The 71,786-nt window shown below is 47.6% G+C and overlaps 2 protein-coding genes across 2 annotated transcripts; both read left to right on the plus strand.

Moving 5' to 3' along the window:
• Window positions 1-5,100: 5,100 nt before the first annotated feature.
• LOC136945597 (A-type voltage-gated potassium channel KCND3-like) lies at window positions 5,101-53,814 on the plus strand. The gene is made up of 6 exons (XM_067239515.1): window positions 5,101-6,203; window positions 41,070-41,232; window positions 48,104-48,205; window positions 51,311-51,403; window positions 51,696-51,964; window positions 52,246-53,814. Exons 1-6 carry the CDS (start codon window positions 5,101-5,103, stop codon window positions 52,490-52,492), a joined length of 1,977 nt encoding a protein of 658 aa, XP_067095616.1. The 3' UTR covers window positions 52,493-53,814.
• Window positions 53,815-60,416: 6,602 nt separating this feature from the next.
• On the plus strand, window positions 60,417-71,727 carry inka2 (inka box actin regulator 2). The gene is made up of 2 exons (XM_067245470.1): window positions 60,417-60,522; window positions 70,360-71,727. The coding sequence occupies exons 1-2, from the start codon at window positions 60,448-60,450 to the stop codon at window positions 71,524-71,526; spliced, it is 1,242 nt and encodes a 413-aa protein (XP_067101571.1). The 5' UTR covers window positions 60,417-60,447; the 3' UTR covers window positions 71,527-71,727.
• The last annotated feature ends 59 nt before the right edge of the window (window positions 71,728-71,786 follow it).

Genomic DNA, 71,786 nt, shown 5'->3' on the forward strand with positions numbered 1-71,786 from the left:
CACACACATACACAGTACAAACACACACACACACAGTACACACACACTGTACAAACATACACACTGCGTAGTCACACACACACACACCCTTGTATCCTCAACTCCCTCCCTGAGCCTAAGGACCCTGGTCCACGTGTCACATTGCCCCCCTCCCTTCCCACACACACACACACACACACACACACACACACACACACACACACACACACACATACACACACATACACACGTAAACCAGCATCATTACGAGCTGGGTTGGATTCTGCAGTTGACTGGGGAAAAAAAGCCAATGTCTTGTATCTAGAAACACAGTACACGTCAAAACCTTCAACTGATGAATGTTCCAGTCACCTCACGTGTTATAAGCCAGTCTCTATAGAGAAATATTAGCATTTAATTCCCCCCGCCATCACTCACATCCCCTCCCTCTCCTCCCTCTTTCCCTCCCTCCCCCTTCTTTTTTCTCTCCCTCTTCCCCTTTCACTCCTGCCTCCCTGATCTCCTCCCTCCTCTCCACCCTCCCCCTCTCCTGGGGGTGGAGCTCCTCTGTTGAAACGGGAACAACCATCTGAGAACATGAAGTACAGAGATAAATCCAGACACATCCATCAAGAGTTTGTTTACATCACTTCCTGTCACACCAGATGGGCGGGGGCATAGATATATATAAAGGGTAGATGTCTCATCTGCGTTGCTGGACAACGGAGTCGAACGTCCGCACATGGCGGCCATCTTGCTACAGTCAACTCGCTCACCCATAACATTGTGTTGGTGCTACATGTACTTTTTAAATGACCATAACTTGCTCAATTTTCAACCGATTTTTAAACGGTTTGGTTTGTTATCAACGTCAGAGATGTCGTTATGCCACTGCATACTTATGAATAATTATATTATAAAAAAAGATAAAAAAGAATAGAAGTATGCAGTGGCGTAACGACATCTCTGACGTTGATAATAAACCAAACCGTTAAAAAATTGGTTGGAAATTTAGCAAGTTATGGTCATTTAAAAAGTACGCGAGTTGACTGTAGCAAGATGGCCGCCATGTGCGGACGTTCTAGACTCCGCCGTAAGACATCTAGTCTTTATATATATATCTATGGGCGGGAGCATCAGGCTCTATGTAAATCCCCTGGACTACGATCATGGCAGCCGGACAGCTGGAGGTGGACTACAAACATGGCAGCCTGACAGCTGGAGGTGGACTACAAACATGGCAGCCTGACAGCTGGAGGTGGACTACAAACATGGCAGCCTGACAGCTGGGGACTCACACATGCCAGGAAAACACTCAATGATTTGCTGCTGGGAAGATGGAAGTGTGATCTCACATTCAATACAGTATTTAATACAACTAGATTAAACTTTGATATTGATTAATCAGCACAGTGTATGTTTGTCATATAACAGTAGTGTGAGGGATTGCCATTCTGTTATCATTTCACAGAAAATCATCTTTAGTATCCAAATGGTGTAGGCCTAGCCTACATTTTTAGAATATTGAGAAGTTGAGTATGACTAATGTTACAATGTTGAAAATATATGTATTTCAATAATTTGATGATAATGGTAGCCTTTAATGCATTTATTAGCCTGCTAAATTAATTTGATAATAAAAGACTTAATAACATAATCCTACTGAATTATCATATTTACCTAATAAGTCTGGTGGTGGAGACCGCGGAAAACAGAACAGTGCCATGATGAGAATGCAGAAGCCGACTCTAACCCTGGAAGCTAGCACTCTAAATCCCTCTCTTATTGGATATAAATCTCATGTGATTCATCAAGATGCACTTGAAAACACTCTATTCTACACAACCACATAACTAATAGAAAAAAATAGAAGTTGTGCGCCAGCAAGTGCATGATACAGTTTTTTTTTTTCAATTTTACTCAGCTTCAGTCGACTGTGTAGGATCTGTATTCACACTTGAATCCACACGTTTTTGTTGTTGTAGAAAAGCACTTGACTGTGTGTTAAGACCTAGACAATCTACACAGGGATTGGTTTTCATCAAATAATTAAAGCACTGAAAGGGTTCATTCATGCAGCAAATAAGCATTTCAGATCTTTGACGTCTATCCTCTGGATGCACTGATGTTTTTGATGGTAGGTATATCCTGGCATTATGTGTCATTGTGTAGAATTTCACTGAATTGAAGAGATTTTGCGATAACTTGGTTATATGGTGGGTCAAATTTTGTTTCACGAGCGACTGTTAGCTACCGTTAGCCTTTAACTCATTTCGGGTTCAGTTGTGGTTAGTCTACCGCTGGTCCTATGAAATAGGCTACAAACTTCCGCGTTGGATAAGAGCGTCTGCTAAATGACTAAAATGTTGTTATGACACCCTTGATATAATGCATGACAGTCAGATACATTAACAGTAGCCTAATTGTATTCATTAATACGAATACACGTTCATCCCAAGCGTATAGCCTTCATAATGTAGCCTATAGCGTAGAAAATATAGCAGAAAGTCCAAGATCAAGTCGTGACGATCACAAGTGCACCTGTGCATGTAGGTCAAGATAGTTCAACGTTGGCCTAGCCTCCTACTCCTCAGTATCGTACAAATAGTCCTACATCCTGCAGCAACATTGAATTTCTAGCTTAAGAGGCAGGAATTTCGCGGTAGTTAAGGTGTCAATGAGAATCACGGACGTCATTTCGGACTCCGGAAAGGACAAGGCCTGATGGTGTGAAACTTAACAAGCGACGCAAAGATAAGCCCCTATACCCGTGTCACTGAGTCACACCCGGTCATGAACATCCAGCAGTTTATGCAACATTGTCTTTACTATGGCAGCGTTTCAACCTCTGAGTTGCCTCAGTCTACATCGCAGAGACCGTAGCAAACAGTAGGGCTACTGTAGACTATTAGAGTGGACTGTAGGCCTAAAATATTCACCACTATTTCGAAGCCTCCTTAAATCTATTTTACTGCAACAACCTCAACGCTCTAATTTTTTTTACAGTCTCTTTTTAAGTAGGCTATATAACATGGCGATGAAGTGGTCTGTCGTTTTGTTTTCTTCCGTCTGGAAAAATAGGCTAACAGTTGATTGTGTGTTGCTTTCCACATTTCACCTCCCAGCAGGGTAGCTATTCAGTCAGTACTAGCCTAACAGTGGCGGTCTCAGCAACACCGACAGTGCACGAATACAAATATCAGGGCACTATTATTGTATTCACTAAGCGGCCAGTCAGATTCAATTAAATAAAATATATTTTAGTTATAGGCTAATAGCCGACTCTTTTGTCATCATCCTAAAGTACAATTAAACGCGACAGCTGTTCTATAGAGGATTTAGGATCCCGTCTGTTTACACGAGCATAAGACAGGATAATCAAGTTTCCTCAAACGGTGCTGTATTTTGAATGAGGGTTGCCATAGTTACACAGTTACAGTATTCTCCCTCTCTCAATCCCCCTCCCCCGCCACCCGCCGACCCCCCCCCCCCCCCACACACACACACACACACACACACATAGGCTACACACACACATACACACACATACATACACACACAACCCTTGAGAGTGAAGCTACAGTATGATCAAATATTCTGTTTCATTCAGTTCCAAATCTTTTTTGAAAATTCGTTCCTCGTCTTTCTTTTTGTTATGTTGGTCACAATTAATTAGGCCAAGGACCGCTGTGTTACTCCGCTCATTTAAACCATAACTCCCCTGTATTCATAAATGGCTCTAATTGGCTGATCGTGTGCATACAAAGACCGGCGGATGAGAGAGAACTTGTATAATTTAGTTTCTAGTTGGAGGCTGGTATTCGACCGTTAAATCTCAAAACCCATGACAGGATGAGGTTTGAGATTGTATTGGCGTATAACTACTGGTCATAACTGGTTTATGTAGTCGAATGGACACAGCGTGCATACCTAGTAGGTACCTGTACTACTGTATGAGGTGAGGTCACAAAAAAACTGACTGAACGCACGGCGAAGGAGAGCTGACGAGCGCGCGCTCCAGACAGAAAGAGAAAAGCTCCTCGTTCTTGTCCATCACGCACTTGCAACCGAAGCATGCGCGACGGTGAGGTGTGACCGTTACACCCCGGTGGAGGTGTAGCCTAAATGGATCTCGGTCAACCGCCCTGCTGGAACCGCTAGATCCAGTTGTGGAAAACAAAGATACAACTTTTAGTTAATTACAGATACATATCCGTGTCTCGTTTTAGTTCCGTTACCGACATCACTAGCGGTTCTCTCCGATGTTACTCTCAGCTTCTTTCACCGTTCCGAATAAAGGTCTTTTTTTCTCCTCGCGGTGCGCAATCGACTTAAGGAGTTATATTCCTGTGGCATCTGTGGAAAAGATCATTACTGTCTTTCCGTGTTTGGAGGTGAGCTTTGATATAGTAGAAGAACAGTGCATTCTTTTTGTGAACTATGGTAGGTTATGTCTAATCTGTTCGTGTTTAGATGAGGCTTTACGTTGCTTGATTCTTACACTGTTCCTAAAGACAGCGTTAACACGAGTGCATAGATGACAGATATACGGGGTTGCACTGTTGGAATAATTTTTAGTGCATTGCAGCTATACTTTGTAGTTTCAAACACGTTTCAAGCTGCAGATAGTGTATTTAAATATTTATAATTATATTGATTGTTCGTGTCGGGTGTTACGGATTCAACAGGTTTCATTTGAGACTGTGCTGCGTATTATGGATTTTTATGTGCAGTAGCACTGTTGTGTTAACATGACAAATCTTCAGAAAATTATATTCAATTCTTCAGGTGTTTTTAGTGCTAAGAAGAGAATATATCCACCCATATTTCCGTTACATCTATCTTGGACTAGTTTAACCAGCCTATTTAATTCTCAATACTAAACAAAAAACGTCAAGTTCAGCAGTTCTCCCTCACTTATAGTAAACACTTTTAAAACATCTCCTTTTCTGTATCTACCTTATCATGAACAGCTGTTTCTGTAGATGTAAGGATATTTAATTAATAACTAATAACGTATATTTAAATGTTCCAGATGACAGTTGAGTCCCAGCCCAGCAGAGACTGAAGCAGCAGGGCAACCTGCAACCGGTGTGTGTGTGTGTGTGTGTGTGCGTTACCATGGCAGCAGGAGTGGCAGCATGGCTTCCCTTCGCGAGGGCTGCAGCTATTGGCTGGATGCCAGTGGCCAACTGCCCCATGCCCGTCGCCCCGGGAGACCGCAGCAAGCGTCAGGACGAGATGATCGTCCTGAACGTGAGCGGGCGCCACTTCCAGACGTGGAGAAGCACGTTGGACCGCTTCCCAGACACCCTGCTGGGCAGCTCCGAGAAAGACTTCTTCTACGACGAACACGCCAACGAATACTTCTTCGACCGCGACCCCGACGCCTTCCGGAGCGTCCTGAACTTCTACCGGACGGGGAAGCTGCACTACCCGCGGTGCGAGTGCATCCAGGCGTACGACGAGGAGCTGGCCTTCTTCGGCATCATCCCGGAGATCATCGGCGACTGTTGCTACGAAGAGTACAAGGACCGGAAGCGGGAGAACGCGGAGCGTCTCCAGGACGACCAGGAGGACAACAAGGACGCAAAGCCCCCCAACATGACGGTGCGGGAGACGATGTGGCGGGCCTTCGAGAACCCCCACACCTCCACCATGGCACTGGTGTTCTACTACGTCACCGGCTTCTTCATCGCCATCTCCGTCATCACCAACGTAGTGGAGACGGTGCCCTGCGGGGCCACGCCCAGCCAGAAGGACATGCCGTGCGGCGAGCGCTACACGGTGGCGTTCTTCTGCATGGACACCGCCTGCGTCATGATCTTCACCGTGGAGTACCTGATGCGGCTGTTCGCCGCGCCCAGCCGGTACCGGTTCATGCGATCGGTTATGAGCATCATCGACGTGGTGGCCATCTTGCCATACTACATCGGCCTGGTGATGACCAACAACGAGGACGTGAGCGGAGCCTTCGTCACGCTGAGGGTGTTCCGGGTCTTCCGCATCTTCAAGTTCTCCCGTCACTCGCAGGGCCTGCGTATCCTAGGTTACACGCTGAAGAGCTGCGCCTCGGAGCTGGGCTTCCTGCTCTTCTCCCTCACCATGGCCATCATCATCTTCGCCACCGTCATGTTCTACGCCGAGAAGGGGTCCAGCTCCAGCAAGTTCACCAGCATCCCGGCCTCCTTCTGGTACACCATTGTGACCATGACAACGCTAGGGTGAGTCTCCCCCGGGGGCTAAATAGCTGATGTTTAACCCCACCTATGCTGTACATGTACAAGTAGTTAGGACGTCATTTGGTTCGCAGTTCCATTATCGGGGTCTGTGTTATACCATAGAGAAGAAGGTTCCAAAGAATCTAAGGATGTGTGAGAGTTCTAAATGACATCATCGTCGGTCGCCTGTCATTTGTCTTTGTCCTCCAATGAGACGGAGCAGTTTTCAGCTCCATCACCTCCCAAGCAACAGGTCACTTCCTGAAAGGAACAGGTTCAAACTGTGTTTGTGTATCTTTGAAGGGACGATAAGCGATAGCATGCTTTACTGCGGTACATGGTGCAGCTTCATAGTGCTTTTACTTGTATTAACCAACCATTTGCGATTTTAAGTGAAAAGGACAGAGGATGTATTAGGCCTGGGCCTGCTGTTGAAATATCTTCTCTTCCTCTTAAGCTGGGACTGAGTAATGGGCCAGAGAGAGACATTTTATACAGCAGCATAAACTCTTATGACATCCAGCGTTGGGCTTGCTGAACACAGGCCGAATAAGGACATGAGTGCTAAATGTAGGTGCTGCCAGAGAGTGTAGTGTGTGTGTGGGTGGGTGGGTGAGGGAGTCTTTTGTTTGTGTGTGAGTGTGTGCGTGTGTGTTCATTATGTGTGTGTGTGCGCTTGCGTGCGTGCGTGTGTCTTCATGACGTGTGTGTGTGCTTGTGTGTGTTTATATGCGAGTGTGTATGATTGCCCAAGTGTTTAGCAAATGTAACAGGTGCTTCACGTGTCTCAGCGGTTATGGACACTCAGTGTTTAGATCTGAACCCACTCATGAATACATCATAGAACAGACAGCCTCCGGACCAGAAGAAGAAGAAGCTGCAGCAATGGGCCAGAGAAGAAGAAGGATTGAGAATGTTTTCACCAGGAAACAGGCTGAGGGAAGAGTGAATCAGAGGGGAGGTTACATTTACATTTAGCAGACGCTCTTATCCAGAGCGACTTACAGTAAGTACAGGGACATTCCCCCCAAGGCAAGTAGGGTGAAATGCCTTGCCCAAGGACACAACATCATTTGGCACAGCCGGGAATCGAACTGGCAACCTTCTGATTACTAGCCCTCTTCCCTAACCGCTCAGCCATCTGACTCCCTGTTAACATGGTAGACTTGCACAGGCCCTGAGGATTACCTCTGGTATTGTCTGACCGTGTAGATTAGACATTACATTTCATATTTTATTCATATAGCTTTTTTCCAAAGCGTACATACTTAAAAATAGTGCCCATAGTTCAGCAGGTAATTCCTCTTCCCCAATCAATCATTCAGTCACATTTTTTGTATAGCCCTTTTTACAGGCACTGTCACAGAGTCCTTCTCCTCTCCTGATGTGTGTCTCTGCTGACTGGGTTTTGGCTGCCTTTAGTCAGTCTTTGTGTGTCGTGCCAGTCGGTCAGAATGACCTCAAACAATCAACACTCGGGTGTGAAACCACCGTTCTGTACGCTTCCTCGCCTCGTCTGAACGCATTCCATGAGCCTAATGAAGTGACGTCCAATGACCTTCAGGCTCTCCACGAGCAGCGTATCGCCTTCTGGTTTGGACCCAGAAGGACCCAGTCGCTCGTCTTGCGCTTCCCTGTAGGCTGCCGCAGCGCAACTGGGAGAGGACGGCTCTCCCTGAGCCCGAATGGAGGGAAAACGGAGGGAAAGGAGAAGCCCCCAGACGAGCCCGACGCTGTCTCGCTCTCTGCTCTTCCTGAACACTGTTCCGTTACGAGAGAGAGGAAGACGCCGGTGTCTCATCCCCACCCTGAAATAAGAACACAGACTAACAAAAGTCCTAAAATAGCTTGGATAATTGGTTTCTCCCCTTGCTATAATTTCATGTAATTCATGGGCGCTAATGTTTCATCACAGAATATTAATCTCCGATTAGCTCACAGGGACCGAAAGTGAAGTTTCGTTTTTTGTTTCATACGTTACTTTTCTCTCAGCCCCGCCTCTCAGCTCACCTGCTGGAGGGACATATGGGCAGGTGATGAGGTCACCAGCGATCCATCTGGTCCTTTACGTAAGCGCCTTGTGACTGATCCAGCCAGCTCTGTCTCAAGCATCTCTCCATCTCACGTCACCTCTCGACCTCCCTCAACCCCACTCACCTCTCCCTCTCTGGCCTCTCACCCCCCTCACCCTCTCCCTCTCCATCTCACCTCAACCCCCCTCACCTCACCTCACCCCTCAACCCCCCCCCCCCATCCCCTCCCTTTCTGGCCTCTCACCAGTCTCAAGCATCTCTCCATCTCTCCTCACCCCTCAACCCCCCCTCCCTCTCTGGCCTCTCACCAGTCTCAAGCACCTCCACTCCTCCAGGACCCCACAATCTGTTGCACTCTGCTCTGCCAACCAGAGGGATTCTGGGAGCAGAAGCCCGGGCTGGAAGCGTCTCTTCTGGTGCCTGGCTGCGGGGCTCCCCTGTGTGACGGCTGACTGGACTGGTGCTCAGAGGGGTTCTGATTGATGATGCCAAACCAGCCAGGGTCCAACCCTGGTCCACCACTCACATGTGTAGGGTTGTGTGTGGATACCTCTCTCCTCTGAGGTGTGTGTGTGTGTACTGTGTGTGTGTGTGTGTACTGTGTGTGTGTGTGTTTGTATACTGTATGTCTGTGTCTCTGTGGAGGGAGAGAGGGATGAATGGAGAGAGATTGAGGGACCAAGAAGAGGGTCAGGCTCTATAATCTCCACCACAATGACCACAGCTTCTAAATCAACCTCAGGTGGCTGATGGAGCCGTCTGATTGGCTCCTGGATCCATCCCATTCTCGCTGCTGGAGCTGCCGTGGCAACTGTCACCGGCGGATATGCGGTCATGGGCAGCAGCGGGATGGGATCAGAAAGATTGATGTGGAAGGAGAAAGGCCTCTCTCTCCTCCCTCTGATCCTTCCACCCACCCGGGGGTCCCAGGGGGAGAGAGAGAGGCTCAGACACAGGATGGCTGGTAATCATCTAATAGGATGCACTGATCTTCCTTTCCCTCTCCGCCTCTCTCTCTCTAACTTTATCTTGCCTTTTGAAACTCTTTCTCTTTAATCCTATCTTTACTTCTCTTTCTCCCTCTCTCTGTCTCTCTCTCTCTCTCCCTATAACTTCATCTTGCTTTCTCAAACTCTTGCTTTCTCTTCAACCCTGTCTTTACATATCTTACGATCTCTCTCTCGTTAACTTTAGTTTTCAAAGTCTCTTTTTAACCCTATATTTTCTCTCTCTCTAATTTTGTTTCCTAAACTCTTTCTCTAACCCAATCTCTATCTATCTCTCCATCTTTACTTTTCTTTCTTACACTTTCTCTCGTTCTCGGTCATCTGTGGTCCGTCCAACCTGGGTGCTATGATCCCTAGAGGTCTACAGTCTTGTCTTTGACTCCCAAACCCTGGACCTAGTAATGAAAACTATATTAACGAGGTGTGGTGTGGGTTCAGATTCTGCTGTAATTAGAGCCATGGACCCAGTAGTGGAGTTCTGGACACATTGTGTAGCTGAGCAGAGAGAGTGAGATAAATGTTGTTATGTATATAGGTCATGTTCCCGCCCGCTTTAATCAGAGGCTATATATAATCTGCTTCTAAAAGACTTCTAGCATTTAGCCTTGTCTCCAGTGTTCAGACCATCATGGGAGAGAGGGTGAGGGGCCAGAGAGAGTGAAGGAGGAGGGCGAGGGAGAAGGATGGGAGGGGGTGGAGTGGAGTGAGAGCTGAAGGGGAAGTGGGGGCCTGAAGGGTGGGTGGGGGCAGAGTGGGAGGAGGTGATGGGATGGGGGGAGTGAGGGTGAGGTACTGCCCGGGGAGCTCCACATGTTGCCTGTCACCCCAGAGTGGTCAACTGAATTGCCCAACCAATGACAGAAGAGACCCTCTCTCTTGGTTTATCGCTATCTTTCCCTTCATCCTCTCTCTCTCTCTGTCCTATCTCATTTGCTCTCTCTCTCTGACCTCTCACTCTTTCTGACCCCTCCCCCCCCCCCCATGATTCTCTGAACCCTCACCAGAGAGGAGGGTCCTGCTGTGTCGTCCCATCTGGCGCCTGATAGAAAACCGAAAATGCAAATGAGGTGGATCACCCTTTCTGGCCATTGGTCCCTGTGGCAGTGACATCATTGGCTGTTCTTCCATGGTTCTCTGTATGTCCTGGGGCTCTAGTCATGTGATGCGCAGACATATGTCGTATGCCTGCCAGTCTTTCCTGAAGCCCACTACATCCTGAGCCGAGGTGTGGGGGATGGGGTGGGCTATCTTCATGCTACACTACTTCAGACTAGACTACACTACTTCATACTAGAGTACACTACCCCATACTAGACTACACTACTGCCAGTGCCTAGTGTCTGAAGTGCTCTGTGTCTCTGGGTGGCGTTTAAGCAGGTTGTTAGTACAGTCGAGTCTTTGTTCTTCCTGACTAAATGAAGGGAGGAACAGGGAGTGTGCATCTAATGGAGTGATTAGCATCTTTTGTGTAACTGAACTGCTTCTTCGTCTGTTCTGAGGCGTGGCTAAACTCATCCATCCTGGTCTGTGGCGTGGCTAAACTCATCCATCCTGGTCTGAGGCGTGGCTAAACTCATCCATCCTGGTCTGTGGCGTGGCTAAACTCATCCATCCTGGTCTGAGGCGTGGCTAAACTCATCCATCCTGGTCTGAGGCGTGGCTAAACTCATCCATCCTGTTCTGAGGCGTGGCTAAACTCATCCATCCTGGTCTGAGGCGTGGCTAAAATCATCCATCCTGGTCTGAGGCGTGGCTAAACTCATCCATCCTGTTCTGAGGCGTGGCTAAACTCATCCATCCTGGTCTGAGGCGTGGCTAAAATCATCCATCCTGGTCTGAGGCGTGGCTAAAATCATCCATCTTGGTGGGGATTCCGATTAATCTGGGAAAAAGTGTTATTCTTGGTTATGAATGTATGCGTCAGCATCCTAACAAAACTGTTCTTGAGGTCAGAACTTTCAGGTCAGAATGGCATGCTGACTTGTGGGTCAGAAGGAGAAAGCCTTGTAGGCAATTACTAATGTCAGACTTTTTTCAGGGGAAGGGAACACAGGGTCAGTTCTCTAACACAGGCTTCTTGAAGGGGAGCCCATTCAGGGCAGCTGTGGGATTTAATTTAGCACTGTTGGGGGTGTGATTAACAACTAAACTCATTTAGAAGGACTGAAACTTCCAAACCATAGCTGTGTCTGGAATGGTGAACAACCTAACTCTCAACTATGGATCCACCCCACATACACATACACACAGACATGCAAGTCCACACACACAAGTCCATACACACACTTACCCCCCCACACACACACCAGTACACACAAATCCACATAATTTTTATACACTAAGAGGAGAGGAGGAGGTGAAAGAGGATGTCGAGAGAGTGTTGAGATGTCATCAGTCAGGTCTCTGCTGGGTGTTTTTGTCCCACAACTTCAAGAACACGAAGAACAGTGAATGACACCATCTCTCTCCGATCAGGAGAGTTATTTTTAGCTGGGGCCCTTATCGCTCTGTACAGCTGGGGAAGGACTAGACTAGCTGTAGACACCAGTGAGGCAGCTGGCGGGGGTCAGCCCTGGTACCCCAGACAGAGCTGGACTGGCACAGGAAACACTGTTCTACCCGCTGGTACCCCAGACAGGGCTGGACCGGCACAGGAAACACTGTTCTACCTGCTGGTACCCCAGACAGGGCTGGACCGGCACAGGAAACACTGTTCTACCTGCTGGTACCCCAGACAGGGCTGGACCGGCACAGGAAACACTGTTTTACCCGCTGGTACCCCAGACAGGGCCGGACCGGCACAGGAAACACTGTTCTACCTGCTGGTACCCCAGACAGGGCCGGACCGGCACAGGAAACACTGTTCTACCTGCTGGTACCCCAGACAGGGCCGGACCAGCACAGGAAACACTGTTCTACCTGCTGGTACTGTACAGCTGAACACCACAGTCGTCTGTCTGAGGAGGACCAAGCTGTCTGAAAGGAGAGTTAGAATTAATTTAAACATAATCAGGCCAACCAATGTATGAGAGAGAAGCTGTGTGTGTGTGTGTGTGTGTGGTGTCAGAGAGTGGGAGTGTCTGTGTGCATGTGTGCTGTTGTGTGTGTGTGGTGTTTGACGAGGGGAGTGTGTGTGTGTGGTGTCAGGCGGTGGGAGTGTGTGTGTGCATGAGCTGAGTGTGTGTGCACGCACAGTGTGTGTGCGTGTGCACTGGTGAGTGTATTTACCTTAGCCTCTGGGTACTTATGCCTTCAACATAAAACTGCATGACAGTATGTTTATCTATGCTGGGCTCATGGTTTCTATCACAGTGACTGACACAACTTCGGGATATTCTACAGCGCTCCTCTGAATATCCATTGATATGCAGGGCTTGCTTTAGATATACTACATCTGATTTCACTCACTCAATAACATTTTAAGCAGTTGTTTTTCAACGGCAAGATACAGCTGTAGGCCTACCGTTAAGGTTCACGACAAAACGGACCTTGTGATTGGACTAGGTGTATAGGCCAATCACCATCGGTGTATACGCTGACTGTCATGCCCTGTTTACGTTTTAACGTTCATTTATTCAGCTGATGTTTCGTGGCCATAGACGCTTTTATCCAAAGCGACTTCCAAGAGAGAGCTTTACAAAGTGCATAGGTCACTGATAATAACAACAAGATAGCCCCAAAAACATTGCGGGTAGCCATACTAACTAGGAATACTAACATTTAGACCTGTAATCGCGGCGAAAGGGAAGAATTTTTTTTTTATCTCAGAGAGAGGAATAGTCCGTACAATCAGCTTCTGGCACTCGGGTCTCGGTTTACTATACACAGTCGGCTCAACACCACTGTGTCAGTGTTAGCTAGCTGTTGATGGAGTCAGATGATGGATGAAGCGAATAGTTTAGTTACAATCAAAGTAAAAGACTAGGTTTGACCTTTGTCATTGATGGTAAAAAATGTAGGCAAAAATAAATGTAGCCCAAACAATTCTGGCCCCAAAAAATAGAAAAGTTTAAAAGATTTGGGGTGATATTTTTTTGGGCCAAACAATTCCATCCGGAAAATATTCTGCCAAAACATTGTAGCCCAAAAATTTGCCCAAAATTTGAGGCCCAAAAATTTAAGGCCCAAAAATTTGAGGCCCAAAAATTGGAGGCCCAAAAATTTGAGGCCCAAAAATTTGAGGCCCAAACATTTGAGGCCCAAAAACATTCAGGATACCAAAGATAGGTATAAGACAATCGAGCCTGAAATCGAACCATCTCAATTCTCAGAGAAGGGTCCAACTGCAGACCTCTCTCCTCAGGCCCCTCTCATGCAGGTGTAGCTGCAGGCAGTCATACATGCAGACATGCAGATCAGTCATACAATCACATCCTGGGGTCTGAAGAGAGAGGTCCGATCTGAGGCAAGCATACCTTGGTATCCCGGATATTGCAATCGGAATTTTTTTCGGCTCAATTTTTCTTTGCCTTGAATTTCTTTTATCTGAATTTCACCATTCAAATTTGAGCAGCCTAATTGTTTTAGTTTTTCGGAATTTCGGAAGCTTGAATTTTTGGGATCTGAATTTTACTGTGTCTTGCCAAGAAATGAAGCGACAAAATAAAATTGCACTCTATATTTGCTCTAGTTTAAAGCTATTTTTGCTGCTGTTTCTGTAAAATTGCTAAACTACTGATCTGACTTCCGGATATACTGAAATGCCTTCCGGATTTTGTGAAAATGTTCTCACACTCTTAAAAGACTTCAGCGTTTCAGATAACAGTGTTTCCCATGCGTCTGGGTGAGCATTTCATATATATGTGTGTATGTAAGTTTTCAGTAGTATAAATGCGTTTCATATGAGTCTATGCAAGCATTTCACATATGTGGATGTGAGTCTTCAGTAGTACATTTACATTTACATTTAGTCATTTAGCAGACGCTCTTATCCAGAGCGACTTACAGTAAGTACAGGGACATTCCCCCCGAGGCAAGTAGGGTGAAGTGCCTTGCCCAAGGACACAACGCCATTTGGCACGTCGGGGAATCGAACTGGCAACCTTCGGATTACTAGACCGACAGTAGTAGTAGACAGTAGTATGATGTGTGTGAACATTTCATATGTGAATGTGTTTCATATGTGTTTGTGTAAGGACAGTCAGAATTATTTCCTAAACGACCCCTCAGAGAAAATCGATTTGATGTCATTTTTTTATATTTCAGTTGAGACAGGAGCTTGTAATGATTACAAGTGCGAGTTTGAGTAGCTTAAAATACGTTTTAAACTATTGTGTGGTCTGATATTTAGATGAGGAGTTGTGTAACCTGTGTAGTAGTGTGGAGGGCCATTTCCAGCAAAAACTTGTCAGTGTCATCACAAGAGGGCAAGTTTTCTCAAGCACATCTAGTTCATGGGCTTTGTAGAAAAGTTAGACGTTCCTTGTGTTGTTAGGCAATACTGTTATTAACACTTCGCTGACGGGCGTCTTTTAGCGAGCCACATCAATCTGCCAGCTCCACTTTGAGGGGAATAATCAGAGCTGGCTGCCAATTATCTCCTGATGTCTCGGGGATGATAGCGCGACCCCTCGGCCCGCCAGCATAACACAGCTTGTTATTCTAAAGAGGCAGGCAGCTTTCTTCCTGGTTTCGTTTCCAGGAGCGCTTCGACAACTGTCTAATGGGGACGTTAGTTCGACGGGTGTGGGTGTCCTGTCGGCACCGAGGCAGACGATAAGCAGAGAGTTAGACGTTTAACTCGACGTCTCTTCAGATTGTCTTTCTCGGTTGTTGCCTATTTCCTATCTATTAAAACGTAGACGCGCAGGGAAGGTTGTTGGATGAACGGGGTTTCTTTTATTGTCTTTTATTTGTAAATGCTAACAAAGTCAGGTACATCCCAGTAATAGAACCATGCGTATGAGACACGCAGTAGAACCCATTCTGAACATCTCACGGGAAAATCAGAGCAGATGTGGCTCTTACTCATTATGTTGTCAATCTGGAGTTCATCTCAAGTTGAAACCACATTTCCAGGAAGTCTTTCCTTGAGGCACAGTAGAAAAACATGTTTGTGGTTGCTTGTATTGCAGATATATTAATTTTGCAAAAACAAAACTGGACTCAGTCCATCATCATAAAATGTTCTTACAGTCACATACCTGTACCTGCTCGGGTGTGTCTGTAGATATCTACCCTGCTGGTAGAGAATGGTGTGTCTGTAGATATCTACCCTGCTGGTAGAGAATGGTGTGTCTGTAGATATCTACCCTGCTGGTAGAGAATTGTGTGTCTGTAGGTATCTACCCTGCTGGTAGAGAATTGTGCGTCTGTAGGTATCTACCCTGCTGGTAGAGAATTGTGCGTCTGTAGGTATTTACCTTGATTGTAGAGGCGGGTGTTTCTGTACACTTAGGCCTAGTTCTTAACTGCCCATATAAAAGGATACAGTTTCAATAACGATGGAATATTTATAAAGTCTGTATTTTAGACTGTTAATATGCCACCCCTGCGGCCCCTGCACACCTCCGTGGCGGCTGTGCCCAGCCAGGTCTAGCCAGCCCTGGGGTCTCACAGCCACAATGGCTGGGGAGAATTTCATAATAATGTTTTCATTTAGCAGACGCTTTAATCAAAGGCAACATACGAGGGGGGATTTGAACCTGCAACTTTCTTAATTTGCAGTCACACAGTCTAGCCGCTAAGCTGTACCCATCCCCTTGATAGATGCTAACCTGAGGCGCAGATAGCTACCTGACATTTACAGGCAATTACGGCGTTTAATCCCGTCCTCCTTATGCAGGTGGGTGAATTCAATCAGGCGTGGGGACGGGTGACACTAAGCTGTCAGGACAGGATGGCACCTGTTCATCGCTTAGGGGGAATCACACATCAGACACTGTGCCCACAGTGCTGTGTGTGCGGGGAGGGTCATATTAATAACAATATTGATTATATTAATGTTTTTAAAGGTTATTTCAGGAGGTGTAAAGGTGGAGGAAGTGTAGCAGAAGGGGTGGAGGAGGAGGATGAGGTGGAGGAGATGTGGCAGGGGGTGGAGGAGGAGGATGAGGTGGAGGAGATGTGGCAGGGGGTGGAGGAGGAGGTGTAGCAGGAGGAGATGTGGCAGGGGTGGAGGAGGAGGTGGAGGTGGAGGAGATGTGGCAGGGGGTGGAGGTGTAGCAGGAGGAGATGTGGCAGGGGGTGGAGGAGGAGGATGAGGTGGAGGAGATGTGGCAGGGGGTGGAGGAGGAGGTGTAGCAGGAGGAGATGTGGCAGGGGGTGGAGGAGGAGGTGTAGCAGGAGGAGATGTGGCAGGGGGTGGAGGAGGAGGATGAGGTGGAGGAAATGTGGCAGGGGGTGGAGGAGGAGGTGTAGCAGGAGGAGATGTGGCAGGGGGTGGAGGATGAGGTGGAGGAGGAGGTGGATAGAAACGAGGAGACCATGGTGGTGTTGAAGCTGGAGGCAACCATCTGACTGTGTGCACTGTCTGTCTGTCTGTTTGACTGACTGACTGTGTCTGTCTGTCTGTCTGTCTACCTGTCTGCCTCTTGGCCTACTTGTGTCTTTTCCTGCCAGCTCACCAGTCTGCTTTGGTTGTTGTTGCTGCTCTTCTCTGTTGTTGCTGCTCTTCTCTGTTGTTGCTGCTCTTCACTGTCCTCCATGCAGTGCAGCACAGACCATTAGCAGTGCCACGTCCCCTTCAGTTATCCTGCTTCAGCAACAAGAAGAAAATCACAGTTCTTTCATAAAACTCCAAGTGTAGTCCTTCTCCTTCTCCTCAACTCTGACCACCGAAATATTGTTAAAACGAAGCACTCGTGATCTTTGATCTGCTGCTATTTGTGTCTGCTGAATGAAATCTGTAACGTTTTATAATGAATGTAGGATAGCCCTGCACCGTCATAGTGTTTCTGACATAGTTCTGGTATCACTGTACTCAATACTATACTCAGTACTGTAGTCCTGACCTCTCACAGTACAACAGTCCTGATTTGTCAGTCTTCAGTGACCTCTGTCCTCACCTGCTCCACCGAGGACAGTCTCTCTAAACTTGAGTAGCTTCCTGTACAACTGACTTTACTGTGTCTTAATACTGTGGAAAATAAGAATCACCAGGAATATTTTTCAGCCTTTCTTTCTCTCTCTCTCTCTCTCTCTCTCTCTCTCTCTCTCTCTCTCTCTCTCTCTCTCTCTCTCTCTCTCTCTCTCTCTCTCTCTCTCTCTCTCTCTCTCTCCCCCTCTCTCTGTCTCTCTCTCTCTCTCTCATTTTCACTACACCAGTAGTGTAAACCTTCTTTAACAATATCTGTCTTTCACCTTTTATTCCACCCTTTTATTTCTTTGTATCTCTCTTTCTCTCTTCATTGAGGAAATAATCATTATAAAAAAATGGTTATTTACCTCAGAAATGCGGCTTGAGTAAGCTGTGCAAAATAGTTTTTTTACTTGCTGAGTGCTGTCTCTCTCAGTCTCATATCTCTGCACCCACCATTCCCCAGGGCAAAGCTGTTTGATGTTAGCTTTCCTGTAAAAATTATATATAATGTTTCAGTAAATGATATATAAAAAAATATTCTCCCAAAAATATTTAAAAGCACAGAATGTTTCAAGTAGACCTGCTACCTAGGCTACTGCAGAAACTGTAGAAAACTGTATTGTGGTATTTAGGAACCGATGTGATTTATCAGTCAGTCAGCTAACCGTTCATGCTGTGCAATTTCCTCTCAGGGATCAATAAAGTTCTGCTCTACTCTTTGCATAATCTACTGTACTATATATCATATTCTATCTCTCTGACTTACTCTCTCTCAGTCCATACTAACTGACAAATGCTATAAACAAATTTACTCATAGTTAACTGTTGTACTGTATAGGCTAGAGGTTTTGCATGACAGCTGGGATTAGTTGAACAGCTGTGTTTCCCTGGATACTAATCTACACCTCGCCTCCCATGACTCCACAAGAATTATAAAACGATGGCAGCAAATATAAACAGCAGACGGCGTTTCACTCAGAGTCTGGGCCGGGCTGTCGTATTTATGAAGGATTTTTCTGTTAGAGGTTGAATTAGGTTGGTTAATCAGCGAATTAAGATTTTTGAAATGTCTATGTTCCTACAGCCTTTCTGGTGTCTCTTGCTTATTCAAAGGTATTTTGTGATCAGTAGTTTTAATGGCAGTTGGGTTTTTGTGATGGTGAATGGGGCACATAGAGCGGCGAGGCAAGTTGCAATACTGTGTGTAGCGATTTTTAGCTACGTTATAATGTACTCAAGGTCTTTGTGATAGCTAGGTCTTTGTGATAGCTAGGACTTTGTGATAGCTAGGTCTTTGTGATAGCTAGGTCTTTGTGATAGTTAGGTCTTTGTGATAGCTAGGTCTTTGTGATAGCTAGGTCTTTGTGATAGCTAGGTCTTTGTGATAGCTAGGTCTTCGTGATAGCTAGGCCTTTGTAATAGTTAGGTCTTTGTAATAGTTAGGTCTTTGTGATAGCAAGGTCTTCGCGATAGTTAGGTCTTTGTGATAGTTAGGTCTTTGTGATAACTAGGTCTTTGTGATAGCTAGGTCTTTGTGATCCTCACTAGTTTGGGCTCCAAAGCACCAGGTCTGCCTCTCCCCATCCTCCCAGCCACATCTCAGCTCCCACCTCGTTCAGAAGCTTTTGTGTTCAAATCAATTACCCTGCCTTTGTTCCGGCGGTTAGCGTCCCCAACCCGCCACGCGTGTCTCCAAAAAAAATGTGATTGCTCGCTCATCCCTTTTATCCTAGCAACAGGCGTTTCCATAGTAACTTTGGACAGGACGAGGCGGTGCTTGTGAAGAGGAGACGAAGGTCTCGTGAAGGAGGAGGGGGAGAAGGAATGCGCTCGTCTGTGTACCTGTCTGGTAAGCATCGCTCGGATCCAGTCAAACAGTTCTAATGAGATCAGAGGCCAACCCTGGGGAGTTCACTTGCTGTCTTCGACACACCTTGTTTTAGGGCACGACACAAACACACACACATGTGCATACACTTTTATACACACACAGACGCATATACACACACATACACACACACACATGCAGAGCCACATACACACACATGTAGATAGACGGATAGACAGACAGACAGAAAGATACATGATTATTAAAATTGGTCGTTAGTTTTTTTTACAAGATCTGAGGACAAGGGAGTGTGTGTGTCGCCTTGTCTGACGTTGATAACAGAACAATACAGCTCCTTCCACACAACAGTCAGTCTTACATAATTGCTGACAATTAACGTCAGACGTTGTTTTGTTTTTTGTTTCAACGCTAATTATAAACTCTAAAAGAGTTTGACTTTCGGGGAGAGTCGCTGCTGCTTCTGAATTTCTGTCTGGAATCGCTGGGATCATTCTTAATATGTTTCTGCCCGGAGCCTGTCTAGCTGCAAACCCCAGTTTCTCCTGACACAGTAAATACCTTCTACCTGTGGATTAGGAGACCTGGGGTCGATCCCCTCTCTCTCGCATCTGGAAATATCTCTCACTCCTCCTATCTCCTCCTATCTCTCATCCTGGAAATCCTTGACATCCTTTTTATGAGGTTAACATGAGAGCGGCAGATGGTTCTATCTTTAGCCGATCCCACTTGGATGAATCCGTTGGACTGACAAAATCAAATGAGATAAACCTGCATTCTCAAACGGTGGCCAGACCCACAGGAGAGAGGGGCCATATACAGCCCCACAGGTTCGGCCGTATAAATAAACACAGATCTGTATCTGAGAGGCTCTCAGACTGCCTGGGAAGAGCCTAGTGGTTAGAGGATTTAACCGTATATCAAACATTCACAAGTCCCCCAACCTCCCCCTCCCCGCAAGTACGTTGGACTAAAGCGTCTGCCAAGTGAACACCTTCTTCTTCAAATACTACTAAACTGGGCACAGCCGGGGAACAGGCCACCACACAAACCCAAGCCCAGATTAAGGCCCAGCTGTTAGAAACAAAGCGCAGACATGATCCTGTTTTTTGTTCCTGAGACAGCAGTGAGCTGGCCTCCCATAACTCCTGTTGCTCCTCGGAGCCCGTCCGTGTCCGCGCTCATACGACCGAGACGCCGTCATAAGTCACGTCTGTGGAGCCCTGCGGCCACAGGCAGTGGGGTCTCCATGGCGACGTCGGGCGCGGTTTTAAATGGTCTTCCTCCTGTCGTCCTGGGCGCTGCGAAGAAAGAAATAAAGAAATAAAGAAAAACGAGAAGATGAAAGGAGGGTTGTGAGGCAGATCCTCTCCCAGAGCTGAGGAGAAGTGTGAACCCCCAGACACACACACACACACCACACACACGCTAAACACACACAGACACACACACTAAACACACAAACTAAACACACACACTAAACACACAAACTAAACACGCACGCACACCACAGAATCATGGCTGGCCAGGCCTGACCCCTCACACGTGTCACATCAGGCAAAGTTCCCACAATGCACCTGGAGAGCAGCAATAACATTACATTTAGCAGACGCTCTTATCCAGAGCGACTTACAGTAAGTACAGGGACATTCCCCCGAGGCAAGTAGGGTGAAGTGCCTTGCCCAAGGACACAACGTCAGTTGGCATGACCGGGAATCGAACTGGCAACCTTCAGATTATTAGTCCGACTCCCTCACCGCTCAGCCACCTGACTCCGAACAGAACAGGAGGCTTACAAAATGCCTGCCAGGATTCATACAGTAGGTTAGCTATGGTTTCGAAGTGTTTACAGTTACCTGCCTTTACTTCTCAGAACAGAGCGATACTGGACTCACTGTATATTGTCTAACTAACTCATTTTATGTCGCAGAGGGCTTTACAGATACCCACAGATCATAGGGGTGGGTGAGGTGGGACTGGGTGAGGTGGAGGTGAGTTAACTTGTGACTGGGTGAGGTGGAGGTGAGTTAACTTGTGACTGGGTGAGGTTTATGTGACTGGTTGAAGTGGAGGTGTGTTAACTTGTGAGTGGGTGAGGTGGAGGTGTGTTAACTTGTGACTGGGTGAGGTGGAGGTGAGTTAACTTGTGAGTGGGTGAGGTGGAGGTGAGTTAACTTGTGACTGGGTGAGGTTTATGTGACTGGTTGAAGTGGAGGTGTGTTAACTTGTGACTGGGTGAGGTGGAGGTGTGTTAACTTGTGACTGGGTGAGGTGGAGGTGAGTTAACTTGTGACTGGGTGATGTGGAAGTGTGTTACCTTGTGAGTGGGTGAGGTTTATGTGACTGGTTGAAGTGGAGGTGTGTTAACTTGTGACTGGGTGAGGTGGAGGTGTGTTAACTTGTTACTAGTTGAAGTGGAGGTGTGTAAACTTGTGACTGGGTGAGGTGGAGGTGAGTTAACTTGTTACTAGTTGAAGTGGAGGTGTGTAAACTTGTGACTGGGTGAGGTGGAGGTGTGTTAACTTGTGACTGGGTGAGGTGGAGGTGAGTTAATCATGCCCGGCGCAAACAACCCAAACGCTAAACACACATACCTCATGTGTTCAGCCAAGTTTAAGCTTGCGTACCGGTTGAGATGAGCGCAGAGAGAGAGAGAGAAGAGAGAGAGAGAGAGAGAGAGAGAGAGAGAGAGAGAGAGAGAGAGAGAGAGAGAGAGAGAGAGAGAGAGAGAGAGGGTGATGAGCGCTGTGTGCATCCTGTGAGAAGCACATCTCTGTTTGTGAGTCCATTAGCAGCACTCCTCACCCTCATCCTCACCCCTCCTCCTCACCCCTCCATTAGCAGGGTCGGGGGTCGGATAGAGTGGCGAGGAGACAGGAAGGTCAGGTGCTGTGTTTGTCTGCAACACAATTGGCTGTTTTCTTTGTACTTAGTTCTACCCCTAGTGAGACTGAGAGAGAGAGGAGGTAAGAGAGATGGAGAAAAATAATGGTACAGGAGAGAGACAGAGAAAAAAAATAGAAAACAAGAGAGACAAAAGGAAAGTAAGAGTGGAGAGGGGAGCGAGTAGGAAAGTCAACAGAATGAAGAAGGAGAGAGTTGGAGAGGCAGAGAGAGTTGGAGAGGTAGAGAGAGGAGAGGTAGAGACAGTTGGAGAGGTAGAGAGAGAGTGGAAAGAACACAGTGGCTCCACTGTTGTTTAAGAGACCCTATTAGCGTGTATTAGCCTTGTGACATTCAGCCAGCTAGGACTGTGAGGACACAGAGGTGGTGCTTGTTCCCTGAAGCCAGGCAGCTTCACCACTCCTTTGCTGAAGAGAATCCCCGGCAGGGGACTGGAGGATACAGTCCTGGCTCGGCCGTATCGACTCCATCTCCCCTGATCATGCTGCTGGCACTGCCACCAAGGCTGGCACGTTTGATAATATCTTGGCCCGGTCTGAAAGGATGTCACTACAGATTGGAGTCCTTGGAGTCAGTCTGTCTGCATAGAGGAGAATAACGAAGACAGATATTTACATGTTATTCATTTAGCAGATGCTTTGATCCAAAGCGATTTGCAAATAGTGCATGCAGAGGGTTAGAGCAGAAGATCATGGATCAGGAGTGCGTAGTTCTAACAGTATTTTGGTGGTCAAAGTCAAGGAATAGTCTAGATATGTCAGCAACACTTAACATTAAGGCTACATTCACCACCATGTAACAAGATAGCAATACCTGTCGTGACGTGATTGTAGTTACATGGAAACAGACAAGTCGTTACATTTTACGTTGAGGTTAGCTTGACTACGGTGCGACTGCTTAATCATCATCTATAGTGTCAGTAGGTGTCTGGTGGCTGTGCGGTTAGGGAATCGGGCTAGTAATCCGAAAGGTTGCCAGTTCGATAGTAGCAGCAGTGTTGTAAGATAAGGACCGATGAGATGGCATAGTAAAGATGTGTTCGGAGGTATTTCTCTTCAGTCAAGATCTCCCTGGTGACTGGTTAGCTTGATTCTTTTGGTGTTATTAGCTATGCAGCTCAAGCTGGTGCGCACCCAAGGTTAAATCAAGTGCAGCCAGGAGCGCACCGTAGCATTAATCAAACACACCCAGGGGTTCATTGGAGGAGGTTTGTCAGGCCACACCTGAAGTATATTAATTGCCTAATTTCAGCGAGGGGAGGGAGTTGTGTTTTTGTGTAAATGTGGTCAAAGGAACATGATCAATAGAACTAGGTCGTGAATAGGGAATGAAATGGACCTTTGGGAACATATTGTGGCCTTTTGGGTTATGCTGCAAAACGTGGCAGTTTAGAACACCGAGTGTTCTGAGGCTGAATGGGTGTGCACGTAGACGAGCAGAATCCTTTTCACCAACATGGACAGAGCGCAGGTTGGCAGACACGATAATTGAATTGCGTGAGCTAAAAATAGGCCTGTGAAAGTGTTTTTGTGTGTGTGAGAGTGTGTGAGTGTGTGTGTATGTATGTATGTATGTGAGTGTGTGAGTGCGTGCATGTGTGTGTGTGTGTGTATTTGCGTGTGTGTGCATTGCATGTAAGTGTATATATGTGTGTGCTTGTGTGTTTGTGTATGTGTGTGTGTGTGATTCCTTGTCCTAGTCTCAGACTGTAAAGAGAATTTACATCAACTGCTGAACATGCCTTTAAAAATACAACCATAACAAGGGCTAACAGAATAAGATCTCTCGAGACTTACGTGATCTCTAAAGTCTGGGGCTTCTAATGAAGTGAGACCAGCCAGTATCGTCAAATGGCACTTTAAGATAATAACCAACATTGAGTTCACTGCGATTCTTCTCCACAACGCATACGGGGAATATGTAGCCTGGATTAGTATGAGTGTAGCTCTTTTCTGCCTCCTATTTCACACCTCATCACCTGCCTGTCACTTATGATACAGCTAAGCTACAGCAACATCTTCATTCTAATACGAGCTGCCATGTTTTTCACACACCATCACTCTGCATGGTGATCTAAGCTAGTGATGGGCATTCCGGCTCTTTTTCGTGAGCCGGCTCGTATGGCTCAGCTCACTAAAAAGAGCCGGCTCTTTTGGCTCCCGAACGGCTCTTTAAAAAATACATGTTTTAACTATGAATTTGACTATGATAGGTGTGAAAACTATTTGAATTAAATTATTAAATGAAATCATACTCGACCGTAACCACATATCTTTAAAAATGCATTGATTTGTCATGGCTCTCCTCCGAGTTTTGACTACTCTCTGACTGTGTGTGAGTTGGCTCGGCCCTCCCTCATGCAGGATTGACAGGAACAGAATGTGAGGATGATCGTGTGCGCCTTTTAGCCTACAAGTATTTTTTAGTTGTTCTTTGAATTAGTCAATTATTTTAAATACAATTAAAATTCATTATTTCATAATCATTTAGTTTTTATAGGCTCTTCAGATATGCGAGCCAGCTCCCGACGTTCACCTTCAAGAGCCGGCTCTTAGAGCCGGATCGTTCGCGAACGACCCATCACTAATCTAAGCGCCTGCACTGAATGTGAAGTTTATTCCGATGTATGGTACCCAAACATGGCCGGCATCACAGTGTTCCTAAATTATTACTTATTTTTTTACATAGGGTGTAAAGCTAATTTATGAAATCCAAGTGCAACCTGTGGTGGATAGCAAAATCTCACGATTCTAGATTTAATTTGAAATTAAACAGTTTGGTTTTGAAGTGGAAGAGCTTGTGACAAAACATTTGAGGATTGTGTAGCAGTGTAGTATGGTTTAGCATAGCATATCATAGCATAGTGTAGTACTTCACACTTCCCCCCTGAGAGAGATAGACAACACGTTATAGGTCAGAGTGATGAGTCTAACAGATTTAAAACAGATTATGATAGATTAGATAAAGTGAAGTGAGTTGAACCAAAACCCATTTAAAGTTCAACCAACTGAAATCCAGTTGAGTGATGAACCAGTTTAATCCTTCGGCCATGCCTTGTTACCAATGAGGTTTTTGGAGTTATTCAGAAAATCTATTTGTAAAAGAGATTAAAAAAAGAGATTGACGATGCCTCACTTGATTAACCTGAACACCATTGTATACATTTTGTTCCTTTAAGCTTTATTCAAACTACGCTGGTCAAACTCACTAGTGTTATTAGACAAGGCTGGAAGCCTTCAGTTGGGGAAAAACACTACACTATCTTCAGTATGTGTACTATTTCTATGTTTCTTTGGATGAAAGCGTACTAAATGAATAACATGTAAACGGTTATGTAAATTATCATCTGAACAGTGTTCAGTATAAAAAAACAAGAAGGTTACCCCTCTAGCAACAGGGTTGGAGTTTAAACTCACTGGAGGGTAGATCTAGGGAGTCAGGTGGCTGAGCGGTTAGGGAATCGGGCTAGTAATCTGAAGGTTGCCAGTTCGATTCCCGGCCATGTCAAATGACGTTGTGTCCTTGGGCAAGGCACTTCACCCTACTTGCCCTCAGGGGGAATGTCCCTGTACTTACTGTAAGTCGCTCTGGATAAGAGCGTCTGCTAAATGACTAAAATGTAAAATGTAAATCTCCAATAACAGTATTGGATTGTAAACCTATAGGAGGTTAAATCTGTCCCGGAGCCTAATTGAAGAATGCTTTTATTAAAAAAGGCATGTTTTAAAAGGTTAGTTGTCTTGTCAGACCTGAGGCCAGAGCAGACCGATCCCTGAGAGGCTGAGAGCACAAACGACCTGGGGGCAGGCAGTGAAGAAAGTCGTTCTGTGGAGGAAAACGGCGTAAAACAGCCTGTAGATCTTATTACTCCCTCTGACCCTGGCCAGTCATTGGATTTGTCACTTAGTGTTACTGATCGCAGCTGCGTTGTGTTGTTGTTGATGAGTCTTTGTGGAAGGAGAAATACAGACCGGAAAACAGTAGACTTCACCTGTCACAGAACAAGATTTAATTCTAAAGAAATTGGCAGTGAGAGTTAATCTATTATTTAAGAGCACAATGTAATATTTAATATGTGTAATGATAAACTGTTGAAAGAAAGTAAGGCATATAAAGCTTGACAGTCCCGCAGTGAAACAATGAAGCACATCTCTCTCTCTGTCTCTCTCCCTCTCTCTCTCTTTCTGTCTCCCTCCTTCTCTCTTTCTCCCCATCTTTCTCTCTCTCTCCCTCTCTCTTTCTCCGTCCCTCTCTCTTTCTCCCTCTTTCTCTCTTTCTGGCAGTTCGTAATTTTTCGCTCACTCTTTTTATTTTTATTTCTTTCTCTTTCAACCTCTCCACCTTCGTTTTTTTCCCTCGCCCCCACCCTTTTCTTTCTCTCCCTCTCCGCTTCTCTGCTGGCAGTCGCACCAAATCAACGACTTTTAAGACTGTTGATGATTAGATTTCCTCGCCAGCCTCTCCCCTGCCATGTAACTGACGTTTCAACAAGGTTAAAGATTTCCTCTACCACCCGCCCCAGGGATGAAACCACCTGAAACTGGAGAAGAACTCAATTTACAGAATATGTTTTAATAATCACACAGATGATTCCTTGGCCCAGACACATATATTACCTCAGCACTGATTCTTTTACTTGTCACATACATAACCTCTGTGAGCTTTATAGTTGTCCAGTCGTCTTGATTTGTTTTCCTTGAGACCGTGGGGGGGTCTGCTGAGTATTGTGTCTGATTGCAGTAAACATATGGCAGCTGGTGACTGGAGACCGGTGGGGGGGGGGGGGGGGGGGGGGAGGAGGGGGGGGGCTTGGAGGTGAGAGGCTGTGAGACAGAGGCTAGGAGACGGAGGCTAGGAGACGGAGGCTAGGAGACGGAGGCTAGGAGACGGAGGCTAGGAGATGGAGGCTGAGAGGCAGGGAGGTGAGAGGCAGTGAGGAGGGAGGTGGGAGGTGAGAGGTAGGGAGGTGAGAGGCAGGGAGGTGAGAGACAGGGAGGTGAGAGGCAGGGAGGTGAGAGGCAGGGAGGTGAGAGGTAGGGAGGTGAGAGGCAGGGAAGTGAGAGGCAGGGAGACAAAGGTGACTGCTAAATCACATCACTACTCGAGGTACAGTGCTCCTGGGGTGCTGGATGTTTGGGTGATTTGATTTCAGTGGCTGGACATCAAGATGTTGTCTGAGGAGTTCTGCAGAGAAGTTCACTGCATGTGTTGTCACTGCTTTACCACACAATTAAACCCCATGAACGGCTCTCCCTTGTTCTTCACAAACACATGCATATTTGGGCTTCTCTTATCCCGGGATTTCTGGAGAGAGGGTTGAGAGAGAGAGGGAGAGAGATAAATCCATTTATATGACCTACAATCGCAGACCAGACACGGTTCAAGGTGTCTATTTTATGCTGCCACCTCCAGCCAGAACAAAGAGGAGGCTTCTGTAGGCCTCCCAGAGAGAGGAGCTGCCGGTGGGGGGGAAAGGTCGGGTCAGGCTTGAAAGGGCCCTGGGGCAGAAGGTGTCAAGCCAGGGATGGGGGGGGGGGGGGGGTGTAGGGAGGGGGGGGGGGACAGCAGCCCCCCTACAGGGCCAGGGGGTTCTACCTCCACCCAGACCCAATGCTATTCTGACGGGATGAAAGAGCAGGGAGGAGGAGGAGAGAGACCGGATGTGGGGGGAGATATGTGGAGGAGAGAGAGGGGGAGAGAAGAATGGGAGAGATGGGGGGGTGAAAGACAGAAGGAGGGGAGAGGGGGTGAGGGGAGTGTCTGTTGAAGCATTTGAGCGTCTGTGATAGTTTGTTTCCTCAGTAGAGAGCCTGCCTAAATGCAGTAGCACAGACATCAATAGCTACAGATGACCGGTGCAAACATGACGACTGAGAATTATAATCATAACTGGAGCAAGAACGATCATGACTGGTAGTAATACTGTAATCTTAGCTGGGTCAACAGTCCAATACATGCAACCAGCAAAGATGAAGGCTCTCTATAGACAACAATGAAAATTGATATTAATTCATTATTTTTTTGTGTGGCACTTCAAAACTTTTCATTTTAAACACCTAAAAAGCAAGTTGAAACAAACATCTCAGCTAAAGCAATCTACAATGCGAGTAAATCACTCGCATATGCGACCAAATTTCACTTTAGGCAACTAAAAATTATCTTTAATTAGCCAATGGATAGTAAATTGTTCGATTTCACTCGGCTGTGATTGACTAGCAAGAGGCAAATAATAAGTTTAGCGCAGATTTCAATGACGCACCGTTGCTTGACTGCGAGTTAACATGATTGGCTGCTATGACAACAGACGTACAATTAGTTATTATTCTGCTGCTAAGTAAAGAAAACGGAGATTGCCAAAGTAACGGAAAGTCGCTAGATTTGTCGCTCGTCTTTAGATAAGATTTTTTGTCGCTAGAGAAGGTGAAACGCTACACTGCCTCTGTCGCTTTCTCTCACAAAAAGATCGACTTGATTTTTACGGCACTCGTCACGCACAAAGAGATGGATGCAAAAAAGCTACAATTCCAATCTGAGCAGAAAACGCGTAATGGTTCTTTTTGTTATCAAGACAATTTAAGATTACTGTTCCTTGTTCAGATTATTTTTGCTCTGCTAATCAGCTCTGCCAACTGCGAAAGAGCCTTCAGTGACCAAAAGAGAATAAAATCAGATGTCCGCAGCAGTCTCACATCCTCACGCCTTTCAGATCTGATCTTCATTTAAACAGAAGGCCCAGAGCTTCTGCAGTATGATCCATCATCAGCTGTGGAGAGGTGGCTAAAGTCAAGTGGCAAGACAAAGCCATTTGCTAAACAATGGTAGATTAAATCCATATGCAACATAAAGACTAATTCAGACAGATGATGTACTTTTTTTCTCCAGTTGCATTGTTCATGCATTTCATGTAAAAAGTCTGGTGAGTAAAATAAAAACATTACTAGCTAATGGCAACTCAAGTTTCATTGTGTCCGTAAAGCTGTTATTCTGTTTCCATCAGCTTTGGTCTGTATCTCCACCTAATCTCACTCATGGGTCTTATGGAGCTTGAGATATGTCCTCACATTACATTTGAGAATCTTGAACAGCTACATAAAACTCTGTTGTAAATGGAGTTGGTTTTAGCTGAGAGTGAGTGATGTTTCTGCGTTCGTCCCTGGCTGAAGCAGGCAGGTACGTCTTCTGAGGGGAATGTCTCCAGACTAGATGGATTCTCCTGAAGGCTGGTTTGGACAGCAGCTCTCCATCTTTCTCGTGGACTCTAATCCTCCCAGGGTCTTCTCTCCTCTCTGATGGAGTATTCCCCACCCCCCCTCAGACGGTTCCATCTCACATCCTTTCTGGTCCTCCAACCCTCCATCATTCCCATCATCTCCAGCTTCATCCCTCCATCACTCCTCCCTCTGTCCATCTTGTCACCCCACCCTCCCCATCCCTTTCTGCCTCCCTTTGTCCCTCCATCCCACCCCTCTCTTCCTTTCCCTCCCAACATCCATGCCTCCCTCCCTCCTCCCTCTCTCCCCTCAATCCATCCCTCTCTCCTCCTCTCCCACCCTTCATCTCTCTCCCCCTCCCGACCTCTATGCCTCTTCTCTCCATCCCTCCCTCGGTCCCCCCTGGTCTCACAGCCAATCCCCTCCAGTGAGCGTGCCTTGATGATGACATCATGATGACATCATCAGGGCTTGACCCCCCCCCCCCCCCCCCCCCCCCCCTCCCCCATGCATTTGCTCAGGACACTGAAGTTGTTCTTGACTGATGTTTATGATCATACTGCTATGATGACATGAGATACGGCTCATTTCCCTCCAGGGAAATCTACATGCTCGCTAAGGCAAGTGTACTGTGTGTAAACGTAACGCACACACTGCATTACACACACATACTCTCTCTTTCACACATACACACAAACACTTTCTCACATACAGTACTCACATACACACACACACACACACACACAAGAACAGACGTTTTTTGGAACGACTGAGATGCTGAGTACATTCTCTCTCTCTCTCTCTCTCTCTCTCTCACATGCACTCTCTCACATGCACTCTCTCACACGCACTCTCTCACATGCACTCTCTCACACGCACACACAGATGTTATCTGGGCAAAATGATGTTTGTTTTAAGGCTTAAAGCGTGTCAAGCCACGCCAGCAACTTGCTGGTAATGACTGGTAATCACTTCACGTGTCTCTGTCCAAACAACTCATCTTGATCCCTGCTTTAAGACCACCCTGTGTTTGGGTTTCATCGCCGTGGAAACATCTCTTCAGTATTCAGCTGCTCCTGGTTTGTCTTGCGGTCGTTTAGGATCTGTAGTAGCAGGAAAGTATCAGCTCATCTCTGTGTTTCACAGCTGGTTCTCGCCATGACACCAGATCTGGCACATCAATCAGGGATATGCTTTATGTAATAGATACACACGCACACACACAATACCTCACACACGCATACACACAACATTCAGTATACACACATACACGACCACACACACACATTCAGTCCACGCACACATTCAGTAGAGACACACACAGTACACACACACACATACACACAATGCCACCATCACTTAAATACGTAAACACCATCAAATTGGGTTATTATTTATTTCATTTATTCAAAGAACGCATTACGAAAACACACAGAGACACAAAGCATGCTGTAGCGAAACACCATGAGATGACATTGAGCCCGAAGCGCTCTCTCTCTCCAGTAGAAACACCCAGCACAGTTTTAATGAGCCAGATTCAGTAGCGCTAATTGCAATCCTGTGACTGGAGACAAGAGTAACTGAGTTGCGAACGTGCCTCGGGGCTAATCACACCATCACAACCCTGAACACTGCAACACTGGGAGCTGTTTGGTTTCTAACCGTTTTGCTCTGCCTCTAATGAGGAAGATGCTGCCTCTAATGAAGAAGATACTGCCCTTTTATGATGAAGATGCTGCCTCTACCATTGAAGATGCTGCCTCTAGCATTGAAGATGCTGCCTCTAATGATGAAGATGCTGCCTCTAACAAGGAAGATGCATCTAACGAAGAAGTACTCTTTCTCTCACTGAGAGTCAGGGGTCAGGGTCTAACATTAGACTAAGAGAACGAGGCGAGCGTAGCACCGAGTGGAGGACATGGTCGACGCCCAGGCAGCAAAGCTCTGAAGTGAGATGGGATTCCTTTTTTTTTATAGTTTCCAGAAGGACCTACACACAGGAGTGAATACTAAGATAGAATATGAGCCAATTGTAAGGCCAAGTCTGACCTACTGATTGTGATTAACATAAGTATATAGGAAATCCTTGATTTTTCTCCCACAGAACTGATACATCCCTCCAGTAATTAGGAGAAGCTGGACTGCAAAAGGCTGGAGTTAGGCCTTTATGTTGCTACGCTACGCTGCACCTGACTGGCTCTGCTCTTTACACTGATTGGTGTTCTGTTTGAATAGCGAAAGTTGGTCTGTGTTTCTAATTGATCTCCTGCCATGTGTTTCCTTCAACGCAGTCTGCTGACTCCTTGTTTTCCTTTACGGGACAGTAAAGATTTCGGATATAACTGACGTCTCGTCACGTTAGCGCATCGCTAAAACGTCGCCATGACGCCGGATCGTCAAACCGGGAGGCAGCGGAATGTTCGTGTCTGCTCCTTTCCACGCGAACTCCGAAGAGGATTTGAAGATGTTTTTATTCTGTCGTTTGAACCCATCCAGTCATGCAGCAGGAAACCAGATGGAGGGGAAAGTAGTTATCATTTAATGAGTTTTTCTTCCAGACCCACAACTTAAATTAAGGGATTTAATTACAAGCCCTCACTTCAGGTTCGCTGGTCTGGCCTTGGTCTTGGCTGACAGGATGAGTGCCCTCTTAAACATCCCTATTGATTGCTGCGTGTTGTCAGGGCTGTGGTCTCATCCAGGAAGTCCTGTGTTGTTAGTCCCTCTGCTGGGTAGAGCTCCTAACTGCTTAGTCCCCTGTTTATCGCACACTCTCATTTAACTTAACCCTTTAGCATGCGAGATCACCTTGGTTTCCCCCTTTTTTGCCCCCCCCCAGCCATCCAGCCCGGAGCTCCCAGCCTCTCCAGCCCCCCAGCCTAGCCCCCCCAGCCTAGGCCCTCCAGCCCCCCCAGCCTAGGCCCTCCAGCCCCCCCAGCCTAGCCCCTCCAGCCCCGTCCCCCAGCCCTCCAGACCGGAGCTCCCAGCCCTCCAGCCCCCCCAGCCTAGCCCCCCCAGCCCGTCCAGCCAAGACCCCCCAGCCCAGTCCCCTAGCCCTCCAACCCCCCCAGCCCAGCCCTCCAGCCCGGAGCTCCCAGCCCCCCAGCCCTCCAGGCTGGTCCCTGTCCGGACGCAGATAGGCAAGGTCTCTCCTTGCCTCTCTCCAGAGACCCACAGCACGCAGGAGAACACAGCTCAGATACATGGTTTTACACTGAGCTGCTCACTTCTTAAAGGTCAACAGTGGGGTCTGTCTGTCTGTCAGTCAACCTGTCTGTATGCCTGTCTGTCTGTATGCCTGTCTGTCTGACTGTCTGTCAGCTTGTCTGGCTGTTTCTCTGTCTGGCTGTCCATCCACCTGTCAGCCCCCCTGCCAGTGGGCTGGTGAGTGAAGTGGGAGGCCCCCTCTCTGGGGCTACCACAGTGCCTCTGCCTCTCTCCTGGGTCTTCCTGCAACCTACTTTCTCTTCTAACCTACTTAGACGCTTTTTAAAAGGGCCAGTCGGGGATCCCAGGAAAGCGACTCGCTTCTCTCCTCCTCCTTCTCCTTCTTTTCCTCCTCCTCCTCGTCCTTTTCTCTCTGGGATGAAGGGAGCAGGAAGAAGAAGGGAGCGGCCAGCAACCACTGTAAAGAAGGGGTGTGCTGAAATGTGGAGGAGAGGAGGAGGACAGGAGACAAGTGGAGAAGAGAAGAGGAGGGGAGAGAGTCAGAGAGGAGAGAGGACAGGAGAAGAAAGGAAAGAGTGGTTAGGAAAGTAAAGAGTCAGAGAGGAGAGGGGAGAGGTGTAAAGGACATTGTGCCTACAGAGAGGGACCCAGGTTGCTGTAACAAGGCCACGACAAGTTCAATAACTGCTGTATAGTGCGTCTCGTCCAGGCCTGCAGATCGCATCCTCGCCCGCATCGTCCTCTGAAGGATTTTGCTGAGTCAGCAAAAACGCAAGCTGGTGACGTAACGCAGTGTTGACCGTGACCCCAGGCCTCCCCCCTCTCGTGCACGCCCGTACGCACGGCCGTGCACATGCTGCGGAGCGACTGTGAGGTCATAATGCCTCCTGCGTCCAGGGATGTGAAGTCTTACAGACAAACATCACGTCCCTTTGGGTTGAAGCATCTGCTGAATGACTCAAATGTTAAATGTTCCACAGTATCTGCCCTGTCTCAGTGGTGAGTTCTCCCCTCTCATGTTTTACTTCCATAAACTGTATCTACTGCATCTACTGATTTGAGAGTTTTTTCTAGACTTGTAGATGAGGGGACTTGAGGTTGAGGAGGGGCTGAGGGAGGTGGGAGGTGAGGGGGGTGTTGGTGTGATGGATGCAAGTGTTGCTAATCACAGACACGGAAGATCAGCGTGTCATATCCTGTCTTCTGGTCTTGGTAGATGTTCAACCTTGTCTGTGTGTCTGTCTAGTCAAATATGTGTCTGTCTTTACAGTGAGTGTGTGTGTGTGTCTGGCATGACAATGTGAGTGTGTGTCTACCTGCTATTACAATGTTTGTGTCAGTATCAGTCATGACAATGTGTGTGTGTGTTCAGATCAGCCATTAGGCTCCAGGCTGAACGACCATCTTTTCATTTCCTCTTATCGATGTAGCCCGTAGTGGGCTCGCCGGCTGAGGCGCTAATTGTTCTCTGTTCTGTCGTGTTATTGGGGGGCAAACTGGGGTGTCATCGATCGCCGGGCTGCAATGGCGGGAGATTAAGTACTGAGACGAGAGAGGATCTCGCTGCTCACAGACGAGAAACTAATTGGTTACGAGTCCAATCGTCAGGAGCAATTATGGATTATTGTTGTTCGGTGTTGAGTTTCACAAGATCTTCATATTGGCCGTTGTGGATGCGGGCCTGTTGGGGTTCAGGAGAAGCTCTCTTTTTTACATTTGTTCATTTAGCACTTTTATCCAACGGACTTACATTTACATTACATTTAGTCATTTAGCAGACGCTCTTATCCAGAGCGACTTACAGTAAGTACAGGGACATTCCCCCGAGGCAAGTAGGGTGAAGTGCCTTGCCCAAGGACACAACGTCAGTTGGCATGACCGGGAATCGAACTGGCAACCTTCGGATTACTAGCCCGATTCCCTCACCGCTCAGCCACCTGACTTCCAAGAGAGAGCTTTACAAAAGTGCATAGGTCACTGATCATAACAACAAGAGAGCCCCAAACATTGCGAGCAGCCAAAACATGAAACATATACATGGTGGAAAACCAAATAAGTGCCAAATGGAAGAACCATAAGAGCATGCAGTTAAACAAGTTACAATTGAACAACATGAAACTCCCCACAAGAGTGCAAGAGTGCACCTGTAGAAAAAAACAATCAACAGTAAAATATTTCACAGCGAGTACAAGAGTTTGAAACCGTTACAACTAACCAACAAGAGCAACAAGTCTCTCAATAAGAGTCATTGTGATCCTGGAGGAAACTAACATCAGGTCCAGCAAATCATTCTTATGTACCGTTGTACTCCCGGAACAAGTGCGTCTTAAGCCTTTTCTTGAAGGTGGGGAGACAGTCAGTGTCTCTGATGGAGGTTGGGAGTTGATTCCACCATTGGGGGGCCAGACAGGAGAAGAGCTTGGGTTGGGAGCGGGCGCTCTTGAGCGGTGGGGCCACCAGACGGTTGTCAGAAGAAGACCGTATGTGGCGGGTTGGGGTTGTAAGAGGTAGAGGGGCTTCTGTTGTCATGCTGCGCAAGACTGTGCAAAGCTTGATGTTGAGAAACCGTCCGATAATAAACGGATGTTACAGTGAATCGAAACTGACATTGTTTTGCAGAGTCTCTCCCTCTTTCCCTCTGTCTCTCCTTCTCCTCTCTCCCTCCCTCTCTCTCTCTCCCTCTTTCTCCTTCTCCTCTTTCTTTCCCTCTCTCTCTCTCTCTCTCTCTCTCTCCCTCTCTCTCTCCTTCTCCTCTCTCTTTCCCTCTCTCCCTCCCTCCCTCTCTCTCTCTCCCTCTCTCGTCTTTTTTTCATTATTTCTCTCTCTTTCGCTCTTCCCTCCCTCTTTGTCTTTTACATTACAACGGAAGACCTCTGTCTTTTGATCTTCTCTTATTTTCCCAGGTTTTCCCTTCCTGGGTGCTACTTATACTTCAGCTAGCTGATTTAGCCCTGTGCCAGTTTTCTGATGTGCTCAGATGAACCTTAATGAGGCAGACACAGCCAGGTTCCTGTGACCCCTGCACCGGAACAAGATGGCTGACATTGAGAAAGAACCTGTATAACACGCAACCTGATGAGACGACACTGTTCTCTCCCTGCATGGCCACACCCACACAAGCTAGCACAGCCTTCTGGGAAGAGAGAGGCCTTTGTTTGGACTGTGGGTTTTTAGTCGCGAGTAAAAAGAAAAGCGATGTGATTTGGAGACGCAGGGATAGAGGCGTTCCTAGTGCCAAGCTCAGCCCAGAGCTGATGCAGGCCGTGTGGCCTGTCTTTTGGCTCTCTGGCTGACTGGAGACAACAGTCAGACATATTTCCTTCACACCCCCTGAATATCACGCTCCATTACTCTGGGTGATTACACCGCTGAAATTGTCAATGTCTGCAGTGCAGTGTAACAGTATGACTTCCAATAAAACAGGAGCATCGTGTGTTTGTGTGTGTGTGTGTGTGTGTGTGTGTGTGTGGAGAGAACAGTGTGTGTGTGTGTGTGTGTGTGTGGAGAGAGAACAGTATGTGTGTGTGTGTGTGTGTGTGTGTGCGTGTGTGTGTGTGTGTGTGTGTGTGTGTGTGTGTGTGTGTGTGTGGAGAGAACAGTGTGTGTGTGTGTGTGTGTGTGTGTGTGTGTGTGTGTGTGTGGAGAACAGTATGTGTGTGTGGTGACAGAGAGCAGAGATAAACAATGAACTGTGATTTCCAGACACACCTCCCAGGACAATGAAAGGAATTACAAATGCATTAGGTGTTGTGGCATTTTAATGTGACCATAAGTATCCGACTGCAACTCACGGTGAAGCAAATTTACCAAACTTAATAAACAAAGTTATTGCAGTCGTGAGATTGTGATTGAGTGATATTGCACTGTGGGTCTATTTGTGGTTGAGTGACCAGAGGTTTCAGACAGTACATCTCCATTAAAAAGCTTTCATCCTGTTGTGGGCACCATGGAAATGCTTCAGTGTGGGAGACACTAATGACATGGTGCCACAGTTATTTTTGTTTTGTATTTGACCGCTGCCCAAACTAATGAGCGCTAATGCAAGCCTGGGTGCTCTATAATACAGTAACTGTTTATCTATTAACTTTTATATCCAATATTATCGGATAATGGTCTCCAGCCTGTGGTCTGAAGCCCTGTGCATCACCAGCAGTCTGGAGGAGGGGGTCTGGAGGAGGGGGTCTGGAGGAGAGGTACTAGAGGAGGGGAACTGGAGGAGAGGTACTGGAGGAGGGGAACTGGAGGAGAGGTACTGGAGGAGGGGAACTGGAGGAGAGGTACTGGAGGAGGGGAACTGGAGGAGAGGTACTGGAGGAGAGGAACTGGAGGAGAGGTACTGGAGGAGGAGAACTGGAGGAGAGGAACTGGAGGAGAGGTACTAGAGGAGAGGAACTGGGAGGGTCTTGCTCCTCCAGTTTCTGTCTTCTTGTCCTCCCTTCTGAGGGTTCTTTCTCTCCCAGGGCAAGGGAGCGAAGTAGGGTCCTGTGCCCTTTCTCCAGCCAGCTGCCCCTGTCTCCAGCTAGCTGCCCCTGTCTCCAGCCAGCTGCCCCTGTCTCCAGCTAGCTGCCCCTGTCTCCAGCTAGCTGCCCCTGTCTCCAGCTAGTTGCCCCTGTCTCCAGCTAGCTGCCCCTGTCTCCAGCCAGCTGCCCCTGTCTCCAGCTAGCTGTCCCTGTCTCCAGCTAGCTGCCTCTGGTGCCCTGTTCCCCAGGCTGTAATGAAGCTGGAGCTGGAAGCAGCAGGCTGTGTTTGAGCTCTTCTTCTGATATATGATGTCTGTTCCCAGAGGTTGGGCACTCATGCTCCTTACCCTAATGACTGTAATAATACAGACCTCCTCTCTTTCTCTCTCTTTCTTACACCTTACTATTAGTCTGTTCTTTTTAATCTTCATCATCCTCCTTCTCCGTACCTCCCTTTATCCTTCCCTCCCTCCCCTCCCTCCTCCCTCCTCCTTCCCTTCTCCCTCCTCCCTCCCCATCCCTCCTCCCTCCCTCCTCCCTCCCTCCCTCCTCCCTCCTCCCTCCCCCTCCTCCTCCCTCCTCCTTCCCTTCTCCCTCCCCCCTCCTCCCTCCTCCTCCCCCTCCCTCCTCCCTCCCTCCCTCCTCCCGCCTCCCTCCCTCCGTCCTCCCTGGCTCAAGGTTGAAGAGGACAGGTTGAGCGGAAAAGGGGGAGGGGATTGTCAGGGAAGGTTGTATACCCTTCAATTCTCCTGAGGTAGTTTTGCACTTATTGCTTGTGTTCACTTGTTGTGGAGGTCTGCTGAGCGGCCCAGATTGGTTTCTGGCTGGCCAACATGATGGTGAACCCAGGGACGAGGGCCACAAATGCACCTTGATGTGTGGAGAACGAACAGATGACAGATAATGTGCTGTGTTTGACCCGTGGATGTTCCAGTGAGCTGCTGTACAACAAATGCTTCTCTTGCTCTCGCTCTCTCTCCTCTCTCTCTCTCTCTTCCTTTCTCTCTCTCCTGCTCTCTCCTTCTCCTCTCTCTCACTCAGTTCTCCTCTCTCTCTCACTCAGTCTCCCTCTCTCTCTCACTCAGTCTCCCTCTCTCTCTCACTCAGTCTCCCTCTCTCTCTCACTCAGTCTCCCTCTCTCTCTCCCTCTCCTGAAAGGTGGAACTGAGGGCAACAAATGATGTTGATGCACTGCTATCAGCTCTTTTGATTTGTGATTTTCTCTCTAGACAAAGATACAAGATGAATGTACTTATTGCTACCTCTTGTAAAGCTTACATCACTTTGAAAAAAGTTTGATTCCCTAAATAAACCTTCAACCACTTTGAAAAACATTGGTTGAACATCGGTTTAACTGAACTGAATGTTTGCTAAATGATTAACATGTGCATTTAATCGTTTCATTCAGTACATGGACAGAAACCATTGAGGTAAATTCGTTTTTTTCTGGCTCCGTATGGTCTAGCTGTTATACGATAATGCACACGCACACACACACAGTCATCGTAGACACACACACACTGTCATTGAAGCCACACACATACACTCTCATAGACACACATGCACACACACACACAAACTGTCATGACACCAATCAGACTACTGTAGGAGAGCTGGTATTCCGGCCGTGTCAGAGACCCACTCTCTAATGAAGACTGAACGAGGGACGAATTGGAGGAATAAAACAAACTGGAATCATTTCCTCACCATCGATTTGTCCTTCTTCATCTCCCCCACCCCCTTTACTTCTCTGCTTCTATCTCCCTCTTATCCTCCTCGTCCTTCTCCTCTTCCTCCTCCTCCTCCTCTCTCTCCTACTCCCTCCTCCTCTTCCCCCTCCTCTCCTCCTCCTCCCCCCTTCGTACTCCCTCCTATTCTTCCCCCTCCTCTTCCTCCTCCTCCTCTCTCTCCTACTCCCTCCTCCTCTTCCCTCTCCTCTTCCTCCTCCTCTTTCTCCTTCTCCCTTCTCCTCTTCCCTCTCCTCTTCCTCCTCCTTCTCTCTCTCCTACTCCCTCCTCTGTTCCTCTTCCTCCTCCTCCTCTTTCTCCTGCTCCCGTCTCCTCTTCCCTCTCCTGTTCATCCTCCCCCTTTCCATCTCTCTGTAAAACTGTGGCAGGTTGAAACACATTTTTGTACGAAGCTTGTTCACGAACCAAATCACCCCACTGCTGTGAATCTTCAGAGCATCTTTTACAAACAGTGCAGTGGTTTACCTACAACAGAGATGTGTTTGTACTGTGAAGATTTATTGTGTGATGCCATAATGCTCTGAGTTGTTCTAAAAAGTCTGTGTGTATTGCTCTCTATTCAGTCTCTCTCTGCACATATAATATATACTATATGTATATATTTATACTGTGTGCATGTACATATACACACATATATTGAGAGATAGAACAACTATAATACATGCTGTATGTCGTATAATCTGTACATATAGTATATAGTCTTTAATTCTGTGGTCGATTTACATACACAAACATACATACTGTATACATAATAGTTATATTGCTGTAAATGTCTAAATACTGAATAGTCTACGGTGTTGTAAATAACACGGCGTCTAGTCAATGCTCGATTTTACAGATGTCATTTCTCTACAATAGTCATCTTAAATCTTAACACCTGCCATCTGAACACGGTTGACTTGTTACGTTTCTCCCAATGAGCTTTCACTAAGCATGTTTAGTCTATTATGAGGGCCTGGCTGGTCGCTTGATTAGTTTTAATCACCTGTCTGTAATGGCTGTCTCAGCGGCATGTAGACAGTCCTTTTAGACGGTGTCTCTGCGGCTGGGGGGGGGGGGGGGGGGGGGGGTGGGGGGGGGGGCTCTGCTGTCTACAGGCTTTGTGTTGTGATGAATGGAAGCAAATGCACGTTTTAAGAAATCCACAGTCGGAAGAAAAGCAAAATGGCTGCTAAACTCTCTCTCTCTCTTCACCACCACCATCATTTGCTGTCTCTCTTTTTGGGGAATTGTGAGGAAAGTGGATCAAATCATTGGAGGAAGAGAAAGAAATGACAGTTTAAATGACACAGCAGACAGAATGGATCTGTTTTCTCAGTGAGACTGTGCACCTGAGGGAGGGAGGGAGATAATGGAAAGACAAAAAGAGAGAAAGTGTGTGTGTGTGTGTGTGTGTCTGTCTGTGTGTGTGTGTGTGTGTGTGTGCGTAGAGAGAGTGTGTGTGTAAAGTGTTTGTGTGAACAGTGTGCATAGAGAGTGTGTGTGGAGGACCTCACAGGGTGAGTCTCTGATCAGAAACAGTCAGAAACAATTAACATCGGTAAGAATTAAAAAGGTAATGATAGGAGCACCCCAGATGGATTCATATACAGAGCATCACATTTAATAGCTGAGAAGTTGGATTACATTGTCAGTCTGAGAGAATGAGGGATGTTTTTACCGAGTCTTGTTTTTATTCTTAGTTTGTTTCACTCTGTCTCTCTCTCTCTCTCCCTCCATCACTCTGTCTCTGTCTTTCTTTTCCTCTCTCTCTCCCTCTCTCTCTGTATCTCTCTCCCCCCATCACTCTCTCTCTCCCTATCTCTATCTCTGTTAAGCAGCTATAAACATTGACACTGAAGGCTTCGGGAGGGAGTTTTGGTCCCCTGTCTGGCTGTCTGAAACAAATGATGGATGTTTATTGATCCTGATGTTCTCTCATGCTTTTCTGTCTTCATCCTCTCTGTGATTCACGCGATGAGACCAGCGCCGTGTTGAGATGGTAGCGTTCTGCTTGATGGATTACACCTGAGTCTGTACTGCGTACATCCTCACCCTCCTCCTCACCTCTCCTTCTCCTCCTCCTCCTCCTCACCCCTTATTCTCTCCTTCTCCTCCTCCCAGCTCTTGTTCTGTTCCCGCCTCTTGTCCTCCCATTACTTTTAGGTACTCTGAGACACTATAGGTCATGTCTGCCTTGTTGGGTTAGAGACTAGGGACTGAGACCTAGCTTCTTGATGGCTAAACACACACACACACACACACACACTTTCTCTCTATCTTATGAACTGGATTCAACATGTGATTTTTCCTTTTTGCTCCTCTCACCCTCCTATCTTACCCCACTCCCCCCCCTTCTCCCTCTCCCCTCTTCTTACTCCCCTCATCCCTCCTCCCTCTCCCCTCCTCCCTCTCTCCTCCCTCCATCACTCCTCCCTCTCCCCTCCCTCCCTCCTCCCTCTCCCCTCCTCCCTCTCCCCTCCCTCTCTCTAGGTACGGGGACATGGTCCCGAAGACGATAGCGGGGAAGATCTTTGGCTCCATCTGTTCTCTGAGCGGGGTGCTGGTAATCGCCCTGCCGGTGCCGGTCATTGTCTCCAACTTTAGCCGTATTTACCACCAGAACCAGAGAGCTGACAAACGCCGGGCGCAGAAGGTACAGGTGAACTCCTTTAACCCTTCGGTGATCTCCATCTGGCTGGGGGTGAGGGGTGTGTGAGGTGTATAGGGGTGTGTGTTAAACCCTCGCCCCCCCTGACCTCAAAGGCTGCAGTACTAACCTAGCATGCGCTGGACAAGTGAGAACGCACACATAGACCAGACTGACTGACTGACTCGCTGACCTTACTGGTTGACTGACTGACTGACTGACTGACTGACTGACTGGTTGAACTAACGCATGTCCTTGGCTTCACTGAAGCTCACTCAAAGTCAGTCCTCAATTAAATTAATGATGACAGTACAGATTCGATGACAGGTCAGTTTATTTTAACAAGCCTCACCTCACATCAAGGCCTCCTGGGAACATGAGTGCTCTCTGCTCCTGCATGGGCAGCACATCTTCATCCTCTGGTTATCATCATGTTAGCACAGGCCATATTAGCACTGCCCTTTCTGTAAGCATCATGTTAGCACAGGCCATATTAGCACTGCCCTTTCTGTAAGCATCATGTTAGCACAGGCCATATTAGCACTGCCCTTTCTGTAAGCATCATGTTAGCACAGGCCATATTAGCACTGCCCTTCCTGTTAGCATCACGTTAGCACAGGCCATATTAGCACTGCCCTTTCTGTAAGCATCATGTTAGCACAGGCCATATTAGCACTGCCCTTTCTGTAAGCATCATGTTAGCACAGGCCATATTAGCACTGCCCTTCCTGTTAGCATCACGTTAGCACAGGCCATATTAGCACTGCCCTTTCTGTTAGCATCATTTTAGCACAGGCCATATTAGCACTGCCATTTCTGTTAGCATCATATTAGCACTGCCCTTTCTGTTAGCATCATGTTAGCACAGGCCATATTAGCACTGCCCTTTCTGTTAGCATCATGTTAGCACAGGCCATATTAGCACTGCCCTTTCTGTTAGCTTCATGTTAGCACAGGCCAAATTAGCACTGCCCTTTCTGTTAGCACCATGTTAGCACAGGCCATATTAGCACTGCCCTTTCTGTTAGCATCATGTTAGCACAGGCCATATTAGCACTGCCCTTTCTGTTAGCAGCATGTTAGAACAGGCCATATTAGCACTGCCCTTTCTGTTAGCACCATGTTAGCACAGGCCATATTAGCACTGCCCTTTCTGTTAGCTTCTTGTTAGCACTGGCCCCTCAACACTGACTGTGGTAGCTCTAGCCATGTTAGCACAGGCCATGTTAGCATTGGCCATGTTAGCACTAGCATCCACACTGGCTCTTTAACACTGACCACGTAATCCCTGGCCCTGTTAGCACTAGCGTCCACACTTGTTAAATTAAATGACAGTGTGCGATAAACACGTGCAAAGTAGTTAGGAGCTCTACCCAGCAAAGCGGAAGAACAACACAGGTCTTCACGTCCTGGATGGTCTGCAGCTCTTATCCTGATGAGACAGCCCCTGACAACACGCAGCGATCAATAGGGATGTTTAAGAGGGCACTCATGCTGTCAGCCAAGGCCAGACCAGCGAACCTGAAGTGACGTCCTAAAAGGTTATACCCCAGAGAGCCTGCCTGCCCCGGGTACCCTCTCTCTCTCTCCCTCTCTCCTGCAGTAATTAAATCCCTCTCCTTCTCACCTAGCTGGAGCTCGACCTAGCCTGAGGAAAGAACACACCCACCCACCCCCCTCCCTCCACCCCCTCCCTCCACCCCCTCCCTCCACCTCCTCCCTCCCCTCTCTCCCTCCCCACCCCCCTCCCTCCACTCCACCCCCCCTCCCTCCACACCCCCTCCCTCCACCTCCTCCCTCCCCACCCCACCCCCTCCCACCCTCCCCTCCACCCCCACCTCTCCTCAATCCCACTCCCACCCTCCCCTCCACCCCCACCCTCACTTTTTCTGCTGTCCAACTGCGGACACTGTGGAGGAGAGAGCATTTATCTAGTAATGACTCTCTCCCTGTGGGGCTCCAGTTGTGCGGGGTGACCTCTATCAGCCAGACAGGAAGTCAGCTGAGCTGGAGGCCCTGTCGGGAGGGACTGGAAGGAGGACCAGTGTCAGGGTCAGACTGGGACTGTAAACATCCCGGGACTTTGAAACAAAGACTGACCCTCGACCCCCAGCATTTCTCAAACATGCTTTCTTTTTGTGCAGCCGGTTTAAACGTGAACACTAGGATGACGCTGTGCCATGGATGGTCACGATAAACTGTCAAATTTAGGAAGTGAGGACTTAACATTGCAATTTCCATTCATTCGTTTCATTATTAAATCCAGAATCAGGAAAAAATGCTCGAGGTGCTGGGGAGATTACCCTGGTCCATTCTGAAGAGAGAGGAGAGGTGGAACAGAACCCCCCTCCCGAGAGGGGGAAATAGGGGGAGAGTGAGACATAGAGAGAGAGAGAGAGAGAGAGAGAGAGAGAGAGAGAGAGAGAGAGAGAGAGAGAGAGAACAGGGAGAGGAGGGGCGGAAAAGTAGGAGAGGGAGGAGAGAGACAGAGATGACTAAGTAAAAATAAGAGGGGAGTGTAGGTTGTCTCAACCCCTCCCTCCTCTCCCCTCCCTCCTCTCCCTCCTCTCCTCTCCTCTCCCCGTCCCTCCTCTCCCCTCCCTCCCCTCCCTCCTCTCCCTCCTCTCCTCTCCCCCTCCCTCCTCTCCCCTCCCTCCTCTCCTCTCCCCTCTCCCCTCTCCCCCCTCCCTCCTCTCCTCTCCCCCCCTGTCTCCTCTCCCCTCCCTCCCTCCTATCCCCCTCCCTCCTCTCCCCTCTCCCCTCCCTCCTCTCCCCTCCCTCCCCTCCCCTCCATCCTCTCCCCTCCCTCCCTCTTCTCCCCTCTTTCCTCTCCTCTCCCCCCTCCCTCCTCTCCTCTGCCTCATCTCCCCTCCCCCTCTCCCCTCCCTCCTATCCCCCTCTCCCCTCCCTCCTCTCCCCTCCCTCCTCTCCCCTCCCTCCTATCCCCCTCCCTCCTCTCCCCTCCCTATTCTCCCCTCCCTCCTCTCCCCTCCCTCCCTCCCTCCCTCCTATCCCCCACCCTGCCCCTGCTCTGTCCTCTTGGTTATTCACCTGGAAAGGAAATCACTCAGTACAGACCTCCCAGCATGCGATGTCCCAGCTGAAGTTTCACACCAGATCAGAACTAGACCAGACCACACCAGACCAGAACCAACTAGACTAAACCAGACCACAGCAGACCAGAACCAACTAGACTAGACCAGACCACACCACACCAGACCAGAACAGACCAGAACAAACTAGACCAGACCCCACCAGACCAGAACCAACTAGACTAGACCAGACCACACCACACCAGACCAGAACAGACCAGAACAAACTAGACCAGACCACACCAGACCAGAACCAACTAGACTAGACCAAACCACAACAGACCAGAACAGACCAGAACAAACTAGACCAGACCACAACAGACCAGAACAGACCAGAACAGACCAGACCAAACCAGACAACGACAGATCGCACCAGACCAAAGTTCTGGCGGACAAATACAGGGGTGGTTTGGGTTCTGACACAAATCAGAGGGTGTTATTTTTTGGGCAGCAGGGAGGGAGCAGAGCGGGCACTAATGGAGCTGGGGTGAAGTGGAGCCGCCACCCAGACATGGTGAACCGCTACCCGGAGGAAGAGAGGGAGGAGACAGGGAGGGAGGGAGAGAAGGGGAGTAGGGAGGATAGAGGAACGGAGGGCCGTAAGGTAAAGAGGGGGGAGAACAGTGGGAGACAGAGAGCTAGAGATATATAGGGAGGGAGTCAGGTGGCTGAGCGGTGAGGGAGTCGGACTAGTAATCCGAAGGTTGCCAGTTCCATTCCCGGTCATGCCAACTGACGTTGTGTCCTTGGGCAAGGCACTTCACCCTACTTGCCTCGGGGGAATGTCCCTGTACCTACTGTAAGTCGCTCTGGATAAGAGCGTCTGCTGAAATGACTAAAATATAGAGGAGAGAGAGAAGAAGGGAGAGATCTCTTTTTCGTGATTTATTTTTCTATGGGTCTCTCGATTCTCTCTTTCATGCTCTGTCTTTCAATCTCTCTTTCACTCTCCCCCTTTCACTCCCTCTTTCGCTCTCTCTTTCACTCTCCCTCTTTCACTTTCTCTTTCAGTCTCTCTTTCACTCTTTCACTTTCTCTTTCACTCTCCCCCTTTCACTCCCTCTTTCGCTCCGTCTTTCACTCTGTTTCACTCTCTCTTTCACTCTCCCTCTTTCACTCTCCCTCTTTCACTCTCTCTGTTTCACTCTCTCTCTTTCACTCTCTCTTTCACTCTCCCTCTTTCACTCCCTCTTTCACTCCCTCTTTCAATCTCTCTTTCACTCTCCGTCTTTCACTCTCTCTGTTTCACTCTCTCTCCCTCTTTCAATCTCTCTTTCCCTCTCCGTCTTTCACTCTCTCTGTTTCACTCTCTCTCTCTCTTTTAATCTCTCTTTCCCTCCCTCGTTCACACTCTCACAAACATTTATCAGCATCTTTCACATCTGCAGAGTGTGTGAATGTCAGCCTCTCCTCCAGCTGAGATATTCTATTACATTTACCCCGAGCCCACCAGGCCCCTGCGTCTGTGTCTGGATCTCCCCCCTGTCTCTCAGCCAGCAATCACAGTGCAAGGTTAAAGACATTACTCTCACCTTGGACTATTGAAAAGCACTTTAGACTGGAGCTCCTCTCTGGTGGTCCACGCCTCTTCCTCCAATATCCTCCACAATCATTTAAATGTATTCTTTACATTCAGACAACACTCTGAGGGGAGGCTGAGAGAACAGGTTAAAGCACTCTGTGGCCGGACCCGTATAGTCCAAACACTGACTGACTAACTAGATAAGTAACTAACTAACTAGATACTGTGCATATGTACTTAACTAGCTAATGTTACTAGGCTAACTAATCACATAGCCAAACTAACTTAGATAAGTAACTAATCTGACAGCATCATTCATCACTGCATCGGCACAATTTACACTAAGAGTAGTTCGATAGTTGTAGATTTACAGCACTTCTCTCTTTCTCTCTCTTTCTCTCCCTCTCTTTCTCTCTCTCTCTCTGTCTCTTTCTCTCCCCATCAAATTCTCATTAGTCTCCTTTCTCTAATTGCTTTCTAGTTGATCGTGTTAGTCCCTGTTACTCTCATCATGGCCCTCACAGGAAACATCAACCATGCTCTCATCACTCACAAGTCCACCAACGACACAATTGTCAAACTCAAGTAGGCCCAGTTGCTTAACAACACAGAGTCGGCTCCTTTAATGGAAATACCAAATGAATGCAAATGAAGGTCAAGGCAGTCAAAGCTACTATGTATATATGATGTTATTACAGTTTTTCTCAATTGCTAAGACACATTTCTTGAATGTGTACTGTGTTTTCTCCAAACTCTAAACACACATCTTCATACTTACACTGTTTTGGCCAAACCCTTGACTTTTGACCCAAAATCAAACACTGTAGTCAAAACCATATTATCTGTCTTATAAACCTAACTTTGCATTCAAAATACACACAAAGCCCTCAAATAAATTCAACCTTCTGAATACCCTTTAGACACTGATGGGCGGATTTGAAAACACTATTATAAAAAGGTTTTCAAGAACCATTGAATATAACGTGTCCCTGAATTTTAGATATGTTCCACATATATTGCTCTAAATTGTAATTTGGGGAACAAAGGCTAAGAAAACAAGGAAATAAACAAATAATTGTTGCCTGGGTAACAGAGCTTGAGTACAGTACTGTTCATTGTGGGTCAGCATCCTATCTCTGACCAGGGTCAGGCCAGAGATTTTCCTCAACTTCACAGGCAATGTTTTCTCTAGCCAAACAGCAGGGAAAATGCCCCTGAATGCCTGAGCCATCCCTGACAAGACTCAAGAGCAATGTCCCCACAAGCTTCTTCCATGGCTTGGAGAAGGTTGTTCTGTCATAGGGATTTCTGTCATAGTGTGGCACGGATCTCATTTGAGATTGTTGTTGTTCTTCCTCTTCCTCTGCCTCTTCCTCTCCCTTGTCCACCTCCTCTCATTTGGACAATTCTTCCTTTTCTTCTGATATTAGCATCCATGATTTCAAAGTACAGATCAGCTTAACTTTGTATTCATTCCAAACCCCTGATTGCTTGTTGAGTATATTTGCTTGTTAGTGCTTACACATGGATAATTGGTTGTTAAGGTTGTTTGAATTGCGCTGTTTTGGGTTTACTTATCAAATGGCAGTGTTTTCTGAATGACATAATGGTGATAATTGTGTCTTAAAGTAAGAGGTGTGTTTAGACTTTTGCAAAGAAGTGTGAATGAACCTGAGAAATGTGTCAAAAAGGGTCTATTGTGTGTAAAGATTGGGGTACATGGTCTTTCTGCTGGGATTTGGCAAAATGGTTTTGTGGGGATGGCTTACACATACCATTTTTGTGTGTTAGCAATCAAGAAAAACTGTAATATTCCATTAAGTTGTAGGAGCATCCTAACATGGAAACTGAGCGTAGGAGAGAGAAGAGAACAGAAAACTTTGGGTGTAAGAGGTGACAGAAGGAGGGAGGTAAGGAGAGAGAGGTGAAAGAAGGAGGGAGGTAAGGAGAGAGAGGTGAAAGAAGGAGCGAGGTAACAAACGATGAGGCAGCACCCTCTTGACATTAGAAGAGGCGTTACTCATCACTCTCTCTCTCTGTCTCTGTACATTCTCTCTCTCTGTCTCTCATCTCTGTCTCTGTACATTCTCTCTCTTCTCTCTCTTTTCTCTCGCTCATCTCTTTCTCTGTCTGTACATTCTCTCTCTCATCTCTCTCTCTCTCATCTAATCTCTCTTTCTCTGTCTCTGTACAATTCTCTCTTTTCTTTCTCTCTCCCTCTCCATCTCATCTCAGTCTGACCTTTGACCTTCTGCCCACACAGAAAGCCCGGTTGGCCAGGATAAGAATAGCCAAGACAGGCAGCTCCAACGCCTATCTGCAGACCAAGAGGAATGGCCTTTTCAACGAGCAGCTGGAGCTCACGGTAAGATGACCCCTGACCCAGCCCTGACAGGCTACAGCGTGATCATAAAGTGTACCGTTCGTGTCATCAATAAGTCCTGGATCATGATTGGCTGGTCACAGGGAGGGAAGTAAGGAAGGAGATAAGGAAGCTGAGAAGAAAGGGAAAGGAGGTTGTGTGACAACTGTCACAGGTTTGATTGACAGCTCATCTTGAATGCTAAGCTATCCAATCGGAACAGGAGGCGGGAGCGAGGAAGGGCGCGCTCTGTTGGTCAGTCTGTGCATGGGCAGCGATTCAGGCAGCAGGGTGAATGACCCCCTTACTTTCCTCTTTCTCACCTCAGGCAGAAAAGGCACAGAAAGGACAAATGACATCAGAGACAGGGACAGAAAAATACACTTTCAGAGTCGCTTGTCACATGATGAGACACTAGGACGTTTCCTAGTCTGGAGAAGGATGTGAAGTGATCATTTTTACGTATGTACTCGTGTGTTAAATGAACCTGTACGAGCAGGTTGAACTCTTTTATGCTCTCTCTCCTGTTTAATCCCTTTTTCTCTCTGGTGTTCTCTCTCCTCTCTCGTTCTCTCTCTCTTGTTCTCTCTCTCTTGTTCTCTCTTCTCTCCTGTTCAATCTCCTGCTCTCTCTCCTTTTCTCGCTCTCTCCTTTTTGCTCTTTCTTCGCTTCTGTTCTCTCTCTCTTTTTTCTCTATCTCCTTCTCTCTCTATCTTTCTGTCTCTCTCTCTTCTCTCTCTCTCTCTCTCTCTCTCTCTCTCTCTCTCTCTGTTCCCTCTCTCTCCTTTTTTCTCTCCTGCTCTCTTTCCTTCTCTCTTTCTCCTTCTCTCTCTCTCCTTTTCCCTCTCTCTCTGCTTCTCTCTCTCCTTCTCTCTCTCCTTTCCCCCTCTCTCTCTCTCTCTCTCTCTCTCTCTCTCTCTCTCTCTCTCTCTCTCTCTCTCTCTCTCTTTCCTTCTTCCTCCATGTTCTCGTCTGTCATATGTCTGTGCGAGGAGGAGCCCGGCCAGATTCACTCCCATGTGAGGAGGTTCTCACAGCTAATGAGTCATTAGTCATCGTTGAAATGGCCTGAGAACAGCAACTACAATCTGCCTCTCTCCGCTCCTCTCTGGGGCCGCCTCGCTCTGCCGTCCAATCACGTGTTAGACGCTCGCAGGGCCGAGCGGCCCCCAACGCTCATCACCCGTGCTGTCAGAGACGCTCACTGCAAAGCCAGTAGATCAAGGTCCCTCTGTGTGTTTCTCATTACTGAGTTGTAGTTTAGAAACGGAAAATTCCAAACTATTCCCACGTTCATGTTAGCCAACTGTTTTTGCGGCCGGTTTGCGGCTGCTCTGACTGAAATCCCCCGGTGTCTGCCGGCGTCTGGCTGCGGTCCAGGGAAGCAGCGTGTGAGCGCTGGTGGTGACAGGTTCTTCACGGATCCTCTGGTTAGGGTGGCTTTAGCAAATTATAACCCTGTCACAGCCGTCAATCAGACAATTAGCCTGTCAGTCAGCAAGTTAGTCATCTAGATCCACAAGACAGGTTCAGATCCACATGTTCACATGCAGAGATGGCAAAAGGACAAACATGCTTCACTCAAGTAAGAGTTCGGATACTCATGTTTTAAAAGACTCTGGTAAAAGTTGAAATACTGACTACACTTTTTCACTCAAGATAAAGGAAAGAAGTATGGACTCTGACAGGTACTTATGTAAAAAGTAGCCATTACTATTGAATTACTGCTACCTATTTTAGTAAAAAGTACTTTTGTACTTTGTTACTTCCCATCTCTGCAACAGTCTAATGATCGTGTTTTTGTTTAGATTTTCCCAAAATTGGCTTATTAGATGACCAGCAGGAAGTTGTTATATTTATATGTATGTGTTATATTTACTGTTTTTCAGCTAGTCTGTTTGCTAGGTTGTTCAATTGTTACATTAGTTTGAGTAGTCTCTGGGACAGAAGGTCTTCTTCTATTTCTGTTGGTAGATCAAAGCCTGCTGCGTTGGAAAGAAAAAACAATTTTCTTTGACTTCACAAGTCACTCGTGATGACTAAAATGATTCATAAAAGAAGTGTAACGATTCTTTTCCTGTTATTATTTTCCTGTCTCCTTCTTCCTTCCATTCTTCTGAAACAGCCACCTTGCAAGCAAAACCATTTTCTGGAGGTATTTAAGCAACTGCCACATACAAACATAAAATCAAAAATTTTAAGTTTACATTCTGTAAACAAACTGTCCCAAGCGGGAAGACTTAAATCTAATTTAAACGTATTAAATGGGAGGTTCATTCATTTTCACAATGTTTTCTTTCTTATATTTGTATATCTTTTTCAAGACAATTGGAAGTGTACTTAAAATGTATCGATTTTTATATTCAGATACTTGTTCACATCTTTAATATATGTAAGTATTTTATTTATTTTGCTATATAAATAAAGTGCCTTGCCTTATACATCATAAGTATTCTTTAGTTCAAAATGTTTTCACTTGGGACCTCAGTTCTGTCAGACTGTGTGACACTAGACTAAGTCACATGCTTTTTGATTGTACTGGGACTGGGAAAAAACCACACAAAATAACTAGATTTGACTACAGATTAAACAGATCACCCCTGCGACTATTAACATGCGTGTTTTACATATGTGTATCTTCATGTGTGTGTGTGTGTGTGTGTGTATGCCTGCATACTTGTGTATGTATGTGTTTACGTGTGTCTTTGTGCCTGTGCACGCACGTGTGTGTGTGCATGTATGTATGTGTGTGTGTGTGCGTGCCTGTCTGTCTGCTTGCCTGTCTGTCTGTCTGTCTGTCTGTCTGTCTGTCTGCTTGCCTGTCTGTCTGTCTGCTTGCCTGTCTGTCTGCTTGCCTGTCTGTCTGTCTGTCTGTCTGTCTGCTTGCCTGTCTGTCTGTCTGTCTGTCTGCTTGCCTGTCTGCCTGCCTGCTTTCCTGCCTGCCTGTCTGTCTGTCTGTCTGTCTGTCTGTCTGTCTGCTTGCCTGTCTGCCTGCCTGCCTGCCTGCCTGCCTGTCTGTCTGCTTGCCTGTCTGTCTGTCTGCTTGCCTGTCTGCCTGCCTGCTTGTCTGCCTGCCTGCCTGCCTGTCTGCCTGTCTGTGTGTGTCAGGACTCAGGGCAGGACGACAACCAGAAGCTGAGCCAGACATCGTCGTGGCTGGAGAGCCAGCACCACCTGCTGCTGTGTCTGGAGAAGACCACGGTGAGTCCAGGCCTCTGCTCATTCTCTGCTCACTGTAAACACCCTGCTATGAGTCCAGGCATCTGCTCACTGTAAACACCCTGCTATGAGTCCAGGCATCTGCTCACTGTAAACACGCTGCACAGAATGATAAGGTCAAGATGGATATTACAGCAAGTGCTGTAACTACGGTAACCATGTATTGTGTATGAGGATGTGTTATATGTCATCAATGCACTGTACTTTTGAGATGATTCAAATACAAACATGTTTTGACCGCTGACCACACCCTCCCCACCCTCCACATCTCCAGGCTCATGAGTTTGTGGACGAACAGGCGTACGAGCAGAACTTCCTGGAGACCGCGCTCCAGAACTACCCCCCCGCCTCGCGGAGCCCCTCCCTCTCCAGCCAGGAGAGCACCTGCTGCTCCCACAGGAGGAGCAAGAGGGCGCTGCCTAACGCCTCCCCCTCGCCCTCCCTGGCCCTGCAGGTCACCCCCCTGGCCCCCCAGGCCCCCCTCCAGGAGCTGAGTGCCAGCCACATCCAGCAGAGAGGAGAGCAGCAGCTCCACTCCTCCAGGTCAGCCTCACAGAGCCAGGACGGCCCCCCCCCTACAGTGGTGGTGCTCACGCGTGCAGTTCTCAAAGCAGCCTCTAGAGTGCGCTGTAGTGTTATTGTTGTTTACATGTGGTTCTGTTGCGACAAGTGTGGAGGCCGGAGTGAAGATTTCTTCTTCTCTGTTTAGATCTCTGGTTGTCGTGCATACAGACTATAAAGTGCACGCACATTGAAGTTAGTTTAAAGACTAATAGATTTTCTCTTGCTCTCTCTTTTTCGGTCTCTCCTCCTTCCATCCTCAGTCGTTCCAGCCTCAACATGAAGCCAGGGGAAGTGGGCAGGATCAACTGCAAGGGAGGTCAGATCACCACGGCGATCATAAGCATCCCCACCCCCACCGCCCTGACCCCAGATGGAGACGGCCTCCACGGGCCCGCCCAGCGCCAGCCCCCCCACCCCGCCCCCAGCGCACCCCGGCCCCCTGGAGCCCCCCAGCCCCCCAGCGTTCAGACCACCAGCTCCAACATCGTCAAAGTGTCTGCTCTGTGACTGACTGATTGACTGGCTGAATACCTCACTGGATGTGACTGGCTGGCTGATTGACTGACTGGCTGGAAGGCTGGTTAACTGGCTGGATGACTGGCTGGCTGGCAGGATGATTGTTGTGAGCAGCAGACCAGAAGGAGAACCTGCTCTGATTTGAAGAACTCTTGACTGTCCCTGGCTGTGTGAATAGGACTTCACTTCCTGTTGACAACAAGGTCAGGAAGCACTTCCTGTTAGCAACCTATTAGGAAGCACTTCCTGTTAGCAACCGGTTAGGAAGCAGACAATAGGATGATCCTAGAACGCGAGTTCAGGCCGGCAGAAGTGCATCATGGGAACAAGGAAGTGAGACTGTGGATGTAGACGTTGTGTACTGTTTCCTGTAGACTTGGTCACGGCGTGGATATGTGTGGATCTTTATAACTCTGGAGAGGAGAGGGAAGTGGACTATCTAGCTTGACGTCACTTTGTGGTTCTAATTTGTGTTATGTGTTGTTTTGTCTTAAATAGTTATTACATGTATGGATTCGATTTGGGAATTTTAGTTTTTGGACATCTGAACGTGTGTGTGTGTAGGCTTGATGTTTTGGATCACAATGGTTCCTTCACTGTTGTTCCCAACCTTCATAGAGTGTTGAACCACTATCGCCTGACTTTTTCCCCCTCTTATTTCTTTCTACCTATTCTCTCACATTCTCCCTCTTCTCTCTCTCATTCTCTTTATAGTTCCCCCTCCTCTCTTTCCTCCCTCTTTACCTCCCACCTTCTAACCCTCCCTTGTATCTGTCTGTCCCCTCTCTATCTCTCCCTCATTTTCTCCACCCCCACACTCTCTCTCCCTCTCATCTTCCTCTCCCTCTCTCTCTCCCTCTCATCTTCCTCTCTATCCCTACCTCTCTCTCCCTCTCTCTGACCCCCTCCCTCCCTCTCTCTCTCCCTTTCTCTCTCTCTCCTTTTCTATTGATCGACTTAGTCAAGGTCCATAGCTTGTGACCTCAACGTGTTCAGTAAAACAATAACAACAAAAGAACGTAGTTTTTAAATGTAAATTATTCATTTTTATCTGTATGTTTCAATATGATATATTTTGCGTTGGCTTTTATGTTTAGTGTGTGTTCGACCAGGTATTAAATAGAGCTGAGGTTGTTTTGAAAAGGATGCGATGAACCTGTGCTCAAATGTAACTGTGGATGTCCAACCTGTCACGTGACACATCACATGATATTTAATATCACATGGCAGCTCTAGTCGCACAACATATATCACATGATGTATCATGTCACATCACATATCACGTGACATTTCACATCCCATGAGGTATGAGCAGGACATCGTACTAAACTCACTGTCCATGCTAGCCAAGATTCTCTCAACACACCTGGTTTGTTCTTAAGAAACAACTAGTAGTTTTTAAAGACTGCTACTGGTCCACTTGGTTTACATGATACCGGGATGCCATTTTTATACTCACTGAAGTAACTGTAAGTATGAGAGGGAAGTCATCTCTCACTCTGCACAATGGGTGCTGTGGCATTAGTTTCGTTGTACCAGGTGAATCATATCAAGTGCTATCCCTCATATTTCACACTGCTGCGTTCATGAGAAAATTAGGTTCTCTTTTCTTAACCCTTGTGCTGCCTTTGGGTCACATGACCCGAAGGTTCGCAACGAACCATCGTTGTGTTTACCTAATTTTAAACAATACAAAACAAATAAAAAGCATTTTCTTTTAACCTTCGCGATGTGGGGGGTCTGAGACAGCCCGATGGTTAAAAGAAAATGCTTCACTTTGTTTTTGTATGCGGTAAAGTTGACGCAATACGACGGTGGGTCACAATGACTGATGGGTCACAATGACCCGAAGATAACACACGGGTTCAAGAGCACTTACTGTCCTCTGGCTTGGGAGAGCAGCCTAGCAATCTAGGATGTTTCTATGTAAGGTATTTATTTAGCAGACGCTTTTTTCCAAAGCAATGTGCAGTGGGGGAATTTAGCCTGCAACCTTTTGATTTACAGCCAAATGCTCTAACCACCGAGCTTCTCATCCCATTCCTCCTGCTGCATTGTGGGATACCATGGGGCAGCTGGTTCTACGCACTTCCAAGTGGGGGTCGAAAACGGTGACTTCCTGTGCTCTGTGTGTTTATTTGTTGACTTTGTCCCTGTTGACTTTCACCTTCTTGTTCTTTGTAATCTAGCTTTTGCGTCCGCGGTGTGTATTATGTCATGTGGATGTTTCTGTTTGCAGTCTGGTGTCATTTCCTGTGGCGTGTAAAGAGATAAAGACAGTAGAAACAGCTGGCCTGGTTTTCCTTCAGAGGCTGATGCAGACCTCTACAGTGTGAATGAGAAATGTAAAACACAATCATTTCCTCACACACACACACACACACACAAAAACATGACAATGACTCACACACGTACAGCACATGCAGCTCAGACAGTCTGCCAGGTAGTGGCAAGAAGGTGCAGGGTTCGATTCCTGCCTGGGGTGTCCTGTTGGATGCTCAGGTGGGACATCTCCAGGCCTCCTTGTGGTGAGGGAGTCGGGCTAGTAATACGAAGGTTGCCAGTTCGATTCTCGGTCATGCCAACTGACGTTGTGTCCTTGGGTAAGGCACTTCACCCTACTTGCCTCGGGGGAATGTCCCTGTACTTACTGTAAGTCGCTCTGTATAAGAGCGTCTGCTAAATGACTAAATGTAAATGTAAATCTCCAGGCCTCCTTGTGTGGAGTTTACATGCTCCGTGCTCACCTCTGCAAAGACCCCCAGTTAAAACATGCAGAACCAATCTCTCCTCTGTCCATGTCTCTGGCCTGAGGTGAACACTTGGACGTGTGGTCCATGTGACCATGTGACCAGGCAGATCGTTGCTCCTGGCTGCCCCTCAGAAGAAGGACAACAGGGTTGGAAACTGTCATCAGGTTACGACTGTGCGTGTGTCGTTACTGAGTGATAAATATTACGACTCTTCTTCATTTACATTTAGTCATTTAGCAGACGCTCTTATCTAGAGCGACTTACAGTAAGTACAGGGACATTCTCCCCGAGGCAAGTAGGGTGAAGTGCCTTGCCCAAGGACACAACGTCATTTGTCACAGCCGGAAATCGAACCGGCAACCTTCTGATTACTAGCCTGATTCCCTAACTGCTCAGCCACCTGACTCTTCAGATTGAACCTGGTAGAAAGACTGAGAATCATGGAGGGGTTGGTCAAGGGTGAAAGTGAATATTCAAAAGCATTCCATTATAATGAGTTTGATACACACAACAACCAAAGCAAAGCTATAATATGCAGTAATCTAATAAATACGCAGTATATAAATGTGCAGTTATACATTCAACAGCATAAAACACAGTTAAAATATAAATAACATATAAATATGCAGCTTCAATGATAAATAATTGATATGAATATGCAATTGAAGCCTGGATCAAAAGGAATGCTGGCTTAGAGCTTTCTGACACAGCTGAATCCAGCAGTGATGAAACTGAAGCTGAGATGAACAGTGACTCGGCTTGTCTGTCACGCACTAACAACCAAGACCTTAAATACCCTTTTGATCTATGATGTCCTCTCGGTTTCTGTCTCTCTCTCTCTCTGTCTGCCTTTCTGTCTCTCTCTGTCTGCCTTTCTGTCTTTCTCACACACAAACACACACACTCTTAGTCACACACACAAACATGCACACACACTTTGTCACACACACAAACATGCACACACTCTTTGTCACACACACTAACATGCACACAATCTTAGTCACACACACAAACATGCACACACTGTCACACACACAAACGTGCACACACTCTTAGTCACACACACAAACACACACATTCTCACACACACAAACATGCACACACTCTTTGTCACACACACAAACATGCACACACTCTTTGTCACACACACAAACACACACATTCTCACACACACAAACATGCACACTCTTTGTCACACACACAAACATGCACACACACTCTGTCACACACACAAACACGCACACACTCTTAGTCACATACACAAACACGCACACACTCTTTGTCACACACACAAACACACACATTCTCACACACACAAACATGCACACACTCTTCATACAAACGGCTCTGGCTCTCCCTTTTCCAGCTCTTCAGCTCTCTCAATACCTTGATATTTCTCACTCTCACTTGTTTGTTTACTGGGGCAAAAAAGGCTGCAATGTCTCTTCCTCATTTCATGATGATACTAGAAGAAGAAAAAGTCAGGTCAGGGGGGCCACAGGGGGGGCCAGGGACATTTTTACGGGGCACTGGCCCCTGTAGGCCCCCGTGTAGAACCGCCCCTGTTCACACACAAACTCATTCACGCATTTACAGACACACACTCTTTATGACTCAGACACACACACTCTTTCTGACTCAGACACACACACTCTTTCTAACTCAGACAAACACACTCTTTATGACGCAGACACACACACTCTTTCTGACGCAGACACACACACTCTTTCTGACTCAGACAAACACACTCTTTATGACGCAGACACACACACTCTTTCTGACTCAGACACACACACTCTTTCTGACGCAGACATTCATCAACACCTCCTCTGTGACTCACAGTGCCATGCACTGTGCTGACACTGCTGGTGGCCAAGGGGGACTGTGTGTGTGTGTGTGTGTGTGTGTGTGTGTGTATGTGTGTGAGTGTGTGTGTGTGTGTGTGTGTGTATGTGTGTGAGTGTGTGTGTGTGTGTATGGTGTATGTGTGTGAGTGTGTGTGTGTGTGTATGGTGTATGTGTGTGAGTGTGTGTGTGTGTGTGTGTATGTGTGTGTGAGTGTGTGTGTGTGTATGTGTGTGAGTGTGTGTGTGTATGGTGTGTGAGTGTGTGTGAGTGTGTGTGTGTGCATCTGTGACACTTGTCTAAGGTAACACGTTCCTCGGCTGTCAAAGGTAACAGTGCAGTTACATGCATCCACCTATACGTGTCAGTGTGGCTACATTTGACGCTTGAGCAAAAAGGGATGCTTGCACGCAGGTAAGGTCCTAAATAACACCCCATATAGGTCAACACACACAGTCCATACATACACACAAACGCACCCACACACAAACACACCCACACAACAAACCATGCACACACACATTCTACCAGGTATTAAGACACACTTGGCCTCTGTTATGCTAAATAATAGTGTAAGCTTAAAGGATAACAGCTTGAACATCCAAAAACCCAAACATTGTTCACTCCTCCTGCACTGATCTATAATCTCCTGAACAGCTCTGTGTTGCTCCTCAGGGGCCAGAGCTCTCCCTTCATTTCACATGACTTCCTGATTCCTCACTGATTGGATGAATTGCCCAGTGCACCAATCAGGAGGCAGTGGCTGTACCGTGCTTCCTGGTCCGATCCGATTGGAGGATCGAACCAGCAAGGGCGCTGGGAAGGAGGGAGGGAGAGAGACTGAAGAGAGAGATTTAAGGAGAGAAGAAGGGATTGCCTAGCAAACCTACAGATCCTCTTTGATCTAACCCTTCCTGCCCATGGGAGATCTTCACCTCTGATGTGTGTCTGAACGGATTCACCAAGCAGGAGCTTCCTGCCAAAGCGGCGTATGAAGGGTGATTTTGAACCTGGGATGTCTTGATCAGAGAGCAGTCAAATGCCCTAACCACTGAGCTATACCTATCTCCTTTGATCTTGGATCGCTCCTGCTAGACTGATGACTATATCACTTAGAAGACGTGCTACACACCAAGCAACAGACAGCATGTGAGTAATAGAAGATCAAAGATCAACCGTGCCTAAGCTCTAACCGTATTTCAATAATCGGGTAGTGAAGGACGAGTCAGTATTTACCAGCAACATAACCACATCTCAGCTACCAGACACAGTGAACAAGTTTCTCAACTAAAGTACTGCATAGTACAGTTCAGCAAAAACAGCCTCATATCTTACAGCAGACAACAGCAGCTGCTTTATAAATACATTTACATTAACAACACTCTGCCTAATAAAGACATGTACAGTAACAGAGGCATTATTAATAAAGACATGAGCAGAACTGCATTCTGTCCTGATCCCAGACTGGCGTAGTCTGTTCCCGGGTGACGGATGGTAAACAGTTGGTGTGTGTGTGTGTGTGTGTGTGTGTGGTCTGGACAGTAGACATTTCCTCAGGCCACTGTAGTCATGACGACAGCTGAAGGGAAGTGGGCCCAGGCAGCTGCAGGTTGGAGGTCAAAGGTGGAGCGAGATTCCCTCCACCAGCCTCCAGACAACTGGACATTACTCACTAATATGAACATGTCATCACTTTATCCCTCTCTTTTCTCCTTGTCTTCTTTTTAAATATCATTCTCACTGTTTACCTCTCTTTCCCTGTCTTTTTCTCTCTCCACCTCTCTCAATATCTCCCTCTCTCTTTGTCCTTCTTTCTCCCTCCTTCTCCTTCTTTCTACCTCTCCCTCCTCTTTATCTCTCTAGGGAGTCAGGTGGCTGAGCGGTTAGGGAAGCGGGCTAGTAATCAGAAGGTCGCTGGTTCGATTTCCGGCCGTCTCAAATGACATTGTGTCCTTGGGCAAGGCACTTCACCCTACTTGCCTCGGGGGAATGTCCCTGTACTTACTGTAAGTCGCTCTGGATAAGAGCGTCTGCTAAATGACTAAATGTAAATACAGCAGAGAAGATGGGGGGAGGGAATGGAGAACAGGGGGGAGACAGGAGGGGGGAGGAATCTCTCTCCCCTCTCCTTCTTCTCTCTCACAACAAAAGCCTGCTGCTCAGGTGCTTCCTGTCCTGACCTCACTTCGGCTGCGTCTCAACACTCTCACAATGCCTGTCCTGACCTCACTTCGGCTGCATCTCAACACTCTCACAATGCCTGTCCTGACCTCACTTCGGCTGCGTCTCAACACTCACAATGCCTGTCCTGACCTCACTTCGGCTGCGTCTCAACACTCTCACAATGCCTGTCCTGACCTCACTTCGGCTGCGTCTCAACACTCACAATGCCTGTCCTGACCTCACTTCGGCTGCGTCTCAACACTCTCACAATGCCTGTCCTGACCTCACTTTGGCTGCTTCTCAACACTCTCACAATGCCTACTTCCTTCCTCCCTTATTTCCTTGCTACCTTGCTCTCTAAATCAAGCAGCTGCTCACATGATGTTCCCTACCACACAGTTACACTAATCTAGACCATCCAGATCATGGAACACACATGCAAACACCCCCACACACAAACACACACCCTAGTAGTTTTAACACACCCTGTTATAAAAGCAGTAAGAGTGAAAACGAGTTCAGGAACGTGGCTTTTGCTGACCCTTTTGAAAACGAATCAAAATTAATCTTAGATGTAATCTTACTTCATTGTTGCTGTGACATTACCATTGAGGGAGTAATCGTTGATTTAATTGGCTACATTGTTGGCCTACACCTTTTCATGACCCGCTGTAACTTAATCTTAGAAAAGGTCCAGAGACATGAATATTTCATTTCGGTTCAAACAGGGTCTACAGTGGGCAACGCTGGGTTCAGAGAGCAGTTCATTGGACGAAATTGAGTGTTCAGCGTAAGCGCTTTCACTGAATGGGGAAAAAACCCGCATGCACACTGAGCAGCGAGGAAGAGTGACAAGTCACGTTACCGACTGCCTAGCGTGCAGACCACAGAAATCAGGATTTGAAATGATCTAAAATCTTAGAACACATTTTTTTTGGATGAAGCGGTAAAGAGAAGAGTTGAAAAGTTGCGTCGAGCTTTCACGTCCTGACGAGACGTGCGCATTCCAGAACAACATCCGCGAGTTCTTTCTCTCTCTCTCAAACCGTCACATCACAATGAAAGTGATGTGTTCCGTTTGACAATTTAATGGCAAGTGGGGTCATTTAGTAAAAAAAAAAAAGAAGAAGAGAAACACGTTTTAACAGTGAACAACTAGACTGACTGCTTTAATTGAAAGACGAGATGGAGCGACCGCATCTCTCCAAATCAGAGCGCAAGAATATGGATACTTGCTTGAGACGATTGAAGCAGGAATTGGTATGTTTTTATCATTATGATTATTAACTTTACGCCAATGTAACACTGACGTAACGCTTGTAGATTTTGTAAACTCCTGTATGGGCTTACGTGCATGCATCCGATGATCCAGTCGACTGCACGTTTTTGGGAAACTTGAGCTGGATCTGGAGCAGACAAAGAAGTAGACATATAAAATAAAAATATAAAAATACAGATATTCCACCGTCATCGATTTACGTCGAAGATACGAACGGTACACACATTTCACATCAGTGAATTAACTAATAAAGCACGAACGTGATAACCCACTGTCTCCGATTTTAATAGAAACGATTGAATAGTATTAATTGTATGAATTAATATTTATAAATTACAGTTATTTTCCACAAATAATGGTTATATTTTAATCGTTAAGCATGGAAGTGCTTCCTCGCAAACCCCACCCCCACCCGCACATCTGTGACAGATGTTCATTTAAGCTTAATGGCTCAAACTAATGAACGTTTTCTTTAATCTCTCATGGCAATTCTTGTCTTTTGGTGTGTGTGACTGTGTGTGTGTGTGGGGGGGGGGTCTTTATCTTGAATGAACTAAAGTTTTTTCTCCGAACAGTGCAGCATTTTATGGACTCTATTTTGGACTTCAATAATCAATAATTCTGGATGTTGGTTTAATGTTCACCATAGTCTCCAGGAATCAATCTTACCTCCTTAAAAAAAGAGCAGTCTAGTGCCTTTAGGTTTATTGGTCTCTCGTTCTCAATGTTCTTAAATACAGCTTCCTGTCCTAACGGTTTAGGTTTTGACAATAACAAACGGAAAGATCCAGAGTTGGTCTCCACGTTTGAAATGTTCGAACACAATCCTACAGGGAGCTTCGCTGTCACATCCTAATCTTTTGGCAGCTGGCCGAACCGTGTTCAATGACTGCCACAGATTCTTCTGGAACGATCTTCAAAGGCACGTTCGTTCGCCAGTCGCTACGGGGGCTATGCAACATGAGGACTGCTGGTTGTGGGCTGGGCTGTCGGCGCCGAATTAGCTTCGCGTCTGTCGGTTGGCACTGGTTACCAGGTACGGCCGTGGAGGGGCTGCATGGTGTCGTCATTTTGCCATCTAAGAAGTGTCTGAGAGCTGAGAAACATCCAGAGAGCAGATGCCTTTTTATTTCTGCTTCCCTCTCTTTATTTCTCTTTCTCACTTCTACCTCTCCCTCTCTCTATTCTCCCTCTCATTTCCCCCTCTTCTATTTCTCTTTGTCTACCTCTTTTTCACCCCCTTTTTTCCACTTTCTAATTCTCTTTCCCCCTCTTCTTCTACTTGTTTCTGTCTCTCTTTACCTCCCTCTCCCCTCTCTCTTTCTCTCCCCCTCTTCCTGGCTCTCTCTCTGTCACCCCCCAATCCACGTTCGGTGCCATGTGGAGCCCAGTCTGTTGGGTTCAGCGTTGCCAACGCAGTCACACGTCCCCTAACCTTGCGTCTTGAGTCTTCCTGGAAGGAAGTTGGCAGTGGCCTCTTCAGACAGGAGGAACCCAGAGAAGCACTCTCAACTGTCAGACGGTCAGGAAGACTGGGGTCACACAGGGCTCTTTTGGAGGGTTTTTCTCATCGGTTCAGACTGAGATCTGGAAGAGAAGGAAGGTTGTGAAGGAAGAAAATCAAGATACATTTTTACAGTCTGACATGGTTTGCTATCTGGTGATGTCGTATCATGTAGAAATGTGAAACTGATGTGAGGGAGGGGTATGTTCTCATAGTTTAGGGGAAAACTCGTTACTATAGATGTTCTGCCAGATTACCAGCCAGCATAGATCCATCATATGGGGCTTCCCCTCCCTGATCCCCCCTCCTCCTCCCCTCTCCCTTCTCACCCTCCTCTCCTCTATTCTCCTCCCCTCTATTCTCCTCCCCTCCCCCCATGGTAGTGCTGTGGGGAGGTGTGAACAGTCTGGAGTCTGGAGGCCCTGTCTGTGTGGGGCAGGGTCAGGTTAGGCCGAACAGTGAACTTTGACCCCTAGTCTATATCTATTACTGCTGTGCACTGCTTCTCAGCAAACAGTCCCAACACAGTCCCAGTGTGGTCTGTTTTCACGACCTGCATTTCTCCGTTCATGGGCCGGAAGTTGATACAGACGGTGAAATAGCGAACACTTTGTAGACTGAGGGTGAAGATTCGGGTCAGTGTTCGATTTCGGGTGAATTCCGGGCACAAAGAAATGAGTGGAGTGTCGGACGCAAGTAAACGCGTTGTAGTTGAACGCAGTGAAATGCTGTTTAAGAAAGTGCGTTCACATTGTAGACGCCGGACTTGAGTCCAAAGTCTTGTTATCTCTACGTGAAATATGTTGAATTGGCTGCTATGTCCTGCTCTCCACACAGATGACTGAACATGTTTAGGACTCGCTACATTAAGGATGTACATTTTACCCAGGCCTCGACCAACCTCAGCTCCATCTGACTCTATTTTGTGCCTTGTGACGAATGGAACATTTCTTATATCCAAACCCACCATCCACATGCTTTAACATGTGCATGACCCCCCAGGGAAAACGATGACCCCCCCCAGGCAAAGTGGGAGAGAGAGAGACTATAAAAATGTCATATAACCGACCTCGGTTGAATCATTGCTACCACCCTAGAACATGAGTCAAAGCTGAGTGAAAATGTAAATAGCAATGCCCTCTGCCATCTCTCCCCTTCCCCCCTTCTGCTATCTGTTCTAGAAGGTTCCAGACCACATTGATGTATACGTGAGGGCACACCTCTGAGATCCGAACATGACACGATCGTTTGATAGTGATACTGGCGCTTATTTCACTATTGTGCCCTTCTATCTTTCTAATGCCTGAAGTCATTTACACATAACTGTCATCTTGGAATGCTTTTCAAAAGCCACTGTGCATGAGCTCATAGAACGCTGGGAAATATTTGAAATTGTAACTGCCACTGTGGTTTCTGTCCTCAGAGCTCTGTGTGGTGGTGCCGTGAAGAGCAGCTCTTCTTCAACTTTCAGTGTCATGTCGCCAAACAAATCTCACCAGAAGTTGCTATTGGCTGTCAGAAAAATTGCTAAATGTCGCTAGATTACGTGATGATGTAAATCCATTATTTGTCGCTAGGGAAGGTGAAAAATCACAAAATCTAGCGACAAAGTTGTTAAATTGGTAACACTGCTAACTTTCTCCACACTTTGACAGTGAAGACAGGAAACATTTCTGGTGTAATTTTCTCCTGTGTGTGTGTGCTGTGTGTGGGTGTGTGTGAGTGTGGTGTCAGTGAGTGTGTATGTTGTGTGTGTGTGCTGTGTGTGTGTGTGTGGTGTCAGTGAGTGTGTATGTTGTGTACGTGTGTGTGTGGTGCGTGTAGACCCCCACGGCTCCATTCTCCAGCCCCCGATCCTTCCTTCCTGCCTGCTGGAAGCAGCCTGGCTCAGCCTGGCAGCTGTGTGGGGGAGCTGGGAGGCTGTGATGACCTCACACACTGTCTCTGTTTACGCCTCGCAGATAGAGCATGCACAGGAGACTGGATGAAAGAGAGTCCCAGTGACGCGCACCTTCCTACTGAACACACACTCAACATGTTCTGCCTTCACGCTAATCGACGCGCTAATAAAAGATCTTGGATCGGCTCGAGCTCTCGTCGTGTAGCAGTTCGGTGAAAGAGCGCTCGGTGATTAGCTAAGTAGCGTCGGTCTGGAGTGCTGACGTCTGACGAGGAGGTTCATTAAGCGAATGACGGGTTCTGGGAGTCTCTGGAAGAGGAGAGTAGGCTGGTGGGAGGAAAGAGGAGAGGAGAGGAGGAAAGGATTTACTATTTGTACTGGGTAAACAAAATTAAGGGCAGTATTTGCAAATAGTGTTTGTGTGACACAAACGCAGCCTGTATCCCCCGGACACTGAGCGTGATTCTGCCCTTGGACGACACAGGCCAGCATTCATACTTAATGAGCAGAAGAGGTAGGGTGGGAGTGGGTTGTGCACACACAACCCTCTCTCACACACACACACCCCTCACACACACACACAACCCTCTCTCACTCACACACGCACACCCCTCACACACACAACCCTTCTCTCCCATATACACCCTCTCCCACCACCATAACTCCCCCTCTCCTCCGACACACACACATAACCACACAATCCCGCTTCTACTACACACACACTCTCTCACACACACACATCCCTCACACACACACACCCTCTCACACACACACACATCCCTCACACACACACACACCCTCTCTCTCTCTCACACACACACACACTCTCTCACACACACACACCCTCTCTCACACACACACACCCCTCACACAAACACTCTCGCACACACACACATCCCACACACACCCTCTCTCACACACACACACACACCCTCTCTCACACATCCCACACACACCCTCTCTCACACACACACACACACCCTCTCTCACACATCCCACACACACCCTCTCTCACACACACACACACATCCCTCACACACACACACCCTCTCACACACACACACTTCTTCATGGGCACAGGCTAGTGTTTGATAACCTTGGCCTCTATATTTCCTCATGCTGTGGCCAACAATAACAACAGTGAATAGGCTTTGTGTACGCCGCCTCTGTACCTCTTGTCTGGGGGAGGTCGCTAGGTTCACACCCAAAACGACCTCTGTACTCTGTATGTTTATGTTTGTTTATTATCAATTATATTATATTATTTGTGTGCGCTATTAATCCTGTTAAAGTGCCTCAACATGGTTCTCGAAAGAGAGCCTGCATTCACATTTGGAAACTCACACATACACGCATACACAAACACCTCACACACACAACACCACATACACACTCATTTTCACACACAAACTACACTCGCACACACACACGTTCTGTGTGACTACACACACACGTGTGTGCAGTCAGAGAGAGGGGTTTAGAGGGAGGGGCTTGTAACTCCTCCTGACTGAGAGAGACCACATTAGAGAGGCTCAATCTCAACTCACAGCAAAGATATCCTGTTGATTTATTTATGCTAAGTGGGATTTAATTCAGATTCATGCATATTAAATGATTAGCAAGAGTATTGATGCTGGTTTGATTGAATGAACACTTAGGCCTACAGGGCTTTCGTCTGCTCTGCCCTTCACTTTGACTCTGTCGGGGTAAGACATAACATCTCAGTCCAAGGAACAGAACTTTTAATGCTCACTTTTAATAACCCTTCATTTAAAATTGATTGAAGACAGCAAATGTATTAATCTCCAACCTTGATGTTTTCGAGTCTGAAGTGTGTCACCTATGAAGATAGATGGGTTGTCTTTTAGTAACGTATTCATCCAGCTTCCTCTCGAGCATTTCTTTGTTCTTGCTTTGTTCTTCTTCTCTAACGAGAAGAAAAAAACGCAACAAGCAAGAACGTGGCAAGGCCTACTTGTCTGCACTTGGGAGAGGTCGGAAAATCAAGCCTTTAATAGCAGATAGCCTAAAATGTTGTGCATTTTTACAATAAACTTTAACTTGATGTGTAACAGCTTAGCTTAATAGCAAATATCAAATTGGAAACATCCTAGCTACGTTCAGTAACATACAGAATAACCAGTGACTGATAACTTACTGTAGCCTACTGAAGTTACTGTAATATCCAGTCTGATTTAACTGGAATAAACTGCAGTATCCAGAGCAGTCCATGACCAGATTCGCTTAGGAACCCAACGTTTTGTCTAATCTTTTTCACCAGATTAAACTGAACCAATTCCCTTAAAAGACGTTAATCAAAATCATTATAAAAATATGTTCTTCCTTCGTTGCAAGACCAGAAGATTTGGCGTAGCCTACTGCAAAGCATGTCTGTTACATCTCCTGTCACGTGTTAACGGTGACTGTCAGCTAATAGCGGGGGATCGCTAATTAGCAAGTTTAGTTTAGTTAGTTTATAGCCACCTCCGAAAAATAGCGCAGCTGCGTGAGATGCTGGTGTGTCGAGTCTGGCAAGGGTTGACATATTTAGGCCAGCGAGTTTTAGAGGCTAGGCAGTGACGACGGCAAATGGGTCTAGCTAGCTAGCACAGTCAGGTCAACAATATGACTAGGCTCATTTCTTCGGGGCATGTTATGAATTATTAATATCTGTAGAGACTGGGAAGTGGGGTGAATACTGCTTTTGTACTGTAGCCTATCGTTTGGTTGGAGATTCATGTATTTTGGATGAGAGGAGAGATTGCGAGTCGATGTTTGCGTGTTTGAACGAAGCAAGACACCGAAACTATAAGGTGGAAAATGTAGGATATTTCGAAACAACAGGATATAAAGCAGTATTTGGAACAACGTTATTCCCAAAAAAACTCCTTGCCCGAGGCGTCAAGCATGTCACGGCCTTGTCGACAGCAGCCAAGCTATGCGCCTCTGACGGTGCGATATTGTAGCTCAACTCTTTGAACTTGTCAGTGGTTGAAAGTAAACAGTAATTACTCGCGGTTTCCCAGCCCGTAAAGTCAGCCAATTACACCTAATGAAGTCAGCCGTATGTGTGTGAGACGGGAAAGTAGATACAAGCTGATGGGGCTTAATTACCTAGCCTGCGTCTTATCACGAAATACCAGACAATGGCCTTTTGTCTTGCAGAGTATGCATGGCCAGGCTTATTAGTATGACCTCGCAACCGGCTATTAAGATCTCCACCGTTCCATATGCTAAGCTACAGGCTTGTCTGATCTCAGCTCTACTTTCTATTGGAGATTTCGACTGCGTATGGGTGAACATATTTAACATGCGGGATTGTGTGCTCTTAATAGGATTAATGCACACCGCTGCCAGCGGCTGTTTGGAAAGGTGGACGGGAGCTCATGCACTAGTTTCACGAATACAACATTAATAAATTCCTTAAATAAAAACAACATGAATGCATTATTTGTATGTCGATGTAGATACGTGTCTGCAAAATGAATACAAACTTCAAATAGGCCTACTCTCTAAAATACAAACGCGACGTGTTAGAATTGAAAGGATATCTTTCACCCATGTCCCGTGTGTTTTAGCAGTCGCCATCAGGACAAGTTCTCTAGGAGATTATAATTACATCTGAGCTAAACTTCAGATAAACCGTTCCCACGGCATTAGCGTGTTTTGTGTGACGCTACTGTCAGACACAGTTGCTGAACGTGAACCTTTCCCATCTTGTGTGGTGTCAGTCTGTGATTGAGCTGGGGGTGTAGGAGAAGGAGGAGGAGTGTGTGTGGGGGGGTACTTTCCAGTATCACTGTCGCCCCCCCTCCTTCTATCCTCCATGTGTTCTAATGGTGTAATCCTTAATTGAATCCTCCATGTGTAATCCTTAATTGAATCCATCAAGAGTCCATCTATCTATCAGCCATCTAGACATATGGCATGACCCCCCTCCAGCCCCCCTCCTCCCCCTGCACACACTGCTGTCACCCCCTCCACCCTATCCCCATCCCACCAACACTGCTGTGACTCTTACTAACTCTCCCACCTCAATCCCCTTCTCCCTTTTTTTAAATCCATCTCCCTTTCTCTCTCTCTATCTCTCCATCTCTCCATCATTTCACTTCTTTCTCTCTATTTAACTGTTTTTCATCCTCCCTGTTTTTTTCTCTCTACCTCCACCCTCTCTGTCTCCCTCTTTCCCTCATTACCCTCATTACCCCCCTCTCTCTTTCTCTCCTTCACCCCCCCCCCCCTCCCCCTCTTTCATTGTCATTACTGTGAGCTTGACTGAGCAAACGCCCACCGTTAGGGATTAGTCTAGACACATCTGATTGGCTGCCAACTTACAGAGGCCCCCACTCATTGGTGGGCGCCTCATATAAGGGTTGTCAGTCTTCTGAGTTCGAAAGGTGACTGCCGTCAATCTCAGCCTGACAGGACACGGAAGAGCAGAGAGCCCTGGATCTGTTAACACAGCAAGGAGGTGAGCTGGTTCTCTCAACTCAGTGGAGGGGTGGAGGTGGGGTAGAGGGGTGGAGGTGAGGTGGGGTAGAGGGGTGGAGGTGGGGTAGATGGGTGGAGGTGGGGTAGAGGGGTGGAGGTGAGGTGGGGTAGAGGGGTTGGGGTGGAGGTGGGGTAGAGGGGTGGAGGTGAGGTGGGGTAGAGGGGTGGAGGTGAGGTGGGGTTGGTAACGGTCAAGGTTCTCATTGCCTCCAGTGTTACTGTACAGACTGTAGTGTTGCCTCTAGTGTTACTGTACAGACTGTAGTGTTGCCTCTAGTGTTACTGTACAGACTGTAGTGCTGTGAAGCAGAGGTGACAGTTGACATCCAGTTTAGTGGATCAAGGAGATTGAAAGCTGATCAGTAGTTCTGTACTTCCTCAGTGTGTGTCTGGTTGTGGTGGCAGGGATGCTACTGAGAGCTTCATCTCTGTGGGGCTACGTTAGATGTCCTGGGGCCCTCCTCAGAAATATCTAGACGACTTTTATCTTTTTTACCTCTTCCTGGTTTAAAGAAGCGAGAGGAAGGCTGTCTCCTGGGTAAAACGTTGTCACGGGTGACACGTTGTCATGGGTACCACGTTGTCACAGGTGACGTGCTGTCATGGGTAACGTGTGTTTTTATATGAAGTGAAAAGTGTCTGGAGGAAGGACAGGAGGTCAAGTTGTTCCCTTAGGGTTACTGCCTGCTGGTTACAAGACCATGATTTGTAGAGAGGAATGACTGAAGAGAGGGAGGAAGAGTAGAAATGGGAGAGAAAGATTGATAGAAAAGGTGAAAAGAAAAAAGATAGACCAAAGAGGAGAATGGGAGAGGGAGGGGAAGAGAGAGTGTGCATGTGTGTGTGTGGGGGGGGGGGGGGAGGAAGAGAGTGTGTGGGAGAGAGAGAGTGTGCATGTGTGTGTGTGTGTGGGGGGGGGGGGGAGGAAGAGAGTGTGTGGGAGAGAGAGAGTGTGTGGAGGGAGAGAGTGTGTGGAGGGAGAGAGAGTGTGTGGGAGAGAGAGAGTGTGTGGGAGAGAGAGAGTGTGTGGGAGAGAGAGAGTGTGTGGAGGGAGAGAGTGTGTGGGAGAGAGAGAGTGTGTGGGAGAGAGAGAGTGTGTGGAGGGAGAGAGAGTGTGTGGAGGGAGAGAAAGAGTCTGGGGAGAGCCCCCCCCCCCCATCTGTCCTGGTCCCAGATCCTCTCTCACATGCAGCACATATGGGGGGAGCTGTCACTCAAAACTGATCACGTGACCTAAAACAAAACATGGAAACCCTCGCGGCACAACGGCCAACGGTGCATCAAAGTAACGACATGTGGTCATCACAGTACTGTAGACAGACATGTGGTCATCACAGTACTGTAGACAGACATGTGGTCATCACAGTACTGTAGACAGACATGTGGTCATCACAGTACTGTAGACAGACATGTGGTCATCACAGTACTATAGACAGACATGTGGTCATCACAGTACTATAGACAGACAGTGAATAAACGGATTCCTTTGTGTTTTCCTCAGTCCTGATGTTGGCATGTTATTGTACTAAGCAATGCTGTGCTGTTGTTGTGACAGGCCTGAATGTAAAAGATTACGTGGTTGAATTGATGAGTTTAGTTAAACTAACTGTATATTTCCTCACCTTCTTTCTGTATTTTCCTCCCCACCACCTCCTCTCCCTCCTCCCTCCTCCTCCCCTCTTCACCTCCTCCTCATCCCTGGCCTCCTCCCTCCTCCTCCCCTCTTCACCTCCTCCTCATCCCTGGCCTCCTGCCTCCTCCTCCCCTCTTCACCTCCTCCTCATCCCTGGCCTCCTGCCTCCTCCCCTTCTCCCTCCTCCTCCCCTCTTCACCTCCTCATCCCTGGCCTCCTCCCTTCCTCCCTCCTCCTCCCCTCTTCATCTCCTCCTCATCCCTGGCCTCCTCACTTCTCTCCTCCTCCAGCTGTCTATGAAGGAGGCTGGTGATGGCCTCCATGCACAGATGAACTCCATGATGGGGGCTCTTCAGGAACTCAAGCTCCTCCAGGTCCAGACAGCATTAGAGCAGCTAGACGTCTCAGGCCGGCCTGTCCCAGCAGCCCCAGCCCCCCCGGCCCCCCGGCCCCCTCCCCCAGCAGCAGCACCCATCTCCGGCCTCCTCCCCAGCCTCCAGACCCCCAGCCCCCGGCCTCCTCTGGTCCGGACCACAAGCAGAGAGTCCCAGTCCCAGAGCCAGAGGCAGAGCTGGGCTGACCAACACAGGAGCAGTCTGGACACATCTCCCTCCTCCTCCAGCCTGGAGAGTGAGACCCTGAGCCTCCCCAACCCCAACCTCCACCTCGACCTCCACCCCCAGCCCCGGCCTCTCCCCAGGAGGGTGTCAGGCTACACCGCCCCCCAGGTGGACTTCTGCGGCCCCAGGCTCAGCCCCCCTCCCCCGGCCCCCGCCCAGGCCCCCCCCAAGCCCCTGGACCTCCCAGGTATCCTGTACAGTCTCTCCAGAGAGGGCCCCTCCCTGGACAACGACTTCTCCCAGGACAGCATGGACGATTCCAGCGACTGGACGTCCTCGCTCATGAGCCGCTGTCGCAACCGTCAGCCCCTGGTCCTGGGGGACAACGTGTTCGCAGACCTGGTGGGGAACTGGCTGGACCTTCCCGAGCTGGAGAGGGAGGGCCGGGGGGAGGGAGAGGAGGCGGGTGGGCGGGGCTCCGACAGGCCTGACTCCCCCGCCCACCCTCTCCGTCTGAGCCGCTCGCAGGAGATCTGCAGGAAGTTCTCCCTCACCACCAACATCTTCAAGAAGTTCCTGCGGGGGGTGCGTCCGGACCGGGACAAGCTGCTGAAGGAGAGGCTGGGCTGGGCGGCGGCCCCGGAGACAGGGCCCGAGGGCGGGCTCTCCAAGAGGCCCAGGAAGGCCCCGGCCTCCAAGGCCAGAGGCAGCTTCTACCTGCCCTTCTGGGCGGCGGGGGCCCCTCAGGGGAAGGGTCGGCCGGGGACGCCTGCCCTCGCGGAGCCAGGGAACCCCAGGCCCCTGTTCTCTGGGATCCTCCTAGACAGGAGGCTGACGGAGGGCAGAGTGGAGAGGGCACAGCCCTTGTTTGACTATAACACGGCAGTGTGGGTCTGACAGGCCTCCTCATCCTCTCCATCCTCCTCCTCCTCTCCTCCTCTTGTCCCCTTCCTCCTCCTCCTCCTCCTCCTCCTCCTCCATGAACACTGCCAGCCTGGAGACAGGTGCTGCGGATTTGAACAGAGCTCAGTGTGTGTGTGTGTGTGTGTGTGTGTGTGTGTGTGTGTGTCAGACTATGAACTGTGAGATGAACAGAGCAGCCAGACTTTTTCCCGGCACGGGGGAGGGGGGTGGGGATTATCAGGGCGACTATTTGT

The sequence above is a fragment of the Osmerus mordax genome, chromosome 1 (genome assembly GCF_038355195.1).
Source record: "Osmerus mordax isolate fOsmMor3 chromosome 1, fOsmMor3.pri, whole genome shotgun sequence".
NCBI lineage: Eukaryota > Metazoa > Chordata > Actinopteri > Osmeriformes > Osmeridae > Osmerus > Osmerus mordax.

Excerpts from the sequence above, each read along its gene's own strand:
- LOC136945597 (XM_067239515.1), top strand. The coding sequence starts at position 5,101 with ATGGCAGCAGGAGTGGCAGCATGGCTTCCCTTCGCGAGGGCTGCAGCT. Across the intron at positions 51,404-51,695 it reads TGTGTCTGGAGAAGACCACG|GCTCATGAGTTTGTGGACGA; the intron begins GTGAGTCCAGGC and ends CCACATCTCCAG. Across the intron at positions 51,965-52,245 it reads CAGCAGCTCCACTCCTCCAG|TCGTTCCAGCCTCAACATGA; the intron begins GTCAGCCTCACA and ends TTCCATCCTCAG.
- inka2 (XM_067245470.1), top strand. The coding sequence starts at position 60,448 with ATGGAGCGACCGCATCTCTCCAAATCAGAGCGCAAGAATATGGATACT. Across the intron at positions 60,523-70,359 it reads GACGATTGAAGCAGGAATTG|CTGTCTATGAAGGAGGCTGG; the intron begins GTATGTTTTTAT and ends CTCCTCCTCCAG.